The sequence below is a fragment of the Heptranchias perlo genome, chromosome 10 (assembly GCF_035084215.1).
Source record: "Heptranchias perlo isolate sHepPer1 chromosome 10, sHepPer1.hap1, whole genome shotgun sequence".
In the NCBI taxonomy this organism is placed as follows: Eukaryota; Metazoa; Chordata; class Chondrichthyes; order Hexanchiformes; family Hexanchidae; genus Heptranchias; species Heptranchias perlo.
The window spans coordinates 65,369,125-65,441,213 of NC_090334.1; the positions used below are offsets into that span (position 1 = coordinate 65,369,125).

Below are 72,089 nucleotides of genomic sequence, written 5' to 3' on the forward strand. Positions count from 1 at the left end.
CAACGTTGGCCGAGTCACAGGAGTATGAACCATGCACCTGGTGGGTGGTGTCCTCTCGTGTGATGGTGGTATCTGTGTCGATGATCTGGCATGTCTTGCAGAGGTTACCGTGGCAGGGTTGTGTGGCGTCGTGGACGCTGTTCTCTTGAAAGCTAGGTAATTTGCTGCGAACGATGGTCTGTTTGAGGTTGGGTGGCTGTTTAAAGGCGAGTAGTGGAGGTGTGGGGATGGCCATAGCGAGGTGTTTGTCCTCATTGATGACATGTTGAAGGCTGTGGAGAACATGGCGTAGTTTCTCCGCTCCGGGGAAGTACTGGACGACAAAGGGTACTCTGTTGGTTGCGTCCCGTGTTAGTCTCCTGAGGAGGTCTATGCGATTTTTTGCTGTGGCCCGTCGGAACTGTCGATCGATGAGTCGAGCGTCATATCCCGTTCTTACTAGGGCGTCTTTCAGCGTCTGTAGGTGTCCATCGCGTTCCTCCTCGTCTGAGCAGACCCTGTGTATTCGCAGGGCCTGTCCATAGGGGATGGCCTCTTTGACGTGGTTAGGGTGGAAGCTGGAAAAGTGGAGCATCGTGAGGTTGTCTGTGGGCTTGCGGTAGAGTGAGGTGCTGAGGTGCCCGTCTTTGATGGAGATTCGTGTGTCCAAGAAAGAAACTGATTCTGAGGAGTAGTCCATGGTGAGCTTGATGGTGGGATGGAACTTGTTGATGTTATCGTGTAGTCTCTTTAGTGATTCCTTGCCGTGGGTCCATAGAAAGAAAATGTCGTCGATGTATCTGGTGTATAGTGTTGGTTGGAGGTCTTGTGCAGTGAAGAAGTCCTGCTCGAACTTGTGCATGAAAATGTTGGCGTATTGGGGTGCGAATTTGGTCCCCATGGCTGTTCCGTGTGTTTGGGTAAAGAACTGGTTATCGAAGGTGAAGACATTGTGATCCAGGATGAAGCGGATGAGTTGTAGGATGGCTTCCGGAGATTGGCTGTTGTTTGCTGGCTCTCTCTGCCTTCCGGATGTTTCTGCCTCTCTCTGTTTTTTTTCTCTGTTTTTTTTTCCCTGTTTGTTTTTTTGTTGAATGTGTATTCGGGGGTTCTGCAGGTGACACCTCTCTGTCTGAACACGGTGATTGCCTTGGCAACGGGCAGTTGCAGGGGCAGTCTGTAAACACCATGTATTGTTCTATATGTATAAATGCGTAGGCTTCAAGGAGCTCCTGAACATTTACCTGAGGAAGGAGGAAGTCTCCGAAAGCTTGTGAATTTAAAATAAAATTGCTGGACTATAACTTGGTGTTGTAAAATTGCATAAAATGGCTGGCACGTTTACCTAGAGAACAATACTAACTGCACCTCAAAAGTACTTCATTGGCCGTGATGTGTTTTGGCACTTCCTGCAGGTGTGAAAGGTGCCTAATATTCTCTCTTTATGGTCTAATTTGGTTTTAGCCACTGATTTGATTGTTTTTTTTAAATAGCTCTTTTTCAGCATTTTTACTGGCTAACATTAATTTAAAATTAAGAGGCAATTCAAAAAAGTTTGATTGCAGGAATAAAAGATCTTTACTTACATAATTCTACATGGACCAGTTGACTCTCTTTCTGCCTTCAAGTCTGTATGGTGTCTACTTGCAGACAGAGTTCAAATCTATTCATCGCATTAACCATGTCTGGTAAAATTTTAATAATGTATATATACTTATTGAAATATAATGTATCACCTTTACTGCAATTAATTAAACTTGCTAAAATAAATTGTAAATCTAAAGTCTGAAAAAGGTGGGACATGAAGACATGATTTTAGGTCTCAAGCATTTTTCGTGTGTGTTTGCTCTGCCAACATAATATTGAACGCCATGAATAGATATTTAAATACTTACAGCAGGCAAAGGATTAGGATCTCTTTGAACAGTGGGTTTATTTAGAGCGAGTACTGTATACATTTTAGTGATGTCTAATGGCTTTAGTATTGAAGGAGAAAGATAAACCACAGGACCATAACATAAAATACTTCTAATACCTCGCTTTACATTTAAGGAAACTCATTATAGAACTATTGGTAGAATAGTTAAAGACACATGGGCTTTAATGTGAAGAAATTAATTTCTTCATATATGCCCATCTGGCATTATTTGAACCAAAATGAATTCAATTTTTTAAATTAATAATACAGTATCACAATCACTAATGATTTTGTTAACAACTTATCGATTTTGTTCTATTGTTCTAATGTACGTCATGTAGGGGGGGTGAAAGTTGTATTTTCACTCTCTCCTTTCCATCTCCATGACTCATTGCGCTAAAATAGTACAAAAATCAATAAATTGATAATGTAATCATGAGTCAAGGCAATGTTGATTATATTTTCTGCAAATCAACATGTTGCCATAGATAGCTGTTCTTTGAAGCAGAATAGGAGAGAAAGAACTTGCATTTATATAGCGCCATTCACGACCACAGGACGTCCCAAAGAGCTTCACAGCCAATAAAGTACTTTTGAATTGTAGTCACTGTTGTATTAAGATAAGGGTCATCCCTACTGGACAATTGAAAACATTCCTTCACTTTTTTTGCACGCATGTTTGCACCAAACATCTTAACGTCAGGAATAATGTGTCAGGTGCAGGGTAAAGCTTTATCTATCACTCTCTAATGTGCTTTCATTCGAACTTCCAAACTGCACCCTCTATTGTTCAAATATGACATTTTAATTTCCTGACTAATTATCCTTGGGTCTCCTTTGACTGTGACTGCCAATTTTAGGTAGTTGGCATTGCAGCGTTGCCGACCCTTGCAATCAACAGGACATGCCGACACAGCATTTAAGAAGAAGTCTCAAGCTGGTACCAAAGTAGTAATCCCCAATTTCTTCGGTCGCACTTCAGTGTTATCTCGAGACTTCTGCTTGGATGCTGCATCAGGAATCCTTTATAGAGCCAAGAGCAATGCCAATAGTGGTGTTTAATAACAGGATTTTTTTTTGTGTTATGTACTTATACATACTAGGAAATGGGAGGAGACTAACCAAACTCAATTTCACTTGACTCAGTTTAGGCCTAACTGGAATCTTTGTCTCGTAGTGGCAGAAAGCGGCCAAACAGTAATCACTGCACCATTTGGCCCCCCATTCATGATGTCTTTAGTTAATTTAAAATGCCAACCTCGGCTATGTATGCAATAGGATTTTTTCTATGTGCAACGTTCAATAAATGGATTTCAGCCAACTCTATAGCCATTAACGAAGTCATGGTAACTGGTGACGACGATATTGTAACCTGTTGATTTTCCATTCCCCCACTGGATATATTAAGGAAAATGACAAAAACATTTTAGCAGATCAGAAAGAGCTAAATTTTACAAAGCTGAACTTCTATCAGGAATATTTTAAAACTAAATATTATTGATGCGTCCTATTTAAAATTCATTTTTTTAAAAAACACTGGTTAGAGCGATGCATTCAAATTAACCCTACAGATGTGCATAGTTACTTACAATGCCTGTAATCTTTGTACTTGAGGGCTAATTGTCAAAATCTTAAAAAGTACAATTCAAACCCCTCTCCAATACTGAAACCGATGAGATGTCGTTCTCTGCGGGAGTCAAATTGAAGCACTATGGTGTTAAATAATTTCTTTGATCTCAGCTCAACATTAATATTTATAACAATACATTTGTAACAATACAATACATTTGTATTTCCAGTTTTTACATTGATTCTTCTACTGGACAAGCAAAATTGAAAATGTGATTTTTTTTTAATGTAAAGCACGTGGTGAGAATAATAAATGGTGCCATACCAGCAATCATCTGGAGTTTGACATTATTGGCCAACTGAAAAATTTGAATAAAACGTGGTTTCAACCTTTTATCTTTGTTCTTTTCTCGCTAATAATTCAAATGAGGCTTTTAAAACAGTTGGCTGTGCCACTAGCCCTTTGGTCTCCAGTGACCCATAGAGACATCTGGCAGTTCTTAAAATTAGCCTGTTTTGTGTTAAACAATGATATTACCCACAAGACTGTTAGCTCCTGGGCAGCTAACCGGATGCGGAAAAGTAGACAGGAATACAGAGCTGTTGACGGAACCTCAGGAGAGCATAATTACCCATCAAGTCAAACATAACTTTGAGAATGTAATACCACAAAGGCGTAATGGGACAATCCTGATAGATCACCTAGTGATTGGTGACATAAATTTTTCAGCTATCACATCTGCCATTTTATATCCCTAACTGTACCATTAACGTGCCATGACTAAGACAAATGATTGACAGAAGGTTCACTTTTGTTTGTAATATTCTGGATAATTCTTCAGCAGCAGTTTCTACAAATGGGAAACCTTTGAGAATACATACAGCACCTCTAACAACTTCGATACTGACATAGGACAACCTTGTAAAGTATTCAGATGATCAGCAGATAGTAAGGATGCAATATCTAGAGGTTGGTGAGAAACAAAACATAACTCATGGATTATATTGTAAACCCACAAGCTCAAAAGGTGACTTTATAGCATTACAAAGGGGGATTATTGTTCATATCCCACTGTTGTTACATTCATACTACACCTTGTGGTTAGTGACAAAAATGATAGTAGGATAGATAATCTAATGTCAAATGATGGCATTAGGATTAATTAGAATCAGAGAAAATTTACTGCACAGAAGGAGGCCATTTGGCCCATTGTGTCCACTCCGGCCAAAAATGAGCTGCCCAGCCTAATCCCACTTTCCAGCACTTGATCCATAGCCTTGTAGGTTACGGCATTCAGGTGCACATCCAGGTACTTTTTAAATGAGTTGAGGGTTTCTGCCTCTACCACCCTTTCAGACACTGAGCTCCAGACCCCACCACCCTCTGTGTGAAAAAAAGTTTCCTCAGCTCCCCTCTTACCCTTCTACCAATCACTTTAAATCTATGCCCCCTGGTTATTGACCTCTCTGCTAAGGAAAATAGGTCCTTCCTGTCCACTCTATCTAGGCCCTTCAATTATTCACCTCAATTAAATCACTCCTCAGCCTCCTCTGTTCCAAAGAAAACAACCCCAGCCTATTCAATCTTTCCTCATAGCTAAAATTCTCCAGTCCTGGCAACATCCTCGTAAATCTCCCCTGTACCATCTCTAGTGCAATTACGTCCTTCCTGTAATGTGGTGATCAGAACTGTAAACAGTACTCAAGCTGTGGTCTAACCAGTGTCTTATACAGTTCCAGCATAACCTCCCTGCTCTTATATTCTATGTCTTGGCTAATAAAGGAAAGTATTCCATATGCCTTCTTAACCACCTTATCCACCTGTCCTGCTACCTTCAGGGATCTGTGGGCATGCACTCCAATGTCCCTCACTTCCTCTACACCTCTCAGTAACCTCCCATTTATTGTGTACTCCCTTGCCTTGTTTGCCCTCCCCAAATGCATTACCTCATACTTCTCTGGATTAAATTCCATTTGCCACTTTTCTGCCCATCTGATCAGTACATTGATAACTTCCTGCAGTCTACAGCTTTCCTCCTCACTATCAACCATGTGGCCAATTTTTGTATCATCTGCAAACTTCTTAATCATGCCCCCTACAATTAAGTCCAAATCATTAATATATATCTATATCTCAAAAAGCAAAGGACCTAGCACTGAGCCCTGCGGAACCCCACTGGAAACAGCCTTCCAGTCACAAAAACACCCGTCGACCATTACCCTTTGCTTCCTGCCACTGAGCCAATTTTGGATCCAACTTGCCACTCTCCCTTGGATCTCATGAGCTTGGACTTTTTTGACCAGTCTGCCATGTGGGGCCTTGTCAAAAGCCTTGCTAAAATCCATGTAGACTACATCAAATGTATTACCCTCATCGACCCTCCTTGTTACCTCCTCAAAAAATTTAATCAAGTTAGTCAGACACAACCTTCCCTTAACAAATCCATGCTGGGTGTCCTTGATTACTCCGTGCCTTTCCAAGTGACGGTTTATCCTGTCCCTCAGAATTGATTCCAATAATTTGCCCACCACCAAGGTTAGACTGACTGGCCTGTAATTACTCGGTCTATCCCTCACTCCCTTTTTAAACAATGGTACAACGTTAGCAGTCCTCCAATCCTCCGGCATCATGCCTGTATCCAGGACATTTTGGGCCAAATATAACTCACTAACTCTCACTCCATATGTGCGGTATAACATAGAAACATAGAAAATAGGAGCAGGAGTAGGCCATTCGGCCCTTCGAGCCTGCTCCGCCATTCAATATGATCATGGCTGATCCTCTATCTCAATATCATATTCCCACTCTCTCTCCATACCCCTTGATGCCTTTTGTGTCTAGAAATCTATCCAGCTCCATCTTAAATATATTCAGTGACTTGGCCTCCACAGCCTTCTGTGGTAGAGAAATCCACAGGTTCACCACCCTCTGAGTGAAAAAATTTCTCCTCATCTCAGTCTTAAATGTCCGACCCCATATCCTGAGACTGTGACCCCTCGTTCTGGACCCCCCAGCCAGGGGAAACATCCTCCCTGCATCTAGTCTGACTATCCCTGTCAGAATTTTATATGTTTCAATGAGATCCCCTCTCATTCTTCTAAACTCGAGTGAATACAGGCCAAGTCGACCCAATCTCTCCTCAAGGGACAGTCCTGCCATCCCAGGAATCAGTCTGCCATCCCAGGAATAACCAACTGCTGACAATGACTCAAATGTCTTGTTAAGTGACAGCAAAAATAAGCACAGCTCCCTTGATGTGTTAATAGGTTGTTCTACTGTAAAATGCAGATCAGGAAGGTCCCATGCTTGGTGTTGTGTCTGTGCTGTGTTAACCAGGTGGTGGTGGGGACACCACAGTTGGCCTCAGCTCTCCCGGGCTGAGTGCTATCCTCTGACCCTGGCAAGTATGTATACAGGTGGATGTCAGGTGAAGGCAGGATCAGGGTTGGCTGTGATGCTTCCCAACATAATGGGCTGCTGGCAGTCATTCTCTGGGCTCACAAACGATGAATGACCATTTGGGTGAGGTACTGGATCTCAGTATAGGGGAGAAATTTGGAGAAACAAGATACGCAATGTACCAGGTTTTCAAACAAGATGTGACCTTTGTCGTGAAGTAATGGCCAAAATTTCTACAGCGGCCCTTTTGAACAGAGCATGACTTTTTTTTATTTGTTCAGATTGAAAGAAAGATAAAGAAACACTGACATTTATATATCACCTTACATGACCACAGGACGTAGTCACTGTTGTAATGTAGGAAATGCGGCAGCCAATTTGCGCATGGCAAGTTCCCACAAACAGCAATTAACTAAATTACTGTTTTAGGTGTAGGTTGAGAGATAAATGTTGGCCAGGACACCGGGAAGAACTCCATGATGTAATGCTCAGCTACTAAGGCAAAATTGTAAAGTCCTATTTACACTACAGCTCTAAATATTGGCTTGTTTTGATTTTACAGCTGTTCCATTAGAAATTCACCATCTAAATAGCACCAATTATTTTTTTCTGACAATCCTTTTAGAAAGGAGACCTGTTGATCCCAGGTTCTGACTGCCTGTGAAGTAAATGGTTTCCAATCTGACTGAGAGTAAGCAGGTAAATATGTAATCGGATTTAAACCCCTTCTTCATTTTCTCCTTCTGTGCTATAGCAACATGCATTGGACTGTAATCTGATACTGTCCAACCAGTCCCCTCAGCTGAGGGCAGAGGTGAATGTAAATGCAGGGGCCGATCAAACTACAGTCGATCTCCCAGAGTGTAAACAGGCCCTCAGATAAACAAAGCTGTTGTACCACTGGGAGCAATCAGTCGCAGATGGTGAGTTTTTAAAGCCCTGTGAGAAGAGTTTCCTGCATCTGATTTCTTCCAAATAAATTGATGTCAAATGCAGGCTAATTTTATGTGGCAGTACAAGCGCTACAATTGGTCTCTGTGGCCCTGGGCTACAGTTGGTGATAGTGTTGAATCAGACAGAGTTCTTGCTCTTAATTGCTAACCAGTGACCCCCCCGGCTAGAAAGTGCATGTGTGTGGATGTCAGACGATGACAGGAAGGAGCTTGAAAGTGATTCCCTAACAATGAATAATCTGCTTCAACTCACTGTCTAGGTTGACAAGTGATGAATGATCAATTGGATGAGGTATTAGGGTTGCCAATTCTGGTTGGGCGTGTTCCTGGAGGTTTTATCATATGACCACCCACCTTGAAAAGTCCCAACCCCACAATCCCGCTATTGGTCCATCCTCTGGGCACACTGCCTTCCCACAGCCAATTGGAAAGCGAACAGACCCTTTGTTATCCAATTGGATTAATCTTGACTGTTAGGCAAACAGCCTTTTCTCCCCCTCTCCAATATTTTTACAGCTAATAAATGAAAATGTTCGGAGAAAATGAAAAAAAACACAATTATTTTTTAATGCCCCTATGATTTTTCTCTCGGGTTTGCTCGCAGCAGTGTCCTGGAGAATAATCTTCAATTCCTGGAGACTCCAGGACAATCCTAGAAGGTTGGCAACCCTGAGAGGTACCAGAGGCTGGTGTCCATGGGCTTGAGTCAGTGCTTCAGGGAAGTAGTCAGCTTGATTTTCCTGCCCTCTCCCCTCCCATCCCCAGGAACAGGAGTAGGCCACTCAGCCCCTTGAGCCTGTTGTACCATTTAATTTGATCATGGCTGATCTGGTGGTGGATGCTGTGACAGAAGAACTTTAAGGTTCATTTTGGATGGATGAACCAAATGGCTTCCTCATCCATAGCCATCTTGTGATCTAAACTTCATACAAGTTTGCTGCCTTGCAATCTCTCCCAGTTATTCAGTTTTTTCTGTGCCTTGAGATATTAGCTCTGTACATCGTAATGTGCAAGGCATTATAAAGTCTATTAAAGGATGAATGTATAATGGTGGAACTACTCTAAAATTGTTGGATTACTTCCATGTATTATCACCAACCACCATCAATCACCAGCCACAGAGATGTGTGAAGCTAAATGAGCTAGCACAATATGATAAAAGCTAATCGTATCTCCTAAATTAAATTATCATTTATGTAATCAGCTTGTACCTCAAGGGTGCTAAAGTTTGCAGCGGTATAAATTACCTTCTTTGCCCACTTACTGATGTTAACTGAAGCATAACATAATGGACTTGTAATCATTGCTTCTCAGCTGTGAAAAAAAATACAAAAATTAAGGACAGAATGTAAGATTAACTTCAGGCGAATGCAGTTGTGATGTTGTATGTCAAAGATATTTCATTGCTTCCTACATATTTAAACAAGTTGTTCATTACTCCTTAATGCACTGAAAAAGGAGATTAGGACAGAAGCAATGCGCATGATTAGGAGGGGGCCCTGCATCGGTACAGCTATAATGTGCACTATACCTTGTTTCACTCATTCTAGAGAGAATCTTTACAGAGCTTCACACCACTTTCAAATAATAAGCAAGCGTGTGCTTGATTTCTATTCTGATTACAGGGACATTGTTGCAAACAAAATATTATGTTACAATCATGTTTTTAAAATATAAATTCTTGGGATATGGGCATCGCTAGCAAGGCCAGCTTTTATTGCCCATTCCTTGAGAAGGTGGTGATGAACCGCCTTCTTGAACCGCTGCAGTCCGTGTGGTGAAGGCACTCTCACAGTACTGTTAGGTAGGGAGTTCCAGGATTTTGACCCAGCGACAATGAAAGAACGGCGATATATTTCCAAGTCAGGATGGTCTGTAACTTGGAGGGGAACTTGGAAGTAATGGTGTTCCCATGCGCCTGCTGCCCTTTGTAAGATTTATGTAGTTCAACTTGACACCAATTGATTATAGAGATGATCTTTTATTTCAACAAAAGCAAGGATTAATACATGCAAGTATTTAAGTAGTAATTATCAGAAAACAAGGAATCATATTACCCCATTGTCCTCTGGGTGGAGATCGTAACTTTTGGCTCCTGTTCGTTTAACTTCTTTATAACTCCTTCTACCACCTCTAACTTTGTCTTCCTTTCTTCTTCACCTCTCTCCTCTATAACTTCTCTTCACTACAACTTCTTTTCTACCATCACTTCTTCTCTACCACCTGACTCTCGAAAGGGGTCGCTCTCTTATACCACTTTTGGGGGCAGGCACAGGGGCTGCCACAGGTGTTTACCCTATCGGGGTCTTTCTAAAGGGCCAGTTGGCCAGTGAGGCGTTGTGTATCTCTTTAAACAAAAAGGAAGAAGAGTCGGCCTACTTCTTATCTCTACATTTTGTGGGCAAGGGATGATTGAGTGGCCGTCAAAATGTAATCCCTTCTGGTTGACCAATCATCAGCTTCCAACACTAGAGGGGGCCTGTCTCTCCAACTTGTCTTGTTATCGCTTTACTTCAAGGCCGAAGCCAGCGGCTTGAACCTGTTATCTTTTCACTTCCTGCCTGTTCCCAAGCTGCTAAATCTGAGGCCTCCTGTTATGTTAAGGCTGTTGACCATCTAGCAGCTTGGACAGCTGTTTCATTCTGTGGCTGCAACTATTTATGTTAGCAATCTCCACCATCATATTACCTTAGAAGCAAAAGGCCTTATAAAAACTTACAAATCCATAAGTGCGAGTTAGTTACCATATATTCCATATACTGTTTGATTAATACAGAAAGGTGATCATATAAAGACAGTAAAAGTTACATATCCAAAATATATGTGGACTCATAGATAGTTCCCTTATCAGTATTAGGGGCCCACCTATCATTCTTCCTTGATTCTGGAATGTGGTTGCCTAGCGACATGTTCGGACATACAGGCCCATTTCACTGTTTTTGCCTCAAATATCATGGTTGTGTGTTTTTAACTACTATTGCTGAATTTGCACTATATTTCCTTACACCTTGTCCTTCTAGGTGGTAGAGGTCACAGGTTTGGAAGTCATTCCCATTGGCACCAAGAATGCAGACAAAGCTCAAAGCTAGACTGTTTAAAGCCACAAATTGGCAACCCTCGGTAGAGATGAAACATTTTGTGCAATCAAACCAAAAGGTTACTCAACTACAACTGACCATGCTAGTTGTGTTGCATTTATTGTATTATAGATGTACATTAGGCATGAAATTTAAAGAATCACAAAATCAGAATTTATAGAATAGATATAAGGGAGAAATTCAACTCACAGCTGTCCTTCTTGCACCCGAAAAACGGACGGCCAGGAGTTGAAAATCTGGTGGAGGCACCTTAGTGTCTCATTGACAGCCCAGGTCCATGGGCCTGAAACAGGGCTTTTCTGTGCAAATCGGGGTCCTACAATTGGGTACAAATGGACGGAGCTTGTGTGGTCCAAGCTCTGCCTAGTTGTACCAGGCCTTGAGCAGCCGAATCAGCAGGGACCATTGGAGGCTGCTCAAGAAACACCACAACATTTTTTCGAAGTTCTATTTCTGTGGTCCTCCTGGCCTTATTTGGGCAGGTTTAAGGTGGAATTGGAGGGCAGTGTGGCGGTGGGATTATCCATGCCCCCTTGATCTCATTTAAATGTGGTGGAATGGGCTGCTGGTGGGCGTTAAAGAGAACCAGCATTTTTTTGGGAGGAGAATCCAGGTGCAGTTTTTGTTGAGGCATGCATGATTTGAGGTGGAAGCCTTTAACAACGCATTTTCCTCTGTTTAACACTCCAATGTGCCCCAAAACAGGTGATAGTTCAGAGAATCCAGGCCACTAAGTTGCCAATCTCACTGTACAGTCGTAGGGAGGTACTAAGTGGTGGATAGGTGTGTGTTAGAGAGAGAGAGAGAGAGAGAGAGAGAAAGTGCAAGTGAGTGACCAAGACTGAGAGACTGAATTGGGACAAAGACACTATAGGAAAGAGAGTGCCGGTGGAGAACTCTACAAGCAGGGGAGTGAGTGCAGCAGAGTCTTATCCCTGAGTGTGGTGGAGGTGTAGAGAAGCTGCAATAAGAAGTGTGAGCCGTGAGTGTGTGGAAGAGCAGCCCGGAGAAGGGGAAAGCCCATGGAAGTGGAAAGCCAAAAAGTAGAGAGACCTGTAGTGAAAACGAAACAAGTTTATACAGTCCTGCCACAAAACTAGTTTAAGGAGGGTACTAAGAACTAGGGGCAGTTGGACTGGCCAGGAGCAATAGTTTGTATACTTGAGACCTACAGGAGGATTATCTAAGCCTGGAACTAAGGTACTGGAGGGTACTGAAGTGTGAATAGCTTTGTAAAGTACTATGATGCATGATATGCTGTGGAAGTAATTTGGGTTGTAATTTGCTCAAAGCACTGCCTGTAATGTTCAATAAGATGATCCACCCACTTGCTTTTACTGATGTCATTGTTTATTAATCTTACCATTGTGACTGGAAGGCTGTTTCCAGTGGGGTTCCACAGGACTCAGTACTAGGTCCCTTCTTTTTGTGATTATATATATTAATGATTCGGACTTGAATGTAGGGGGGCATGATTAAGAAGTTTGCAGATGATATAAAAATTGGCCGTGTGGTTGATAGTGAGGAGGAAAGCTGTAGACTGCAGGCAGATATCAATGGACTGGTCAGGTGGGCAGAAAAGTGGCAAATGTAATTCAGTCCAGAGAAGTGTGAGGTAACGCATTTGGGGAGGGCAAAGAAGGCAAGGGAATACACAATAAAGGGAGGATACTGAGAGGTGTAGAGGAAGAGAGGGACCTTGGAGTGCATGTTCACAGATTCCTGAAGGTAGCAGGACAGGTAGACAAGGTGGTTAAGAAGGCATATGGGATACTTTCCTTTATTAGCCGAGGTATAGAATATAAGAGCATGGAGGTTATGCTGGAATTATAAAACATTGGTTAGGCCACAGCTTGAGTACTGTTTACAGTTCTGGTCATCACATCACAGGAAAGATGTGATTGCACTAGAGATGGTACAGAGGAGATTTACGAGGATGTTGCCAGGACTGGAGAATTTTAGCTATGAGGAAAGATTGAATAGGCTGGGGTTGTTTTCTTTGGAACAGAGGAGGCTGAATAGTGATTTAATTTTGGTATATAAAATTATGAGGGGCCTAGATAGAGTGGACAGGAAGGACCTACTTCCCTTAGCAGAGATCAATAACCAGGGGGCATAGATTTAAAGTAATTGGTTGAAGAATTAGAGGGGAACGGAAGAAGTTTTTTTTCACCCAGAAGGTGGTAGGGGTCTGGAACTCACCACCTGAAAGGGTGGTAAAGGCAGAAACCCTCATCACATTTAAAAAGTACTTGGATATGTACTTGAAGTGCCTTAACCTACAAGGCTACAGACCAAGTGCTGAAAAGTGGGATAAGGCTGGTTAGCTCTGTTTCAACCGGCACAGACACGATGGGCCGAATGACCTCCATCTGTGCCGTAAATTTGCTATGTTTCATTTAGAGGTCCTTAATCAGCAAGTATTTAGGAACATTAATGGTCACAGGGCAGCTACATGATCTTGAAGGCAACTCTAAAGCATCTCCTTGTGTCTTTTTTCAGAGCATTGGACCAGGATCTGGGAACGGATTGCCCACCTGCACTCTTCGTAGTTAACGATGCTCTGCATATGGAGATAAATTACAAAGCAAAATCATCAGTATCTGAATTATGCCGCAACTGAAGTAATTAAGTCATAACTAAATACTGTAAAAAGAAAAAAAATTCCAATATAATTGATTTGCATAATTACACTATAGACAGTTTAGATTACAATTTATACATTGCAAAGAGTATATTTATTGTGCTATTTATGCAGTGAAATTTTATATACGATTCTTTTAAAATACATTAGCCTGGTAACTGGTGTTAGCAATGTTATAGAATCATAGAAGTTTACAACATGGAAACAGGCCCTTCGGCCCAACATGTCCATGTCGCCCAGTTTATACCACTAAGCTAGTCCCAGTTGCCTGCACTTGGCCCATATGCCTCTGTACCCATCTTACCCATGTAACTGTCCAAATGCTTTTTAAAAGACAAAATTGTACCCGCCTCTACTACTGCCTCTGGCAGCTCGTTCCAGACACTCACCACCCTTTGAGTGAAAAAATTGCCCCTCTGGACCCTTTTGTATCTCTCCCCTCTCACCTTAAATCTATGCCTCCTTGTTATAGATTCTCCTACCTTTGGGAAAAGATTTTGACTACCTACCTTATCTATGCCCCTCATTATTTTATAGACTTCTATAAGATCACCCCTAAACCTCCTACTCTCCAGGGAAAAAAGTCTCAGTCTATCCAACCTCTCCCTATAAGTCAAACCATCAAGTCCCGGTAGCATCCTGGTAAATCTTTTCTGCACTCTTCCTGGTTTAATAATATCCTTTCTATAATAGGGTGACCAGAACTGTACACAGTATTCCAAGTGTGGCCTTACTAATGTCTTGTACAACTTCAACAAGACATCCCAACTCCTCTATTCAATGTTCTGACCAATGAAACCAAGCATGCCGAATGCCTTCTTCACCACCCTATCCACCTGTGACTCCACTTTCAAGGAGCTATGAACCTGTACTCCTAGATCTCTTTGTTCTATAACTCTCCCCAACGCCCTACCATTAACGGAGTAGGTCCTGGCCCGATTTGATCTACCAAAATGCATCACCTCACATTTATCCAAATTAAACTCCATCTGCCATTCATCGGCCCACTGGCCCATTTTATCAAGATCCCGTTGCAATCCTAGATAACCTTCTTCACTGTCCACAATGCCACCAATCTTGGTGTCATCTGCAAACTTACTAACCATGCCTCCTAAATTCTCATCCAAATCATTAATATAAATAACAAATAACAGCGGACCCAGCACCGATCCCTGAGGCACACCGCTGGTCACAGGCCTCCAATTTGAAAAACAACCCTCTACAACCACCCTCTGTCTTCTGTCATCAATCCAATTTTGTATCCAATTGGCTACCCCACCATTTAAAATAAAGGAGTTAACATATCCATTAGAATAGGAAGAGAGGAGTTTGATACGAGCGTATAAAAGGCTGATCTACACTTCCAGTGTGGAGCATTGCCTGCTGGGAGGCATAACAGGAAATCACAGACTTGGCTCCCACAATTTTCTAGTGCGCACCCCCAATTTCCCAACACTTGCTTCTGTAACCCTCTGCACCTTTCGAAAAATCGACCTTTAAGTGGTCATATGACAGCATCGCAGACAATCATTTCCAGGCTATTATTCCTCTAACTTTCTTCAATTATTAGACGGATTAAGTTGTTTTAATTAAATTATACCAACGAAGATAATGCCCAGACTAAAAATATCAGGGTTGGAAATACTTTGGTCACTATAGGCAAGAAAGAAATTGCACTTAAATAGAGCCTTTCATGTCCTCAGGACGTCCTGAAGCACTTCACAGCCAATAAATTATTTTTGTGGTGTAGTCGCTGTTATGTAGCCAAATGGAGCAACCAATTTGTGCGGGCTGTTGGGAAATTCTGAGAGGAGGCTTGGCCTTTGATTTGCCCCCAGATGATGCTTAAGACCAATTTTATCCAGCAGGCTTGTATTGCTGATATGTACAGGCACCGCTAACAAAATAAAAATTATGTTCATTAGGATGGGACTTCGCTACTCTCCATTTTCAGTGCTCTGCTCAGAAATGTGACATTTTTGCTGACGGCTCATTTTAAACAAGCATTTTTATATTGTTTGAATTTTTTTCACATCCTGATATTGAAGGATGTGAAACTCTCAATTTAAAACCCTATGCTGGTAGAATGGCCTCTCTTCTGGGAATTCCTATTACATTCAGCCAGCTAGAGGACAAGGAAGAGTTTCACCGGAAAGCACAGATACAGTTCAGCACTCTTACTCAAGGAGGCAGGTCTGTTTACCAGCCAAAGCTACTTAGACTTGTCCAAGGAGAACAGTCTTCACTAGCATCCATTTTTTCACACTTGTCTGAAGCAGCTTGGCACAATTTTCTACATGAAGGGCACTATACGAATGCACTGGGATGTTCCAGGCTGACGCTTCAGTGCAGTACTGAGAGAGTACTGTGCTGTTGGAGATGCCGTCTTTTGGATGAGACATTAAACCCCGTCTGCCCTCTCAGACGGACATAAAAAATCCCATGGCACTATTTTGAAGAAGAGTAGGGGAGTTCTCCCTGGTGTCCTAGCTAATATTTATCCCTCAAACAACATCACTAAAAAAAAAACTAGATTATCTGGTCATTATCACATTGCTGTTTGTGGGACCTTGTTGTACGCAAATTGGCTGCCCCGATACCTACATTACACCAGTAACGACACTTCAAAAGTACTTGATTGGCCGTAAAGCACATTGGGACTTCCTGAGGTCGTGAAAAGTGCTATGTAAATGCAAGTTCCTTCTTTCTTTCATCACTGGGATGGAAATTTCTGTTCTGCATTTTAGAACACTAGTCTTTTCAATTGTATCTGCAAAAGACTGGAAGAGAATAATTGAAAAAAAGAAATGTCATCTGACCAACTTTTTAAAAATGAGAGAAGCAGTATATCATGAATTCAATGTATTATTATGCCCCTACCCTGGAGCTATGTGTAGCCTTCTTTGTTTATATACTCATATAGCTTCAGAACTCCTTGTTTCCTGTGGTTTTATCTTCGTCCTGCAATCTACAAGCTTTTAAACCCAAGCTTGCCATCACCTAACTTAATTCATTTGGTATTCCCTTCCACTCTTTTCTTTTTCATTCGTTCATGGGATGTGGGCATCGCTGGCGAGGCCGGCATTTATCGCCCAACCCTAATTGCCCTTGAGAAGGTGGTGGTGAGCTGCCTTCTTGAACCGCTGCAGTCCGTGTGGTGAAGGTTCTCCCACAGTGCTGTGAGGAAGGGAGTTCCAGGATTTTGACCCAGTGGCGATGAAGGAACGGCGATATATTTCCAAGTCGGGATGGTGTGTGACTTGGAGGGGAACGTGCAGGTGGTGTTGTTCCCATTTACCTGCTGCTCTTGTCCTTCTAGGTGGTAGAGGTCGCGGGTTTGGGAGATGCTGTCGAAGAAACCTTGGCGGGTGGCTGCAGTGCATTCTGTGGATGGCACACACTGCAGCCACTGTGCACCAGTGGTGAAGGGAGTGAATGTTTAGGGTGGTGGATGGTGTGCCAATCAAGCAGGCTGCTTTGTCCTGGATGGTGTCGAGCTTCTTGAGTGTTGTTGGAGCTGCACTCATCCAGGCAAGTGAAGAGTATTCCATCACACTCCTGACTTGTGCCTTGTAGATGGTGGAAAGGCTTTGGGGAGTCAGGAGGTGAGTCACTTGCCGCAGAATACCCAGCCTCTGACCTGCTCTTGTAGCCACAGTATTTATGTGGCTGGTCCAGTTAAGTTTCTGGTCAATGGTAACCCCCAGGATGCTGATGGTGGGGGATTCGGCGATGGTAATGCCGTTGAATGTCAAGGGGAGATGGTTAGACTCTCTCTTGTTGGAGATGGTCATTGCCTGGCACTTATCTGGCGCGAATGTTACTTGCCACTTATCAGCCCAAGCCTGGATGTTGTCCAGGTCTTGCTGCATGCGGGCTCGGACTGCTTCATTATCTGAGGGGTTGTGAATGGAACTGAACACTGTGCAATCATCAGCAAACATCCCCATTTCTGACCTTATAATGAAGGGAAGGTCATTGATGAAGCAGCTGAAGATGGTTGGGCCGAGGACACTGCCCTGAGGAACTCCTGCAGCGATGTCCTGGGGCTGAGGTGATTGACCTCCAACAACCGCTAACATCTTCCTTTGTGCTCGGTATGACTCCAGCCACTGGAGAGTTTTACCCTTGATTCCCATTGACTTCAATTTTACTAGGGCTCCTTGATGCCACACTCGATCAAATGTTGCCTTGATGTCAAGGGCAGTCACTCTCACCTCACCTCTGGAATTCAGCTCTTTTGTCCATGTTTGGACCAAGGCTGTAATGAGGTCTGGAGCCAAGTGGTCCTGGTGGAATCCAAAGTGAGCATCGGTGAGCAGGTTATTGGTGAGTAAGTGCCGCTTGATAGCACTGTCAACGACACCTTCCATCACTTTGCTGATGATTGAGAATAGACTGATGGGGCAGTAATTGGCCAGATTGGATTTGTCCTTTTTGGGGACAGGATGTACCTGGGCAATTTTCCACTTTTTCAGTTGATGCCAGTGTTGTAGCTGTATTGAACAGCTTGGCTAGAGGTGTGGCTAGTTCTAGAGCACAAGTCTCCAGCACTACAGCTGGGATATTGTTGGAGCCCATAGCCTTTTCTGTATCCAGTGCACTCAGCTGTTTCTTGATATCACGTGGAGTGAATCGAATTGGCTGAAGACTGACTTCTGTGATGGTAGAGATCTCGGGAGGAGCTCGAGATGGATCATCCACTCGCACTTCTGGCTGAAGATCGTTGCAAATGCTTCAGCCTTGTCTTTTGCACTCACTTGCTGGGTTCTGCCATTGTTAAGGACGGGGATATTCACGGAACCTCCTCCTCCCATTAGTCATTTAATAGTCCACCACCATTCACGACTGGATGTGGCAGGACTGCAGAGCTTTGATCTGATCCGTTGGTTATAGGATCGCCTAGCTCTGTCTATATCATGATGCTTCTGCTGTTTAGCATGCATGTAGTCCTGTAGCTTCACCAGCCTGGCACCTCATTTTTAGGTACGCCCGGTGCTGTTCCTGGCATGCTCTTCCAAACTCCTCATTGAACCAGGGTTGATCCCCTGGCTTGTTGGTAATGGTAGAGTGAGGGATATGCCGGGCCATGAGGTTACAGATTGTGCTGGAATACAATTCTGCTGCTGCTGATGGCCCACAGCACCTGATGGATGCTCAGTTTTGAGCTGCTGGATCTGTTCTGTATCTATCCCATTTAGCACGGTGGTAGTGCCATACCAAACTATAGGCTGATAAGATAAAAATGACATGTTGTGACATTTTGCGACATTAAGGACTGCGTATGACTTGCCTTTCTTAGTGCTCTTTTGCTCCGTATATGTATAGCATCTGATTCTGTCATTTAGAAACAGTAGTCTTTTCAGCTGTGCGGGTCTTCGATAGTTGTGACTGAACTGTGAAAACCCCTGTGCTGCTTCTCTCATGTTTGATTAGCCAGGCACCAATAATACTTTGAAAGCTTTGAAGCACCATCTTGACACTATTAAATCAATAATGAGCAGTGAGAGTGACGAGCTTTCCAATAACACAAAGACAGCATAATTATTCTGCTAATGCGACATGGTTTAGAGTTGCTTTGGGTCATCCTGTGAAGCCCTGGACTGCTATATAATAATTATTCTCTTGTATAAAGTTCTTTTTTTATTGTTAAACTCCAATTACCTGCAGCTAATAAATCTTCATAGAGTGTGCACTCCTTGTACTTATGGGCTGACATGTTTCTTTTGTTTTCATTGTTTAACTCAATGAGAACTTAATTTTTGTTGAAATGACCCTCTGCATAATTTAGTTATTGCTGTATTTTTCCACTACAGTAAACCTTAATTTGCATCAAATTACCATGCATGCCACCTGGAACTGAGGATGTCAAACTTAAGCACTGAATTGGACTAACAGTGTGACAAGACAATCTAAAGTACACAATATTAGAGAAAATGTTGACCCTTTTACAAAGCTTAGGTTTGTTCCTGCTCTTTTCCCCCTGAAAGAGCACCAAAGCCTAAGGGATTAACTTGCACTTATTTAACAGTGTTGGGACATGACTAGCCAAAGGTCTCTTGATTTGTCAATGAGAGTGAGGCCAAGTGTATCACATCCCATTCAAGATAATAAATAATTAGACTCAATTAATTTGTGAGATGTTGCAAGAATACAATCCAGGATCACAGTGCACTGGGATGAAATGTGATCTAGTATCATACATTTTATGAAGTTACAAAAATCCAAGTGTTCCCTTTGGTCGTGCCATGTTAATGTAGCAAACAGTTTACTGCATTTGTCGGAAATTGCTCTGCCAACGTAAATGTTACTAATATCCCACAGTGTGATTCCAACCCCACAGTTCTAGGGTTACCACCTTTTTACAAGGCAAAAGCCAGACTGGGATTATGGTTTGAGGTCTGAGATTTCTTTTGCTGAAAATTCATCAGATACCTTACCAATTTCAATAATTAAAACATCCATAGATAAATAGAAAAATGCACTTCTACTTTAATAGCCACTTTAGTCTTCATTTTACATTGGTTGACTGGTAAACAACACAAAGCAGCTCCATTTGGTGTTATTTTTAACTGTCTTCCTCGTTAACCGAGGTATTTCAGAATAATATGCAAAAGACGTATGCATACACACTCAAGGAACTGACTCACCCAGTCCTCAAAATGCTGCAGGAAAGAATGCATTTTAAAATATTAGACGATGGTAGTCTAAATAATCAGTATGAAAATTTTTATTAAATTTACAGAAGCAAACTGGGTATAACTTCACAACAAAGTTAGAATACATTGAAGAACGCACCAGCTGTGGACTATCCAGTATATTATAAGTTTCCCACTTGGTCCTGTAATGGGCTTACCTGGCCTCTGACAAACAAAAGCCATTCAGGATACTGTGATTCAATGCTTGGTGAGTGGGCCAGAGATCACAATAAAAATGTGCTCATAACTGAACGAGTTGCCTCTAAATTGACCATCTGAGGGCAAAAAGGGGACATGAGATTGCTTTGGCAGATAAGGCAAAGGAGAATCCAAAGAGCTTCTACAAATACATAAAGGGCAAAAGAGTAACCAGGGAGAGAGTAGGGCCTCTTAAGGATCAACAAGGTAATCTATGTGCGGAACCATAAGAGATGGGTGAGATCCTGAATGAATATTTCACATCGGTATTTACGGTTGAGAAAGGCATGGATGTTAGGGAACTTGGGGAAATAAATAGTGATGTCTTAAGGAGTGTACATATTACTGAGAGGGAGGTGCTAGCAGTCTTAACGCGCATCAAGGTAGATAAATCTCCGGGACCTGATGAAATGTATCCCAGGACGTTATGGGAGGTTAGGGAGGAAATTGCGGGTCCCCTAGCAGAGATTTTTGAATCATCGACAGCTACAGGTGAGGTGCCTGAAGATTGGAGGGTAGCAAATGTTGTGCCTTTGTTTAAGAAGGGCAGCAGGGAAAAGCCTGGGAACTACAGACCGGTGAGCCTGACATCTGTAGTGGGTAAGTTGTTAGAGGGTATTCTGAGAGACAGGATCTACAGGCATTTGGAGAGGCAGGGACTAATTAGGAACAGTCAGCATGGTTTTGTGAGAGGAAAATCATGTCTCACGAATTTGATTGAGTTTTTTGAAGATAGATGAGGGCTGTGCAGTAGACGTGGTCTACATGGACTTTAGCAAAGCCTTTGACAAGGTACCGCATGGTAGGTTGTTACATAAGGTTAAATCTCACGGGATCCAAGGTGAGGTAGCCAATTGGATACAAAATTGGATTGACGACAGAAGACAGAGGGTGGTTGTAGAGGGTTGTTTTTCAAACTGGAGGCCTGTGACCAGCGGTGTGCCTCAGGGATCGGTGCTGGGTCCACTGTTATTTGTTATTTATATTAATGATTTGGATGAGAATTTAGGACGCATGGTTAGTAAGTTTGCAGATGACACCAAGATTGGTGGCATTGTGGACAGTGAAGAAGGTTATCTAGGATTGCAATGGGATCTTGATAAATTGGGCCAGTGGGCCGATGAATGGCAGATGGAGTTTAATTTAGATAAATGTGAGGTGATGCATTTTGGTAGATCAAATCGGGCCAGGACCTACTCCGTTAATGGTAGGGCGTTGGGGAGAGTTATAGAACAAAGAGATCTAGGAGTACAGGTTCATAGCTCCTTGAAAATGGAGTCACAGGTGGATAGGGTGGTGAAGAAGGCATTCGGCATGCTTGGTTTCATTGGTCAGAACATTGAATGCAGGAGTTGGGATGTTTTGTTGAAGTTGTACAAGACATTAGTAAGGCCACACTTGGAATACTGTGTACAGTTCTGGTCACCCTATTATAGAAAGGATATTATTAAACTAGAAAGAGTGCAGAAAAGATTTACTAGGATGCTACCGGGACTTGATGGTTTGACTTATAGGGAGAGGTTGGATAGACTGGGACTTTTATCCCTGGAGAGTAGGAGGTTAATGGGTGATCTTATAGAAGTCCATAAAATAATGAGGGGCATAGATAAGGTAGATAGTCAAAATCTTTTCCCAAAGGTAGGGGAGTCTATAACGAGGGGGCATAGATTTAAGGTGAGGGGGGAGAGATACAAAAGGGTCCAGAGGGGCAATATTTTCACTCAAACGGTGGTGAGTGTCTGGAACGAGCTGCCAGAGGCAGTAGTAGAGGCGGGTACAATTTTGTCTTTTAAAAAGCATTTGGACAGTTACATGGGTAAGATGGGTATAGAGGGATATGGGCCAAGTGCAGGCAATTGGGACTAGCTTAGTGGTATAAACTGGGCGACATGGACATGTTGGGCCGAAGGGCCTGTTTCCATGTTGTAAACTTCTATGACTGTATGACTCGAAGTCCACAACAAGGACTGATGTGAAAAATGGAAATGATGTAGTAGTGGCATTGTTCTAAATTTGAGGTCAGGGCCTTGTTGGGCAAATGAGGGTGAGTTATATTGTACATATGACAAGTGATATGACTGACTTGGGATTGATCAATGCTGATACTGTTGTTAAAAAAAAGAGAATAGTTTGATTCCCTGGTTCTAACATTTTTCACCCTGATAATCAGAAAATTAAATGTGCACCCCCACCCCTAGAAAGAAAAATGTCCTTTTCCACCGTTGTGTTTGCATGGCAACGGGGCAGAGGATTTTAGTAAATATATTTTGTATTTTTAAAACTTCGATATTGGATCCAATATCCTTTTCCCCTTTGATCAATGACAGTGTGTAACATGCTTCTGGTATTAAGCAGTGGTCTTAGGAATATCAGAGAAGAACAGCTGCAATGATTAGTCCAAACATTCACTAAAAGGAAAAACCTACAACAGGTGAATGAAACTATTCAGCTACGTCAGCTTGACTGGAGAGATCAGACAAGTTCACCAAATCTCCCTAGATTACACCCATGCAATATCAATCAATTTCATTTCTTGTGTCTCAAATACTTCTTCATTTTGTTTTTTTTGCAGACACTGAGAGGGACATTAGTTAGTGTATTCTGCTGGTTAAAGTGCAACAATTACAAATGCCCTATGCTGTCCTTGAAAAGGGACACATGGCATAATTGAAAGCTAAATAAAGATAATATTAGCATTTAGGAATTGAAAAGGATGCAATGTGTAGAATACCTAGAATGGCAAACAGAAACATTGATGACAAATACTGGGATGAAGAAGTTCTTTCATAACGGAAGAAGCTTATTGTTAAATATCTGCACGCCTACACTCAAATCTTTCACTGCCAATCACCCAATTAAAGTCGTTGATGTAAGAACAGTTTCCATTTTGACTGCAGGTAAGCTATGTGCAGCTATGAGAAGTTGAGTCTATGGCAGCTATCACATTTTTGTTGGGCCCACATGACAATAAATTGATTTTTACAAATATAATTTTGAGCTGAGTTTTGACATTTTTTTCACAGCTCAAATTGAATAACGTGACATGAGTGTTTTCATTAAACAAAAATGTTATAACCTCTCCCCTCTTCTCTAGGGCATTCCTCTCTCATCTGCAAACCTGATCAACCTTATAATACACATCGTTCTGCAGCAAATTATTCCACCCTGCCCGCAGCTAAAAATACAGTTGAAATGACTTTGAATCACAGCAAGACTAAAGCATTTTCAGCACTGCAACAACACGATTTCCATTTATATAGTGTCTTTAACGTAGAAAAGCATCCCAAGGCGCTTAACAGAGACATAATCAGAGAAAAAAGTATCCATGTAATCTTATGTCTTATACAACTATTGTCCCTGGAGATAACTAAGTAAACATCCACATCTACCATCCAAAACATGCACTTTAAAAATCTCAGAATTATGTTTGACAATGAACTTACTAAATAATGCAGCTGTAAAATAATACAACAGAACCAGAATATTAGCGAATAATGGCAGAATCCCTTATTCTAAAGACTTAATGCAGTCTAACATAAAACTAAGGTGGATATTTAAGACAAGAGAATGATTTGCGATGTAGGAAGTTTGGAAATCGCCCAAAAGCAAAAATAAAAGCTAAAGAGAAATTGATGACTTGAGTTGAAAAAAATAGAAAGATAAACTGAAATAGGCATTTGGTGCAATAAATGTTTTACTAATTACATTCATACAGAGAATTAAAGAACAATTGGGACCTTAAGGATGAGGTTGCAGCATTTTTTAGTGTAGGTATTTACCTTTAAATACATTTGTGGTGTCCTTTAATGAATAAGCAGCAAATGCAAGTTTTGGGAGGACATAGTGATTCTTGCTGCCTTATTGCTGTGAGCTTTCCAAAGTTAGACCCGTACCTTCCATGAACCGTGCATTGAGTGAATAGGTGTAGCCTAACTCAGTATTAACAGATACTTTTACCAAGTTTAATTCACACTGGAATTCAAATGGGATGCCCACTGTACAATAACTGTTCAGTAGCAGGGAAAGCACTATAGAGTCAGATGATATCATTCATGCTAAACTAAGTCTAACCTATTACATGAAGAAAATTCATATATCAGAATTATACATGTAAAATGTTAGACTTGCACACAACTTATTTCTTTATTTGAAAGTAACAAAACTCTGTAGAATCTCAAAAATTATTTTCATAATTCTTAAACTGAATCATTCGATGATTATTAATGTAAAGGAACATCTCAGGGTTCATGGAGTTTAATCTTATCGCGGTGGTGGGGGTAATATGATTGATTGAACTGAGTGAACCTAACAGCCTAGGACTGTCCTCCTGCTCTATCCCTGCCCCCATTTCTGGACTTTACACAAAGGGTAACTGATGCATGGGATTTCCAGGTAAGGTAGTGAGGGAAAAAACTCTGGAATCATTCAAGATGCAGTTGGATGCTGTGATAGGGAGAACTGTAGTTTTCGTGGAAAGGACCTCGAATTGGACCAAATGCCTCCCTCTTCTGTATCATTTATCTTTGTGAAGGCTGCTGTTTTGATGATCACCCTCAACCAAAGCAATCCCTTCACACTAGGCCTGTAAGCATGTTATTGGTCCATTTTATCTATCAGGCAGATAGTGCATGAGTTGCCAACTTCCAGCATCTGGATGGTTTATGAATCTTCTAACACTTGACTAGTATATCAAAATCTTCATCCTCAGGCACTCACAAAGTGAATTGCTATGCTTCTGCAAGCTATCACTTGCACCCACTGTTTCACAGACAGGAGATTTTCTGCTGCAATTAACATGTAATGACTTCAGACAGTATTTTGTGTATCTTGTTCCATCTTCGGGCCCCAAGGCTAAGAAGATCCTTACAGAGTGCAGCATAATATTTAGACATCATAATATATTGGCCTAACTAAAAAGTCTTATAAAAATATAATATAGCTTTTAGAATATAAAACAAAAGGAAGTTATGGGTCTATCACAGTAAGCAGCAACCAAATTGTTATCAAAGGGACAATGCCATTGTATTGCGGGGCTTTTGAGCATATTTTGTTGCTGGAACACCCTGCTCTGATCACTTTGCTTCAACATCACCTCAATAGCCACTGTTGTAAGTTCAGGCTATAGCAGATGCTGTACCTGCTGAAACATAACATCTTACCATATGATTAAACATGTTTATCTTCACTATATCAAAACTAAATCAAAAAAATAACTAAATTATAGAATTAGAAATAATGGGGTGATACAATTATATCACGTTGCACGATTGTGCTTTCCACCTATAAATACAGAAATATATTTTGCAAGCCACTTTAACATACAACACTATCCCTTCAAAAACACAAGGGATTGACATTTTATAAAGTGCTAGAGCTAGATTAAATGAATTCAAGTGAACTGAAAGAAATTTAGATAGAAGTTGGAGGCACTGTGGTCGATACTTTGCAAAACCTTTTGGACACAGAAGAGTAGAAATGTGATTCCAGGCTCATTTTTGGAAAAAAAACTAGTGATTAACATTGGCATCTGTGGTGAAAGAAATGAGTTAAACAATTCAAGTAATCAGAGTCAAGACAAATAAAAATCAAATCCAGAATGGCAGGTCATGACAGACAAATTTGTTGAAATTGTCTGAGAATGTAACCCAAATATTGGATGAGGTTAATGTGGTTGATATTACAAGTCCATACTGCCAGTGGAGAGCCAAGCCTACCGGCAGAGCAAGCTCATAGACTTACCTCTTGTATATCTGCTCTTTCATAAAGTGCTCTTCACAAGGCTCCCTTCTACTTTAAAGTTCTACAAATTTATGGCTAAAGTAAAAGCTCATTGAATTGAGCTGAAAATTATTAAGTCGACAGCAAATTGGGCTCAATAAGTGACTGTATCAGCTCCAATCAAATTGATGAAACTTCAGGGAACAGAACTAAGGCCTCAAGTGAACATGATAGAGCCGATTATACCATTGGAAAATCCCAGTGATTGCAGGAATGCTGGTTGGGAAATCGCAGGGCTGTCCATTTAAATTAGTGGTTGGAAAATCAACAACCCTTGTGAGCATCACACTGTGTCAAGGGTGCCCAATTGATTGATATTTATTAATAGCCTTAATAGAGGTATTGAAGTCCTATATCTACAATGATACCAAATTATATTGGAACACATTCTAGTTCATGGAGAAAGATATGTTCTTTGAAAAGAGTTACAGAAGCTATTGACTGGGCAGGTAAGTAGCAGATGGCACGCAATATTGAAAAATTCACAGTAATGCGTGCAGGCAATAAAAATTTCAGTGTGCATTACTGCTGCATACTCAGCTAGTCAAAGACTTCAGGGGTGGGAGGTAGGTGGTGGATGGCGTGTGATCAGCTCTCAGGCCAGTCTGAAGCACAGGTGCCCAGTGTAGTCAATGGACTTCCTTTGAGATGCATGGGGACCATTCACCTATGTCACTGGAATGGTTCCATAGTGGATTAGAGACCCAAATGACAGGCATCGTGGAGAACTGCATTCAGGTCTGGGCATCACACCTGAGGAAGGATATATTGACCTTGGAGTGAATGTAACGTAGATTCACCAGAATGATACTGGGGCTAAAAGGGTTAACTTATGTGGACAGGTTGCATAGACTAGACTTGTATTCACTTGAGTATAGAAGATTAAGGGGTGATCTAATTGAGGTGTTTAAGATGATTAAAAGATTTGATAGGGTAGATAGAAAGAAACTATTTCCTCTGGTGGGGGAGACTAGAATAAGGCAGCATAACCTTAAAATTAGAGCTAGACCATTCAGGGGTGATGCCAGAAAGCACACCTGAAAAGGAAAATCATCCTCATGGACCATGATAATAACATTGAAAAGGAGAAATCAGGATGTACATTTTCACATAAAGGGTAATGGAAATCTGGAACTCTCTTCCCCCAAAAAGCTGTTGAGGTTAGGTCAATTGAAGATTTCAAAACTGAGATTGATAGATTTTTGTTAGGTAAGGGTATTAAGCGAAATGGAACCGAGGCTGGTAAATGGAATTGAGATACAGATCAGCCATGATCTAATTGAATGGCAGAACAGGCTCGAGGGGCTAAATGGCCTATTCCTGTTCCTATGTTTCATCCAAGAAGCTTAGTACAAAGTGTTAGATTTTTTTTAAAAGAGAGACACAGTGGGAGCAATTTGCTCCAAAGGTACCTCCTCCAAGTCTACCATCTTCTCTTCTATTTCAAAGTACAATTATGAAGAGTGAGTTGATGAGGTAACATAGAGTTATTTTTGAAGAACTAGGAAAAGAGATCCAGGAGATGTGATTGCATGCCAAGAAAAGCACAAGCTAAATGTAACTTAAGGAGTAATTTCTTTATACTTGTGAACTGGTAGATTAAATGGCTAAAACATTGAAAACGGAAACGGATAGATTCTTCATGGGCCATTTGCTTAACAAAACCATATATGTTATTTCATTACAAAATATAATTGCATGATCTGGGTGATTCAATGAATTAGTAACATTCCTTTTTGCCTCTATGGCTGGTACAGAAATGATAAGTAGAAAATTGGAGCAGCAGTCAGTGTTTTTCAGATGTTATTGTTAAGGAGGTGGCTTAATTTCACATCTGGTTGTTCTAACCTGGGTTAAGAGTGCTTGATACTGACACTGTTCCATTCCTCAGCATTGACATCCTTGATGAATCCAATATACATCTGAAAAATATAAAAGAAAGTAATAACAGTGTAAAACCATCTACATTTGGAAAGTCTCCCATAATAATTAGGTTTACACAGAAATTATGCACTAGAACAATCTTTCTGACATCACAGTGCTTATCAGCTTGCTGTAACTATGGTGATATGAGTTCATTTCTTATCTTAGAAAGGAGCTATAAAAACAGTTTAGGACAAAAGGCGTTTAAAAGGAATGCAAGTCTTAAAAAGACGTACAATCCAAAAGTTAGCTCACGAGTGTGGTGAAGTAACTGCTTGAAGTTCTCGTGAGGTGGTGCTGATCTTCACATTAATTGTTAGACTTCGAGCAGTCCAAAAAAAAGTTGGCCCGGAATTTCCTCAAAGCCGCTCCTGCTCTGCTACCGAAATTTTGCTGGAAGTACTGCGGAAACCCGTTTTACATTGGCCCATTGTTTCCCTGTGCCAGTCATTTTGTAAGTTTTAAGTTCTCACAATCTAACACTATAGTATTTAGATTTGTTTCAGTAATAAAGTGACTTAGATGTCAGAAATAGATTTATTACTGTAATATTAACTCTACAAAAATAAACAATTTTTAAAAAGTGCACACTTTACCACATGCTATCACGATTGTCTCTCCCCCCATTCCCTTCTATTCTTCACCAAACATCCTCGCTAACGCTCTCAATTTTTTTTTAATGCTAAAGACCTCTCCAGTGGAAGATTGAAAAAAAAACAATTTCCCTTGATTCTGTTTAGAAACTTCACCACAACTCTCTCTCAGAATGCTGGCAATGGCATACTATCACAACTTTAATTTTGCTGCTTCACTATGTAATCTAACTTATTCTAATGCTTTTTTTCTTTAAGTGTTTGCATACTAATATTCACACAAACATCATTTCAAGGCCTTGACTTTTAAACACTTCATGTTAATTATTTTATTCCCCCCAACTTCCACTATCACTTTGACATGAGAACAACTTGCTGGTGACCACGGAAAGGTCTTCAAGATTGTGATTGATTCTGATAAGGTAAATAGTGGCAGGTTGTTTCCACTGACTGGTGAGAGGATAACAAGAGGGCACCAATACATTGACGAAAAGGAAAAATACATTTTATACACTGAGTGGTTAGATTGTAGAATTCTCTGCTACTAACTGTTGTTGAAGCAGAGCCCATAAATTGTCTTATAAATATTTCTTGAAAAGTAGAACTATTAAAGTGTATGGGTAGTGATCAGGAGAGTGGGATCAGACTAGGTGGCCCATGTGGAGAAAAACGTGGCCTATTTCTGTGCTATAATACAGAATTATACTAACTATCCAATAGGGGTAAATTCTGGTCTTGTGCCTGTAATGTCCTTGTCCTAAATAGTACTGATGTATAAATGTGGAAGGAGGATTAGCTCCTCCTAAAGTATGCTTCAACTTCTGGTCCGCATTACATATTCACAGCCTTGGTGGTACCCCATACAATGGTAGGATATGGGCTTTCCCACTGCCATGTTCTATATAGGCATTGGGCCAAGGTGAAGTGCTTCTGCCAGAGTGATCATCAGACAAGTTAGTATCCAGCCATTCATAAACTTAGAGACTGATTAAAGAAGACGATTAGGAGGCCAAGTGGCAGGTCATTGCTTCACATTTCAGCTCCTTATTACAGGATCTAAAGTTTAGATTTTTCAAACAAAAATAGATATTAATTTGAATATATTACTGTATGGGAGGCATGTGATGCAATAACTATATTGTGGTGCTGCCTCAGATTTTGTCACCATAAGCTATGAGGCCAGTCCACTCATGGGAATATGTATCATGCTACATTCTGTTTCTGACTGTGTAGCCAAGGGCTATGCAATTAGTCATTGGGAGGATGACAATCACATGTGTTCTCACCATTACTGCAGTCACTGTTCTTTCATGTTAAACATATTTTAGCTTTTATTTAGTTATGTTTTTTTCTCTCCAGAGCAGCAGACACATTTGTTCTACCAAACTAAAAAAAAAAGGATTTTTAAAATTATTATTTTTAAGAAAGCAAGGTGAAGGGCCAAGATAGATAGTGCATGGCATCAGGTCAAACATGAGCAAGGAAACCTCCTGCTGATTACCACCTACTGCCCTCCCTCAGCTGATGAATCAGTCCTCCTGCATGTGGAACACCACTTGGAGGAAGTACTGAGGGTAGCAAGGGCACAGATCGTACTCTGGGTGGGGGACTTCAATGTCCATTACCAAGAGTGGCTCCTTAGCACCACTACTGACCGAGCTGGCCGAGTCCTGAAGGACATAGCTGCTAGACTGGGTCTGCGGCAGGTGGTGAGCAAACCAACACGAGGGAAAAACTTACTTGACCTCGTCCTCACCAATCTACCTGTCGCAAATGCATCTGTCCATGACAGTATTAGTAGGAGTGACCACTGCACAGTCCTCATGGAGACTAAGTCCCATCTTCGCACCGAGGACACCATCCAACGTGTTGTGTGGCATTACGACCGTGCTAAATGGGATAGATTCAGAACAGATCTGGCAGCTCAAAACTGGGCATCCATGAAGCGCGGTGGGCCATCAGCAGCAGCAGAATTGTATTCCAGCACAATCTGTAACCTCATGGCCCGGCATATTCCTCACTCTACCATTACCAACAAGCCAGGGGATCAACCCTGGTTCAATGAGGAGTGTAGAAGAGCTTGCCAGGAGCAGCACCAGGCGTACCTAAAAATGAGGTGCCAACCTGGTGAAGCTACAACTCAAGATTACATGCATGCTAAACAGCAGAAGCAACATGCTATAGACAGAGCTAAGTGATTCCACAACCAATGGATCAGATCAAAGCTCTGCAGTCCTGCCACATCTATTCATGAATGGTGGTGGACAATTAAACAACTAACGGGAGGAGGAGGCTCTGTAAACATCCCCATCCTCAACGATTGCGGAGTCCAGCACATGAGTGCAAAAGATAAGGCTGAAGCGTTTGCAACCAACTTCAGCCAGAAGTGCCGAGTGGATGATCCATCTTGGCCGTCTCCCGATATCCCCACCATCACAGAAGCCAGTCTTCAGCCAATTCGATTCACTCCACGTGATATCAAGAAACGGCTGAGTGCACTGGATACAGCAAAGGCTATGGGCCCTGACAACATCCCGGCTGTAGTGCTGAAGACTTGTGCTCTAGAACTAGCTGTGACTCTAGCCAAGCTGTTCCAGTACAGCTACAACACTGGCATCTACCCGACAATGTGGAAAATTGCCCAGGTATGTCCTGTCCACAAAAAGCAGGACAAATCCAATCCGGCCAAATACCGCCCCATCAGTCTACTCTCAATCATCAGCAAAGTGATGGAAGGTGTCATCGGCAGTGCTATCAAGCGGAACTTACTCACCAATAACCTGCTCACCGATGCTCAGTTTGGGTTCAGACCTCATTACAGCCTTGGTCCAAACATGGACAAAAGAGCTGAATTCCAGAGGTGAGGTGAGAGTGACTGCCCTTGACATCAAGGCAGCATTTGACCGAGTGTGGCACCAAGGAGCCCTAGTAAAATTGAAGTCAATGGGAATCAGGGGGAAAACTCTCCAGTGGCTGGAGTCATACCTAGCACAAAGGAAGATGAGTGGTTGTTGGAGGCCAATCATCTCATTCCCAGGACATTGCTGCAGGAGTGCCTCAGGGCAGTATCCTGGGCCCAACCATCTTCAGCTGCTTCATCAATGACCTTCCCTCCATCATAAGGTCAGAAATGGGGATGTTCGCTGATGATTGCACAGTGTTCAGTTCCATTCGCAATCCCTCAGATAATGAAGCAGTCCGAGCCCGCATGCAGCAAGACCTGGACAACATCCAGGCTTGGGCTGATAAGTGGCAAGTAACATTCGCGCCAGACAAGTGCCAGGCAATGACCATCTCCAACAAGAGAGAGTCTAACCATCTCCCCTTGACATTCAACGGCATTACCATCGCCGAATCCCCCACCATCAGCATCCTGGGGGTCACCATTGACCAGAAACTTAACTGGACCAGCCACATAAATAATGTGGCTACAAGAGCAGGTCAGAGGCTGGGTATTCTGCGGCAAGTGACCTCACCTCCTTACTCCCCAAAGCCTTTCCACCATCTACAAGGCACAAGTCAGGAGTGTGATGGAATACTCTTCACTTGCCTGGATGAGTGCAGCTCCAACAACACTCAAGAAGCTCGACACCATCCAGGACAAAGCAACCCGCTTGATTGGCACCCCACCCACCACCCTAAACATTCACTCCCTTCACCACCGGTGCACAGTGGCTGCAGTGTGTGCCATCCACAGGATGCACTGCAGCAACCCGCCAAGGTTTCTTCGACAGCATCTCCCAAACCCGCGACCTCTACCACCTAGAAGGACAAGAGCAGCAGGTACATGGGAACAACACCACCTGCATGTTCCCCTCCAAGTCACACACCATCCCGACTTGGAAATATATCGCCGTTCCTTCATCGCCACTGGGTCAAAATCCTGGAACTCCCTTCCAAACAGCACTGTGGGAGAACCTTCACCACACGGACTGCAGCGGTTCAAGAAGGCGGCTCACCACCACCTTCTCAAGGGCAATTAGGGTTGGGCGATAAATGCCGGCCTCGCCAGCGATGCCCACATCCCATCAACGAATAAAAAAGAAAAGAGTGGAAGGGAATACCAAATGAATTAAGTTAGGTGATGGCAAGTTTGGGTTTAAAAGCTTGTAGATTGCAGGACGAAGATAAAACCACAGGAAACATGGAGTTCTGAAGCTATATGTGTATATAAACAAAGAAGGCTACACATAGCTCCAGGGTAGGGGCATAATAATACATTGAATTCATGATATACTGCTTCTCTCATTAGAGAACAGCAATTAATCTGACTTAACATTGAACAACACAGTGGGAAATTTTTTAGTATATATACATGTGTGTGTACAATGTTAAATCAGATGAATTGCTGTTTTGTAATGAGAGAAGCAGTCGATATAATGTTCATTGAAATTTTCTGCTCCTAAGGTGGAGCTGTGGGTAGCCTACTTTGTTCTCTACAGCCACAAAGACTAATTGCCTTAAATAGGCACATCCTAAGGCCAATCAGAGGCTAATCTCTAATGGTGAAAGAAGTTTGAAATTGGGAGCTGCTGGTGAATTCTTGGCTTCAGGTCACAAGCGGCCAATAGGAAGCAACTGTCTTTCCTTGTCTTTTATAAATACCCTTTTCTTTTAAAAGAGTGACGCAGAATGTGTCACAAAATGTCATACCTGAAGTGCCATGGACAGTTCCATAAATGTTTACAGATATTGAAATGTGTATTTTTTTGTTTTGTTTTGTCTATTCAACAAAATTTTCAGCACAATCCTAATGTCAGGGTTTAATACTCTATGGGGTGTGAAATTCTTCAATGCCAGTGGTGCAAAACGGAATAATAGCAAATTGGCAGCCCGTTTAACGCCCCGCCTGATTTTCTTTTCCAATTATACATTCCAAATATTTTCCAAAATCATATACAGTTCAGTTTTATTTTTATAAATCTCCCCAGAAGATACTGAATAGATGTAAAGAGCGGTGCTAAAGAAAAGTGGAGTACAAGGTTACTTAGTTTAAATATGGGACACTTTCAGTAGAAAATGTACAGAAAGGGTTAATTGACTTGGGGCACTCTGCAAGAAAGAGTGTAATTCCATGTGACTTGTAGTTATCAACTGAGCTGGAATGTTCCAGAGAGGGATGACATGCTCTGATATATGCATATTCAATTGATTTCTCATTTTGTTCGACTCCTGTATGAGTCACAGCACTGACATATGAAAAAGTGATAACCACAGAAAACAGTTAAGAACCTAAACAAAGTAGAATTATCCTTATGCTGAGTTTAAAAATAAACAATGCCACAGAAGCTAAACAGGAACAAAACCAACAACTTGCACTTAAATAATACTGTTAGCTCAGCAAGACAGTTCACACATGGGCTGAATGGAGCAGGAATTGAGATAATGGTTAAGGATGTGGTCAAAAGAGTTTTGCGGAGACTTTTATGTAAGGCAGAGGGCTTTATGGAGAAATGCAGGGCATGATGGTTGAGGCTCCGTGGAGGTGGGGAGCAGCACAGTACTCCAGAATCAGAGAGAGGAGGCTACAAGTTGAAATGTAGGGTCGGAAGAGGTTACAGAAGTAGGGTGGAGAGAGTCCATGAAGAAACTTGTATATAAGGATTTTTTAATCAATATACTGAGAGACAGAGAGTCAATTGAGAGTGATGAAGACTGAGTTGATGGGTAAATGATACTTCCTTTTGAAAAGGATACAGGCAGTGAAGGTCTGAGTTGAATTCAGGGGACTGCCCAGGAAGGTGTTGGAAAAGTTGAGCCAGCAGGTGAGAAAGGCACAATTGGGGGCTTCTGCACAGTGAATATGAAATAGGGGCAGAGGCAGGTAATGAACCAGTGGTGGAAGTCAATCATTTTGATGATGGGTTAGAGGTGAGTTTGAAGTGCAGATCGGTGTTGGGTAGGGCTCCAAGATTGCACACTGTTGGATTCAGCCAGATTGAGCAGCCTGGGAGGGGCACAGATTCAGAACCAAGGGTACAGGGTTTCTGGCAAGAACCAAAAAGCATGACAAAGCAATAGTGGTGGATGTTGGGGGCGAGGTAAATCTGGGTGTCATCAGCATGCATATGGAAGCTGATGTCATGTACTTAGGATTGGCATGTATGTGTGGAATAGACAGGAAACAAAGGATGAAGCCTGGGGCATGCCAGGAATGACCATTTGACTATAGGAAGAGAAGCAAATGCAAAAGATGTACTGGCTATGTTGTGACAGGAAAGAGTGGGACCATGAAAGAATGGTACAGGAGATGTGGACTTCAGAGGAAAGGCGTTATAGAAGAAAATATTCTGAAAGCAGTTGTTTGATGCAACAAGACAATTCTAATTACTGTTCTGTTTTATTTACATTCCTCTAAACCCCAGTACCACACTAGTGCACTAGAGGAGGATGTGGAACAATTGTTAGAGATAACTGTAAAAAAAGAAATTGGTTTCGAAAAAGTTAGTAGCACTCAAGATGGATGAGTCCACAGGCCAGGGATGTCCAACCTTTTGGAACTGAGGGCAGATACTCATGTGAATGGGCTATATGATTCTGCAGAAATGAGAGCTGAAATACACAAAAATTCAAACACACCCATATAAAAAATTGTGAGACCCCATAGGCAAAAAAGAGGTAAGATTGCCCATAAATTTTTTAAAAACCACACACATACAAAACACCAGATCTGTAGGGGGTGGTGGTGTGTGTCAGCTTCACCTGACTACTGAGCGGTCCGAATCGCTCCCACTCCCTGGGTTCTAGACCTTGGACTTATTTGGGGGTTGTGACAAAGTGCAGCAGACAACTGGTTTTGGTGCAAGAACTTTGACCTTTATTCAAGAGAGGAAATACAACGCAACAATCTTAACACTAATAAAATGGGGAACACTTTAGTACACGCGAGGGAAATTATAGTGGAAAGATACCTCACCCCTCCCAATCCCACTGTACTAGCTAGGTTGGACTCTAAAGGGCCAGGGATAATGCTCACCAAACGAAACCTTGACAGTAATTCACCCAGAAGTAAGTCAGAAATAGATTGTAGAGTGGAAACTTTGTGGATCTTCGGTTTTCTCCCGAGTTGGTTTTCTTTGGTCGTGGTGGCTCAATATTACCCGGTTGGTTGGTGGTAATATTCGGTTGGTTGTTTCGTAAGGCCCTTGTTGCCGCGAGGTGTCTGATGGTCACTGGGGCTGTTGCTCTGGTTTCTTCTTGTGTGTCGGCCTGCTTCTAGAGCTGCTGACCTTCCCTGTCAAACTGCCTTCCCCTCGCCTTGTTGTTTGCTGGAAACTGCTCTTCTTTCCAGACACAGGCAGAACCAAGACAAGCAGCCCACCAGAGCCAGCAAGCCAGAGAGAGAGAGAGAGAGAGAGAGCTTTCGCCTTGTGGATGTCTCTCTTACAATGGTCTGTTTAAACAGTTCTTACAAAGCCCTTAAGAATCTTTGATGGCTTTTTGATGGTCCCCCATCATATTGCAAATTGCTTCTCCCAATGTGTCATTGTTAATTCTGATTTTCTAGAGCTTGTCACACAAGACTTCCTTTTGTATCCAACATCCTAGGTGTTGATGGTTTTGCTTTAAAACAAAGGCATGGCCCCACCATGTCTGGAACAGTTACCTCTTTCAATGGGAGTGATTGTCGACCTCCTGCTGTCCGTTTTGCATTAAAACAGAGACATGTCTGAAGCTCCACTGTGTGTGTGTGTTGTTGATTTCGTCTGGTGACCTCTCAACTATCCTTCCATTTTAGGTTTATAGTCAATGGCCAAAGTTTTCCCATACTCAGGGTTTTTTAGAGTTTTTCCCCGAGTTTTGGTGGATCTGTGAATTTTGAGAATCTTACAGATCCTGACACACAAAAAAAAGTTCCAAACACCCAAGATGCAATTTAATGAGAAGAACTGGGAGATAATGCATTTTAGGAGAAAGACTATCAAATTATAGTAAATATTGAATAGCAAGACATGGAATCATATGGATGGAGACCTGAGGGTTCAAATTCATAATTCCATGAAAATACAAATGTAAAGAAAAAAGACTTGCATTTATATAACGCCTTTCACAACCTCAGGACGTTCCAAAGCACTTTATACCCAATTAATTACTTTTGATGTTGGAAATGCGGCAGCCAATTTGTGCAGAGCAAGGTCCCACCAACAGCAATGAGATAAATGACCAGATAAGCAGTTTTTGTGAAGTTGGTTGAGGAATAAATGCTGGTTAGGACAGGAAGAAAACTCCCCTGCGTATATTCATATAGTGCCATGGGATTTTTTACATCCACGTGAGAGGGACAACAGGGCTTTGGTTTAACATCTCATCCGAAAGACAGCACCTCTAAAAGTGCAGCGTTCCCTCAGTACTGCACTGAAGGGTCAGCTTAGATTATGCGCTTGAGTCCTGGAGTGGGGCTTGATCTCAAACCTTTTGACTCAAAGTGAGAGTGCTACCATGGAACCAAGGCTGACACATAGATTTAAAAGAGGTTTTTAAAATAATGAAGCGTTTGGTTAGGTTGAATGGGGAAAAAAAGCAATTTTCTTTGGTTGGAGAGTCATTGAAGAGGAGTGTGAGGAGAGAGACTAGGAGAAATTTCTTCACACCGGAGATTATTGGAGCACAGAATGAAATGCAATAGGGCGGAGTTGAGGCAGAGACTGCTGCATCTCTTAAGGAAAAAGTGGATAAATATTTGAAGCAGAGGAAGATACAGGGCAACCCAGACAGCAACGCAGATTTGTTTTTGATTGCTGTAGAATAAATCCGCACAGACTCAATGGGCCAACTGGCCTCCTTCTTCTACGTTAATGAGAGAACTTACATTTATATAACACCTTTCAGGACCTGAGGCTGTCCCAAAGTACTTCACAGACAATGAATTACTTTTGAAATGCAGTCATTGTTAATATAGGGAAGCGCAGCAGCCAATTTGCATACAGCATGCTCCCACAAACAACAATGAGTTAGATGACCACTTAATTTTTTTTAGTGGTCTTGATTGAGGGATAAATGTTGGCCAGGACACTGGGAGAACCCCCCTGCTCTTCTTCAAATAGTGCCATGGGATCTATTATGTGTACCTGAGAGGGCAGACAGGGTCTCAGTTTAATGTCTTACTGAAAGACAGCACCTCTGACAGTGCAGGACTCCCTCAGTACTGCACTGAAGTGTCAACGGAGATTATGTTCTCAAATGGGACTGGAACCCATGACCGTCTGACTCAGAAACAAGGGTGCTGCCACTAAGCCAAGGCTGACATGTTGTTAACTTTTATGGCTTATTCAAATAAGACAATCCAGCTCGTTCAACATTAATGGCCTTTCATGATTGGCCAATAGGGTAGAACAGTACTTCTAGCTTCCCTTCACCACCCTCCACCCCCCTAAAAAACATTACTGCATCTAGTTGCTGGCCAAGAAAAATAGCTGACAAGAATATGATTCAGGTCTTGGCAAACTAGAAGTTTTAGACCCCTTATTCTCTAATTCTAAATATTGGTAACATGCCCACGTAGAAAGAGATTTTCTATACCTTCTGTAGCTAATAACCTTGAAACTCTCAGCACTGTAGTTGAGAATGAACTAAAAATATGCCCAAGATTTAAACTGCTGACAGTAAATTATAGCCTAGATAAGGTTGGCAAGATTTAATTCCATAAGTCTAAGCGGTTTTAAAAAATTGGTCGACAATCTTCTTATCAGCGATAGAAAAAAAGCTATAAATGGAAATTTCAGAAGTCAGTCAATGGTTCTAATAAAAGCTTAATCTGAAGGTTATTTTATTGGTTCTTTCCATTATAGTGCACCTCTGAGTGATTGGTCATGGGCTCTCATACCAATGTATTAACTGGGTTGTTTTGACACTGAATGGATACAACAGTCCAGTGTTAACTTCAATCATAATGCAGCGTCTAAATAATGACTCTTCTTTTGTCAATGCAGGGATAAATAGTTATACTGTCCTTGATCTGTCTTTGCTTTATATTTCTGTGGTGGTCCAATGCAGTATTTTACAGCCTCTGGAGAAACCAATAGATTATAAACATAAAACATGATGTATAAGGGTTACAAAATGATTAATGAACTGGATAGGTATCATCTTCACGCCAAATTAATTAATGTCCCTCAGTACCATCCCTTGTGGAAATTTCTGAATTTCATGTCTTCACAAGCAAGTAATAATTGTTTTTTTTTGTGCTGGTACCTTTTCCATTTTGTTGTATTACCCTCTGATTTATAATATTTGCCTTATTGACCTTGTTTTGAAATGAAAAATTATGATCTCCAAAACGAAAGATCATTCTATAACCATTTTCACCTCTTTCATTAACTTGAGTGTCCTCCAGGAATGAAGGCGATCCTCCATAAAGTTTCTAACCCTGCTCGGCTTCCTAATGAGGTATAATTGAGTTTGCTAGTGTTTTAATATGACTGTTAGCCTGAATGTTCATTGATTTTTGAAAGGATTGAATTTTCACTCTATTTTCCGTATCTGCTCATGTGATGATTCCAAACATCATTACTGTTTCTCCATTTCTGCATTGGGATGGTTCTGGGATTTCTTTGCATCAACTGGCCTTTGCTAACCACTAATATTTTCCATTCCTAATCAAGAGAAAGGATTGAATGGTGATCCTATCAGTATGTCGTTCCATCTGTATCAATGGCAAAATGACAGAAATAAAAGATCTCACAAATGGTTGTACAGAAGCTCATTATTTTTACAGACATGCTCTCTAGTTCTAGCATAAGTCTTTTGCTTTTTGAAGTTGGGTTTGATCTGATTTTTTTTAAAAGGAGCAGCTCTCTGTTATCATATCACTGATTCATTGATTGAACAGATTTCAACCTGATAAAACTCAGGAATGTCTTGAATCAACAGGTGCGATTATTGTTTTATTAAACAAGCTGGAAATAATGGCCTAGATTTTGCTGGAGCCAGGCATCTCACGGCGTGCCCCGTTAGTTAGGGCCCTCTCTCCTCCTTTATGATGCTGCTTAAAACCTATCTCTTTGAACAAGCTTTTGGTCACCTGTTCTAATGTCTCCTTATATGGCTCGGTGCCAAATTTATTTGATAATGCTCCTATGAAGCGTCTTAGGACATTTTACAATGTTAAATGTGCTATATAAATGCAAGTTTTTGTTATTTATCTCTCTCATCCTCCAGAAGATTACTGGAACTGCGAGCTGATAAGGGCGTGGCACAGGCAATGGGCAATCTAGGACTTTGGGGAACGATGGAACCAACAGTTTATCTCCTTACCCAATAAGATTTGAGGATTGAGAAAGAAACAGAGGAACGACAGAAAAGGAAATAGGGTGAATTAGAGTCAAATCTGGATTAAAAAAAAGTGAAATAAAGAGAGAGAAAGAAAAATTTCTTGAAACTCATGGGGAGGTTGATGATGAGCTCCAATTTTTGCGAGGCTAACAGTGGAGTGGCACAAATCATCCAGCAATTTGTGGCAATTTGCAATTCACGGGGTATCTCTTCCTTGTCACAAATTGCTGGACGATTTACACACTAATAGCAGCGTGCGCATTAAACTTGCCATTATTTTGCCAGCAAATTCCAGCCCAAAATGTGAGTGTGGCCCTTTCTAATAGTGGTGGGGGGGGGGGGGGGTATGGGGGTGGGGGGGGAAAGAGAGAAACTCCTGGGAGTGAAAGTTATTCCCTTGGGTGCAATTTCCTTTTTGCCACTATTTGTAGTGAATGATTCCTGCAGATTGGAGGGTGGCAAATGTAACCCCACTATTTAAGAAAGGAGGGCGAGAGAAAACAGGGAACTACAGACCTGTTAGCCTGACATCAGTAGTAGGAAAAATGCTAGAATCTATTATAAAAGATATGATAACAGGTCACTTAGAAAATAATAATAGGATTTTGCAGAATCAACATGGATTTATGAAAGGGAAATCATGTTTGACAAACCTATTGGAGTTCTTTGAGGATGTAACTAGTAGAATAGATAAGGGGGAACCAGTGGATGTGGTGTATTTGGTTTTTCAGAAGGCTTTCGATAAGGCCCCACACAGGAGGTTGGTGAACAAAGTTAGAGCACATGGAATTGGGAGTAATATACTGCCATGGGTTGAGTATTGGTTAACAGATAGAAAACAGAGAGTAGCAATAAATGGGTCTTTTTCAGGTTGCAGACTGTGACTAGCGGGGTACCGCAGGGATCGGTGCTGGGGCCCCAGCTATTCACAATCTATATCAATGATTTGGATGAGGGGACCAAATGTAATATTTCTAAGTTTCTAAGTTTGCAGATGACACAAAACTAGGCGGGAATGTGAGTTGTGAGGAGGATGCAAAGAGGCTTCAAGGGGATATAGACAGACCAAGTGAGTGGGCAAGAACATGGCGGATGGAATATAATGTAGAAAATGTGAAGTTATCCACTTTGGTAGGAAAAACAGAAATGTGGAGTATTTTTTAAATGGTGAGAGATTGGGAAATGTTGATGTTCAAATGGACCTGGGTGTCCTTGTACATGAGTCACCGAAAGCGAACATGCAGTTGCAGCAAACAATTAGGAAGGCAAATGGTATGTTTCGTACAAGAGGATTTGAGTACCGGAGTAAAGATGTCTTACCGCAATTATATAGGGCCTAGGTGAGACTGCACCTGGAGTATTGTGTACAATTTTGGTCTCCTTACCTAAGAAAGTATATACTTGCCAAAGAGGGAGTACCACAAAGGTTCACCAGACTGATTCCTGGTGTTGGGATTGTCGTATGAGGAGAGATTGAGTAGACTAGGCCTGTATTCTCTAAAGTTTAGAAGATTGAGAGGTGATCTCATTGAAACATACAAAATTCTAACAGGGCTTGACAGGGTAGATGCAAGGAGGATGTTTCCCCTGGCTGGGGAGTCTAGAACCAGGGGTCACTGTCTCAGAATAAGGGGTAGGCCATTTAGGACTGAGATGAGGAGAAATTTCTTCACTCAGAGGGTGGTGAATCGTTGGAATTCTCTACCTCAGAGGGCTGTGGAGGATCAGTAATTGAGTACATTCAAAACAGAGATCGATAGATTTCGAGATATTAAAGGCATAAAGGGATATGGGGATAGTGCAGGAAAATGGCATTGAGGTAGAAGATCAGCCGTGATCTTGTTAAATGGCGGAGCAGGCTCGAGGGGCCAGATGGCCCACTCCTGCTCCTATTTCTTATGTTCTTATGATATTGTAAGCAAATGCAGGAAGATTTCTTTTTATTAACATTTCTGGCATTATGAATATATTCCATTTATAAACTCACTACTAATATTGACTAGAGGAAATCGTCCCACATTTTAGTTATAATGTTCCTACACATAGCGACTAAAGGAAATCATCCCACCTGTCTCTTTCTCAGTGGGCGAATTTAGGTGTAAGAACATGCGGAATGCTGAATTACCAATGACCTCATGCATCAGTCCACAAGTTAAGACCGGCGGATCTTGTGGAGCTTAACAGTCTATCTCTCACAGTATCTATGGACAATGCCATCGTTGTTCTCGGTAAGTACATAGTAATGCCATGAGATACAAAATAGTAATGCCATGAATTATGCTGTTTTACCTTCAAATATTATCATAAGCAGTATCTCCTGGAAGATCTAGTCTAACTTTTTCAATGTTAACTGCACTAAACTAACTATTGTGACCTTGAATGTCTAAAGGTTCTCATTATGGAGATTAAAAGGAAATCTAAAGTGAAAATGATAAGTGTTAGAAATACGCAGCAGCTTTTGAAGGAAAAAAATACATTTATATTTTGACTTAACCAAAATATGAACCATTCTGACGAAGGGTCAAACCCAAAATTTTAAAATGCCTTTTTGTTTCAATTGCTGGCTGATCTGTTGAGCATTTTCTAGTTTAATTAAAAGCTTTCATTGTCTGTTGAAGCAGATTGGTATAGCTAATCATACTGTAACCACCATATTATTTTCCATTGATTTTTCATAATTATAGAATTGCAAAATGATTTTATTAGTTTATATTTTCAGCAGAAACCATCTAAAGTTGGGTGTGATATTAAAATGAAAGGAGAAATAACATTCCAATCTGGTTACTGCGTATAATAATATTACCTGCTCAGAGGGAAATTTATTAGGTCTAATTTTTCATAAGAAGCAGTAGTTTGTGCTTTATAAATCAAAGTAAATTGTTTCTTTCATTTTCACATTTGTCTGCTTGTAAATTGACTGCCTTAGTCATACTTTAAAAAGCATTCATTACAGTTGAGCTGCAGGAAACAATGTCAGATTTGAAATCTTTCTTAACATTTGGAAAATGGATTAGTCTCAGGTTTGGAACTATTAGCAAATGTGCATACGTCCAGTGTCTCGTCAGTTTCAAGTTCAAAATAGCTGTTCCTTCAATTTTCGTTGAGCTATCTCATAATTCCTGATATAGTAAAGTTTTATTAAGTTCGTTAAGTCCAGCAGGACCTCCGCGTCCCTGGCCTTGCTGGGTTCTTTGGCCGTTTTCGGCCTCCCCCGCACCCTCCCCGTAAATATCAGGGTCAGTGTTTTTGATTTTGTTACTTTTCATTTCCAGCTTTGCTTTTCATTTTACTGAATTAATAATATTCCATCCTACCTAATACGATGTTTGGGTGTCAAACAGGTTGTCATAAAAAGAGGACGCCTCAGTGGCAGCCACAGAAGAAATTTCAGTGTTCCGGGTGGGATGTGAACAGGAAGCGACGGGAAATCACATGGCCCAGAGGCCATCGGCCAACAGCAGGTAAGTGGTGGGTTCGGATGTCAGGCCGTCCCGCGGGAGGTCCCACGATCGAGGTGGGGGTGAAATCGTGACAAGGGGAGGCCAAAGGTTCCCTCCTGGCCCCACAAGGAAAGTAACAAAATATTTAAAACTTACCGTGTTGGGCCTCTCCTGGCCTCGATTCATTTCCTCGCTAGAATTTTCTATTTTTATTTCAGTTTTAACCTTCACCTTTTTTTTCTCCTTCCTTTTATTCTTCGCACGCCATCTTATCAGAGGGAGAGAATTTGACATATTTCGTGCGCCGTTGAATCGAAAGAAATCCAGTGCGTTTTTTTTCTGTGACAGCTGTAGAACAGCCACAGTGCTTAAGTTTCCAGATCTCTACCAGATTGTATCGGGTGATTTAACATTATTACATGAATCTCAGAGGTTTTGACAGTTGAATTAGGATCTGGTCCCAGGACCGTGGGTCGCTTTGCATCTCTACTGTATTTATGCCTCTGGCTGCATGACCAGTTACCTGAAACAAAATACCACTGATGCTGTCACATTGTATAATATCTGCTCAGATCCAAAAACTATTCATCAAGATCCAAGGCATCAAGTTTCATTAATGCTAATTATCGCGTTACCACTGTAGCTGGATTTTCTGAGCTATTCATCTCGAGGGTGCATTATTTAATCAGTATTTATGCAGGCATGCTCACTTGATACCGATGTTGCTAATAAAATGGAGTTATACCTCACTTGGGGGACTGAGAGATCATCACAGCTCAAAGAACAAAAGTAATAGAGGTCTTTAAACCTCATGCCCCTAGTCCCACCTTGCTACAAAAAATGAGTTATTCATTCATAGCAAACCTAATTTGGCAGAGGGATGGGCACCAGGATGAAACATTAGAAAGGAGAAACAAGGTGCACCAAGGACTGGGATGGAAAATAGCACTAGAGTGAAGAATAGTTCAGATATAGGAGAGATCAGACAGGGGGCAAATGCAAGGGAATCTAAGATGAGATTGGAGTGCATGTGTGTAAATGCACATAGCGTGGTAAATAAGGTTGGTGAGCTGTAGGCTCAAGCCGCCACATGGGACTATGATATAGTGGCAATAACAAAGACCTGGCTCAAAGAAGGAGAAGATTGGGTACTTAATATTCCTGGCTATAAGGTATTCAGGAAAGATAGGGAAGGAAAGAAAGGAAGGGGGCGGGGAGGGTGTGGTAGTGATCAAAGAAACTATTGCAGCACTGGAAAGGGATGATGTAATTGAGGGGTCAAAGACAGAAACTATTTGGTTAGAATTAAGGAACAATAGAGGAGCTATTACGCTACTGGGTGTACACTATAGACCACCAAATAGTGGGAAGGAGACAGAGGTGTAAATTAGCAGGCAAATTACAGAAAGATGCAAGAACTATAGAGTCGTGATAATGAATACAGAAAATGCAGAGGAGATCTAAGAAAGGGAATAAGAGGGGCAAAGAGAGAGAATGAGAATGGATTAGAGGCTAACAAAAAAGGGAACCCAAAAGTCTTTTCTAAACATATAAATAGTAAAAGGGTAGGGTGAGACCGATTAGGGACAAAAAAGGAGATCTTGTGGAGGCAGAAGGTATGGCTGAGGTACTAAATGAATACTTTGCATCGGTCTTCACTAGAGAAGAGGATGCTGCCATTGTAACAGTAAAGGAGGTGGTAATAGTGATATTGGATAGGATAAAAATAGATAAAGAAGAGGTACTTAAAAGATTGGCAGTACTCAAAGCAGAAAAGTCACCTGGGCCAGATGGGAGGCATTCTAGGTTACTGAGGGAAGTAAAGGTAGATATTATGGTGGCTCTGGCCACAATCTTCCAAACCTCTTTAGTTATGGGGACGGAGCCGGAGGACTGGAGGATTGCAAATGATACATCTTGTTCAAAAAAGGGGAGAATGATAAACGGTAATTACAGGCCAGTCAGCCTAACATCGGTAGACAATAATCCAGAACAAAATAAATTGGCACTTGGGAAAGTATGGGCTAGTAAATGAAAGTCAGCAGAGATTTGTTAAAGGAAAATCATGTTTGACGAACTTGATTGAAGTCTTTGATGAAATAACGGAGAGGGTTGATAAGAGTAGTGCGGTTATGTTATATGGACTTTCAAAAGGCATCTAATAAAGTACCACATAATAGACTTTTGAGTAAAATTAAATCCCATGGGATTAAAGGGACAGTGGCAGTGTGGATACAAAATTGGCTAAGGGACAGAAAGCAGAGAGTAGTGGTGAATGGTTGTTTTACAGACTGGAGGGAACTATACAGTGGTGTTAACCAATGGTCAGTATTAGGAGCACTGCTCTTTTTGATATATATCAATGACCTGGAATTGGGTATACTGCATATAATTTCAAAGTTTGCAGATGACACAAAACTCAGAAATGTAGTAAACAATGTGGAGGATAGTAACAGACTTCAGGAGGACATAGACAGACTGGTGAAATGGGTAGGCACCTGGCAGATGAAATTTAACGTTGTGAAGTGATACATTTTAGTGGGAAGTATGAGGAGAGGCAATATAAACTAAATGGTACAATTTTAAAGGGAGTGCAGGAACAGAGAGTCCTGTGGGTGTATGTACACAATTCTTTGAAGGTGGCAGGACAAGTTGAGAAGGCTGCTAAAAAAGCATATGGGACCCTGGGCTTTATTAACAGAGGAATAGAACACAAAAGCAAGGAAGTTAGCCTAAGCCTTAATAAAACACTGGTTAGGCCTCAGTTGGAGTATTGTGTTTAAGTCTGGGCACCACAATTTAGGAAAATGTCAAGGCCTTAGAGAGAGTGCAGAAGAGATTTACTAGACTGGTACCAGGGATGAGCGGCCTTAGTTATGTGGAGAGACTGGAAAAGCTGAGATTGCTCTCCCTAGAACAGAGGAGGCTTATTGTAGAATCCCAATGCTGTCAATAGTGACTGCATTTCAAAAATACTTCATTGGCTGTAAAGCCCTTTGAGACATCCTGAGGTCGTGAAGTATGCTATAGAAATACAAATTACCTTTCAGTCAGTTAACTCAACATGGAACAGGGATCAAACATGGGACCTTCCAGGTATGTGGTACAATTTCCAAATAGGTGATGCAATTACCAACTGACCCTTCATGAGAGCTAAGAATGGCTCAGAAATGCTTTGGTTTCTTGCAAGATCTACTTAAAGTCCTGGGGCACTGGGGACCAATGTAACCCCCCCAGGGAAATGGCATAAATGGTCATTTTCAACTGTTTACACTATTTCCCTGTGGGGTTCTGCTAGTCTCCCATCCAAGTTATGCCAGGTGACCAGTAGAACCCATGTGGAATTATAGGGCTTGGGTGTTCATGTCAGAAGAAAATGGTGTAAGGCAATTAATATGTTTTAATTTAGACTCCACTAAAAGTATTTGACACAGGTGTGGTGTAAACTAATATAGAAAATTAACTAAAACAAAAGGGCTTGATACCAAAGAATTGCACAATACGGTATGTGTCTTTGAGTTACATTCAAAAATAATATACTAATAGCCTTATGTTGTATTAAACTGCCCAATCAGCACATTGTCACAAGAAGATTAACATTTAGTTCAACTATTTACTGTTAATATAAGTAATATAAGAGGGCAGCTGATGAACATAGAAGCCATTTATAAGGGGACCAATAAAAATGTCAAACCTTTGCAGGTCCAGGCCAAGTCCCAAGCTGGGACCCCAGGTGAGTTATATTTCTGCCAATCGGCAGACTGGCCTCTTTTCATCAAGTGTGCCAGCCTGCCAGTGGATTCCCCTCCTCTGCCACTGTTGGACTATAACCTGGTGTTGTAAGATTCCTTATATTTGTACACCCCAGACAATCACCGGCATCTCCACATCACACCCCCTCTGACATAGGTGTCAATGTTTGGCTTGGCGAGTGGCTCTGACCCAAACAAGGCCCTATAGAAATGAGGAGAAATTAGGCAATGACCCTGCATTTCCCCGTTCTAGCCTATTTCTTGGGCCTTCCACTGCACTCCCGCTTGACTTAAGTTAGGATCGTGGAAGGAGGCCTGTGGAAAATCAGGGGCATTATTTTTTCTCTCAAACAGTTTTCTCTCTTTCCCTCCTGTCCTGAGGATGTCAGGAGCACTGTTTCCTCTGTGAGGGCCCCCTGAAAAGGTTTGGTTTGGGGCCCCTACATTTCACTAGGTAATGATACTAAATACTTCTCACTGGATCTGCATAGGCCCCCGACTGGCTCGGGGCCCCATGACATTGCACGAGTTGCTCGGCCTGAATGTCTACCCAGGGAGATGTTGCCTTCTTGCTACAGTACTGTTCCATCTGCACCACTCTAGTGCCTCGACTGGAATGTAATACTTAATATGTGAGCCTCGACAGTGAACGCCAGTAGACTATTTCACTCTGTTCATGCATCACAGCCAAACCAAAGCTTGTCCTCAGCGGCTGTTCACTCATGCGCACCTCCAGCAGTGTTCGCTGGATAGCCACCTGCAGTGAGAGCTCGACTATTTTCCCCACCCTAACCTGACAGCACCGAGGCCAATGTTAGCACCCAGCTGAGATAAGCTGCCTCCGTGGCGTATAGTGATTATAATTGAATCTTGGGATTGTATTGATGTTATGATCAGAGATCTTCACTTAAGTGACAAATTAAAACTCCTGATTCAGCATCATTGCTTTATACACATCTATATCATTTCTTTGTAAGACACATTGGAAAATATGTTGTCTATCTTTCCTGTCACGGCAGAAAATGTGTCTATATATTCCTGACTAGGACTTTATATTTTATTGTATTTTGATTGTGAATAAGTGGTGCATATTTCAACAGCATTTTTATTTTATTTAATAAAAACTTCCATTGTGGTCTTACCAGTAAGATCTATGATACCAAAGACCATTCTATGGCCGAGATGGCAGGCTGCTGACCTGCTTACAGACTTCTGCCAACACCATTCTATAAACTTGGTATTAGACTTTGAGCATGGGGGAGGGGATAGGTGAATTAAGACCCTATTATAATTGATCAGATAATTAGCCAAATGACATTGGTTGACTTTTTCAGTCTAATCTTTCTTATTATCTGGTGACCTAGTGACCTGCTGGGTGCATTGGAGCTATGTTGCTGTGGTAACATATACATTCAGTTCATCCAAAGATCAATATAATATTTGTAGAGAATCATGATATATAGTTAATTTAAAAAATATGAAAGCTTCTGCACTTTTTCCATTCTGCTCGAAATACCTTGGCTGCCATTTATAATGACCATTACTCAAATCTAAGGTCATGTGATTTTAAAGATGGATAAATCTTGTATTTTTCTCTTCAAAACTACTGTTCTGTTTTGAGCTTCCCATTCCCAACAATTTTTATTTGCACTCACCACAACAGACAACAACAGCAAAATTTATATAGCACTGTTAAATTGGAAAAGCCTCCCAAGGCACTTCACAGAGACTTAAGGAAAGCAGATGTCAAGCCAAAGAAAGAAAGAATTGGAGGGGTGAACAAATGCTTGGTGAAAGAGGTAGCTTTTAAAGAGGATCTGAAAGGAGGCAAGGGAGGAGGAGACAGAGTTGTTTAGGGACAGAATTCCAGAGAGCGGAGGCACAGCTGCCAAAATGAGGGGGGATGCACAAGAGGTTGGATTTCGAGGAATGGGGATTATAGGAAGTGGAGTTATCAGGCTGGAGGGAGGGACAAGGCCATGGAGTTATAGAGCTGGAGGAGGTTACAGAGATAGGGAGGGACAAGGCCATGGAGGGGTTTACAAACAAGTAACAAATTTTAAATATGAGGTGTTGGGGGACTCATGGTTAAGGATGATGTTGCCAAGGGGCAGCATGTGGATGAGGCAGAGGCAGCCAATGGTGGATCTATAGAGGTGACGGTGCGGGTCTGGGAAGAGAAGCTATGGTAGAGATGCTCTGGCAATAATTGAATAGGTAAAAGAAAAAATAACATTACATTACTTAGTCAAAATCATTTAGAAAGCAAGCTAGCAGTTGATAAATGTTATGAAGCGATTGGTCTCTAAGTGACCATTACATGGCTCCTCTCACAGTGGTATCCTTGCATAAATTAACATTTCATGAGGTGTCAGGGCACCACTCTGAATCCGATGAGGCACTCTTACAGACAAAAGCCTCTTTTGCACTGTGCCTATTGGGATACTAGGGTCACCATTTCCCATCAAACGTGTCTCGCACAGCCTGCGGCAACCCAGAGTGCACCTGCTGGATTCACTATGGTCAGCTGCCAGGAAGATCCAATAAGAAAACCACACATTCCAAACAGATGTGCAGCAAAGGTAATGAGCTACTGCCCTATATTAATTGCAAATATTCATTTATTTATGTAAATGTGACATGTGAGAGAACAAATTTATTTATTTGTCTACTTTCAGTGGGTAAGGGTAATACAATGGCCCTGAAGTTCTGCAGTAGTTCTGTCAGTCTCCTGTCATAATTCCAGTGGGAGACTGGAGGAACCCCTATAGAATTTTGGGGCCTACTTTCTAGGAACCAATCAAGAACACCGTCTCTGGGGTGATCTTTTACAAACTTCTTTCTAAATTCTTTCCATGGAGATAGGCACTCCTTCCTCATTTTCACCTCCACGTACCATTGCCCCTATATCAAGCAGCAGCATAACCACGGTAAGCTATGCCACAGCAGATCTGCTAGTTTCACAAAGCTCTTCGTAGTGTACAATATATGTGCTGGAATGGAGAACTGCAGGTTCAGTACATATTTCTGGTAATGTAACACCAACGATAGAGGATCTGCTTCACATTCAGTGAATTTGAATCCAAGGCTGCTTACTACTCAAGACCTTTAGTTTTGTCAGTTATTAATAAAAGTTTGACATTTCTTCCACTCAAGTGGTCTCAGGTTGGGTTCCTGATCTATTATCTATGATGAGTTAGAGTTACAGCCGCACCAGCAATGGAAGAAATGCAATTGGTCTCAATGACCTTGGGCTAGAGGAGAAAAACAAGGGAGGGGTTCTCACTCCTGTTTTCTATCCAGGGACCCATCCTTGAACGTACCTGTCTGTGGGCTTGGGTGAAAACAGGTTTATGGCTCGGTTGTGATGCTCTCCATGTTAAAATAACCTGCAATGCTCACTGTCAAAGGTCACACATGAAGAAGAGACGTTTGAGTGAGGCACTGGAAGATTTGTGGAACTGTACACTGGCAAGAGTTACTTCCTTTCGGAAAGAAGGTGGGAAACAGAGGAGGAGGAGGAGCAAATTAGCCAGCCGCTGTCCTCGGTATTATCTTAGCTTCTCTACACAGACTGCTCTGGTGAATAAATATACAAATGACAGTCTCTCCAAGTTCCTATAAATCTGCCCACTGACATTATTCACATTATGGTGGAAATCTCCACTACTGTATGAAAACATCCATCAAACCAAAACCACGTCTAGTGTCTTCTTAATAACATCAGGGGCACATTTATCTATCTCTGTCTTATTCAACATAGTGATTAAAATATGCCAATTGTAGAAATTAATTTGCCAAAATCAATAATGCTCTTAATTAATCAGACATCTATTCCAATCGACAATAAATGATACTGGTGACTGCAGGTGGATTTCTAGCAAGACTCATTTTCTAACTTTTAGAACCAATTAGGTTTACACCAGAGTAAAACACATCATTCTTATTGATCAGTGAAATTAAGCATTTGGGAAGATTTACTTACCCAGCGGTGTGAGGCTGTAGTGAGCTCTGTGAACAGTGAGCTTTGGAATTCACAGGAGGGTTTTGGAAACCATGGTGCATCTGAATAACTGACCATAACCACTGCTGAGGGATTCTTCTGAAATCCGTCCTGACCATAAATCAGTAAAACCGCTGCCAACAGAAGTTTTCAGATCCCACACACATCTTGTCAAGATAGCAGTAAACTGCACTAAGTACTGAGATATAAAAGCCAGCATGATTGTACAGTACTAAGGTCAGAGCTTATATGCTGTGAGTGATGCTGCATTTATTGTAACTTTAGCAGCAGTTACCTCCTAAATAGATCTGACATGTTTAAATGACATGTTTTATTTGCTAGATGATTCAACTGGACCCTCATTTACCAGCAGCATTATCCAGAATAACACAAACATCCCTGAATTGGTGTTTGGCACAGATCTCATTCCAATTACTCCTGGAATTCATGCCTTACACTGCTTATAGTGCAGTCATAATTTATACACATGTACAATCCATTATTAGATCATTTTAGCCCATATAATAATGTTATGGTGATGCATATGAAACATTCAACAAGGTAGACTACAAAGTTTTCTTTTTAAGTTTAGAAATAGCCATTAGAGAGCAGTAAGAGTGATAATGGTACAGTATTTACTAGAGTGAACATTATTATTGGTCCAGCAATTTTATTTTAAATTCACAAGCTTTCGGAGGCTTCCTCCTTCGTCAGGTGAACGATTTTTCACATCGTTCACCTGACGAAGGAGGAAGCCTCCGAAAGCTTGTGAATTTAAAATAAAATTGCTGGACTATAACTTGGTGTTGTAAAATTGTTTACAATTGTCAACCCCAGTCCATCACCGGCATCTCCACATCATTATTATTGGTGTCATCATAGTAAATCTGTATGGGGGGAAAAAAATTGGATTTGGCCTATTATTGGGCGTGGATAGCATGATCCGCTATTACCTCGTGCCCAATAACCCCTGTGCAGGGAGGACGAGACTTTCACTGAGGCCTGAGGACTTACCTTCAAGCAGCGTTCCAAATCAGCGTTAATATGAGGAATCAATGCAATTTGCACTTTCCACCAGCAGGGGGAGCTCCAATCTCTTAAAGGCAGGTTGTCTCTTAAAATTCTCTTAAAGCTAGATGGTACCTGTTATTTGCTGAAAATAACAGTCTGCTGTCTGCACGGAGTCTGAATGGAGATCAGACATCACACAGATGCAGCTCCCGTCCCTATGTTTACAAACTGATGAGTTATGTTAAAACATTGAGTAAAGGTTGCGCAGCACTAAATCCCACATCCTCCAATCTGCACGCCTCACCTCACCAATCTGCCGATCTGAGTTTGTACCAGGCCTGCGAGAGTGTGTGCACCAAGGTTCTCTGCTGATGCACTAGAGGCCTTGGTGCAAGAGATGAACAAAAGGAGGGACATCCTATATCCTTGGGTTGGGGGTGGGGGGGGTGGGGGGGTGCGACAAGAGGCCCTCCAGACATATACCCAAAAGGCAGTGCGAGCCAGTGGGGGACGAAGTCAATGCCAGGCGCACAGCACCATGAACATGGATTCAGTGCAGGAAGAAGTTCAATGCTTTGACATGAGTGGTCAAGGTGAGTGAGGTCAACTGTCAAGTGGAGTTTCCTACCAGCTGCACCACTAGCCACATCCACTGCTCCGTGCACTACACCCTCCATCACCCACCTACCAACAAGCTCTTTCCATCAGTACTCAGCTCTTCCAATCAGATGCTTCCTCTCAACCTTACACATTGCCACTGTTGCAAGCCGCCCACCCACAACTCACAGGCCACACACACAGGCAGCTATTCAACCATGACAGGCACATCACCCAGACACACGTCCCGCTTTCTTGCAGGAGAAGGTGGCGCATATCAGGAGGCAGCAAGTGGCAGTGGCATTTAGCCCCTTGAGCCTGTTCCGCCATTCAATGAAATCATGGTGGACCTGTGACCTAACTCCATATATCTGCCTTAGCCCCATATCACTTAATACCCTTGGTTCACAGAAATCTTTCACTCTCAGCTTTAGAATTCACTAACTAGCATCAACTGCCGTTTGCAGAAGAGCGTTCCAAACTTCTCTCACCCTTTGCATGTAGAAGCATTTCCTAACTTCACCCCTGCACATCCTGGCTCTAAATGTTAGGCTATGTCCCCTAGTCTTGGTATTCAAGTCTGGGAGGCCTCCAAAAACTGTTAGAAATGTCTTGGCAGCCAGAAGCAATAATCCAGCCACTAACCTGTAAATCCTGCATAGTCCCTTTAAATAGCATTGGTGGCGGTCCTCCAGGCACTCTAAGACATGTTCAGACGGTCGTGGTTAAGTGTGTGCATTGAGTTGAGCAGTAAGTCTAAAAATGGTGTCTATCACTTTAAATCAGCGTTGCATACTGATTGTTTCCATTTTCTCCCAACTTTATATGTTTCCGGCGTTCGGTATTTGCGCATGCGCTAACTCCTATACCAAGATGGCGTCCAGCTCACGTCACGCTGGAAACATGCATGCGCAGCCAAGACGCCATCTTGGATGTTGGAGAAGCCGTGTAGCGCCGAAACAACGGGCGCTACACGGCCCAATTTAGCGCCCATGCAGTCTGCGAAACCTAGTGTTATTTTCTTTAAAGTATTTCACAGTGAGAACATTATTTAAAAATAACAAGCTGGGTCACCATCAATGTGCAGTGTGACCTTTCTCTTTGAACCTCATTTCTTGACTATGTCAACCATTTTTAATCCGGCCTCTCTCCTTTCCTACTTCCTCTCTCTTTTCGTTTCCACTTTCAAGTTCCATTTCCTGCTCTCATCCTTTAACATTTCCTAGGTGAACTTTATCGTTTTTCATTTTATTGGCTCTGTCCTTTTTCATCTCCCAATTCTGTCTCTTAGCTCTGTCCTTTTTTCCAGTTCCCGATTCGATTCCTTCCATCTGCTGGCTTGGTCCTCTTCTGTATCCTACACCAGCTGTCTCTTTTGTCCATCTCTTGGTTCTGTCCCTGTAATCTCTGGGTCTTTGGTTAAGTCACAAGCACATAAAGCAGCTGCCAATGCTCCCACTGTTAATAAAAGACTAGTTTGCACAGATTTAGAAATATCATTCATGATGAGGTGGCATTTATGAGCATTAGAGGCAGCACAGAGGCTCAGTACATTGGAGAGCCACCATGTTGCGTGATACGGTCCTGAATGTATGCCCGTAATTCCCCACACAATGAGTTCCTGACCTTAACTATAACCTTATGAAGAGGCACTAAACTGAAGCCATGGATGTTGCAATGGTGGAGATGAAATTAGAAAGCTGCTCATCCCAAGCCATGTTCACACACCTCCTACCATCTGGCTATAGAGCGGCATTGGCTCCAGCTTGTTTTGCATCAAAACAAAGATGCTAGGAGGGATTAGGGAAGAAAATAACACCATAACTTAAAGAACTGAAGAATGCTGGGTCCTGAGATAGAAAGTGCATTTAAATAAGAGTTGCAACACTTTACAAATCACATCTTATAATTTAAGGACTTAAAAACACAGAGAAAAGGAATTTGTGGCTGGGATCGTGTTCAGCAAATGAAATTCAAAACCTAAAGCTTTGTAAAAACAGGTCTATGCTTAGTAACTCAATATTGTGTTCATACCAACTGATTCAAGTTTAGAATTACTGTAGCTATAAGGTATGTATCTGTGGGTTGGAGGGCATGGAAGTTCCCAATTGTGTATTGTTTCATAGGTGCAGCTTTCTGTGTTGAATACTTCACTTAACATAGCGCAGACTGAATTAATTATAACTGACGGTTGGGTTAGTGCCTGGAGCCAACTCCCTCCACAAGGCATGCCAACTTGGCAAAAAGTACAAAAAAATTGTCAGATAGGAGTATCAACATGAACCATGTCACTTGGTGAATGTGGAATGTACAAAGCTCAACACTTTCGATGGAATGAAACAACAAGATCAACCATAATTTGCATTTATATAGCACCTTTAACCTAGTAAAACGTCCTAAGGTGCTTCACAGAAGCATAATCAAACAAAGTTTGACACTGAGCCATATAAGAGATATTAGGACAGGTGATAAAAAGCTTGGTCAAAGAGGTAGGTTTTAAGGAGCGTCTTAGAGGAGGAGAGAGAAGTAAGGAGGCGGAGAGGTTTAGGGAGGGGATTCCAGAGCTTAAGGCCTAGGCAGCTAAAGGCATGGCTGCCAATAGTAGGACGAAGGAAATCAGGGATGCAAAAGAGGCCAGAATTAGAGGAACACAGAGTTCTTGGAGGGTTGTAGGGCTGGAGGAAGTTACAGAGATAGAATTAAAGCACCAGTTTTGCAAAGTTATGCTGGCAGCACGGAACCTTACCTAGGGCAAGAGTGGGTCATGAAGTCGGGTGTGCAGGCCCACACATGTTGCATTTCACAGCAAAGAAAACTGTCAGGCAAATGAAAGCTGCACTTACGGCCCGCTCAAAGCTGCAATCGAATATCTAAATGATGTAAAACGGATTCAATGATCTTCTTGTGAGCTCCGCCCTCACCACTCATCTTGGTCACGTAAAATGGGCATAGGAATAAGTCATTGGCCTGGGCCTGGAGGAATGGGATTCTTAAAAGCTGGAATTGACTTTGAAAAGTTGCTTCAAGACTTGTTACTCAATCCAATTGTTACATGGGCTAACCTTGTCTTTACAGATTACTGAATGTACCTCAAACCATTCGCAGCATCAATCACCATTTGTATCACTTAGGAGGTGGCCACTGGCAGTTTACGCTTTCTTCAGCAGTTATAGTTTGCCCTCAAGAACGTCCTGTTTGTTTTCATATTTTCTGCTTCATTATTAATTATGATGCATTCATTCTGTTTTAAAATTGACAGGTATTATAGTTATCCAGTGGTTGGAAGGACGAGTGCTGACTCCACAGGAATAAATATTGAGGAGCATTACTCCGCTATAAACCAATGTATTGTTTCCTGGTAAAACCCTCCATTTCCTTGGTCTACTGTTTCCCTATCATGTGATGCAGAAAAGCCTAGCAGCCCATAATCCTGATGAATAGTGGCAATAACTGAAGATATGAAGGGCGATTTTCTGACTTAGCGTTCCCGGTGGGAAGTTTCATCTACTGAGAATCTGAATTGAGAATTGTGGTGCATGATGTTACAGTGCGGCCCCACCTTTTAATTCCATTGTGCCAGGCTAAAGCAGTTTCCTTTATAACTGTACATGTAACTGTAACTGACCTTGGGTCAGATTTTCCTGCTTCCCCCATCCCAATGAACAGGGTCTCTGCCCCTTTTTCCTGACATCTGCATCTGGGGAACTGTGTTTCAAATAAGCGAGCGTGCACAAATTCATAGAAACGGGTAGTGAACTATTCCACAGTCACCACTGCATCTCGCAGCAAGCATGGCACACTCTAATGATGGCAAAAAAAAGTCAGTGCTCAGGTTTCAGCCTTCATTTATATGCAGGCCCCAGGAGGTCTGAATCCTAGGGCTCTGCAGCTGAGGAAGGACACAGGCCAACCGGTTCCTGCTCCTTCTGTGCTACCAGCACCTGTTCCTGCTCACTCATGCTCTACGATTCACCCGGTGCACCCTCCTCAAACTGACTGAGTCCCGCAGGGTGGATCAATCTGTGCTCCATGGAGGGCACTGTGAGGTGCTGGGTTGCTGGCTACTTGGGGAAGATGAGGCTGGCTCTTGAAAATGAGCTACAGAAACAGGAACTGGCTGAAAAATACCTCTTCAAACACTGCTTAGGCAGCGAGAGTGTGTTTAATGATAGTGTTTTGGTTTGTACCCATGTGAGTGTGTCAGTGAGTGAGTGAGGAGAGAAAAAATACCTGGAAAAGGATGACACTAGCCTTCAGGTTTGGAGAGGCCTGTAACTTCATCATAGTCCACTCCCTCAGTGTTCTCCATCTCCAGCATGTGGAGCATAGAATTACAACACCAACAGCAATGACTTGCATTTATATAGCGCTCTTAATGCCTCACAGGAGTGTTATCAAACAAAATTTGACACAGAGCCACATAAGGAGATATTAGGACAGGGTAGGTTTGTCAGAGGAGGGTTTTAAGGAGCGTCTCAAAGGAGGAGAGAGCGGTAGAGACGCGGAGAGTTTTAGGGAAGGAATTCCAGAGCTTAGGGTCTAGGCAGCTGAAAGCATAGTTGCCAGTGGTGGATCGATGAAAATCGGGAATGTGCAAAAAGCCAGAATTGGAGGAGCGCAGAAATCTCAGAGAGTTGTAGGGCTGGAGGAGGTTACAGAATTAGTTAGGAACAAGGCCATGGAGGGATTTGAAATTGAGAATTTTAAAATTGAGGCGTTGCCAGACCAGGAGCCAATGTAGGTCAGCAAACACAGGGGTGATGGGTGAACGGGACTTGGTGTGAGTTAGGATACGGGCAGCAGAGTTTTGGATGAGCTCAAGTTTATGGAGGATGCAAGGTGGGAGGTCGGCCAGGAGAGCATTGGAATAGTCGAGTCTTGAGGTAACAAAGGCATTGATGAAGGTTTCATCAGCAGATGAGCTGGGGCAGGGGTGGAGATGGCCAATGTTATGGAGATGGAAGTAGGCGGTCTTGGTGATGGAGTGGATGTGTGGTCGGAAGCTCAGCTCAGGGTCAAATAGGATGCCAAGGTTGCGAACTGTCTGGTTCAGCTCAGGGAGAGGGATGGAGATGGTGGCTAGGGAATGGTGTTTGTGGCGGAGACCGAAGACAATGGCTTCGGTCCTCCCAATATTTAATTGGAGGAAATTTCTGCTCATCCAATACTAGATGTTGAACAATCAGCGTGACAAATCAAAGGCAGTGGAGAGGTCAAGAGAGGTGATAGTGAGGTAGAGCTGGGTGTCGTCCGCCTATATGTGGAACTAGATGCTCTATTTTTGGATGGTGTTGCCGAGGGGCAGCATGTAGATGACAAATAGGTGGAGCTGAGGATAGATCCTTGGGGGACTCCAGAGGTAACTGTATGGGAGCGGGAAGAGAAGTCATTGCACGTGGAATTATACAGACCAGAACTGTGCACAGTACTCTAAGTGTGGTCTAACCAAGGTACTATATAAATTTAAGATAACTTCTCTGCTTTTGAATTCTATTCCTCTAGAAATGAACCCCAGAAGCAGGTTGTGTTTGTATAAGCTTAAGGTTTTAAAATTACAGAGCCCTCTCTTTTCGGTTTGATCCAGTCTCTATGCATTACCTTGACTTGCAAATGGAGGAACATTGTTGAGATATTAAATGTTAGAAGATCACATAGAGTGAGATACAAATGTGCACTCTATCTCAAACTTCTGCAGCTAAATAATGTGGACTCACCTTTCTTAATGCAACACTTGTTGCAGTTTTAAGTGGATAATAAAGGGTGCCTTGCTGCAGTATGGGCATGCATTTGATGCTTGGAAAGAGTTGCAATATTTTGTGAAGACTCAACTTGCAGCCTTAATCATGGTTTAACAGGTTGACAGGAAACTCTGATATGCCTACTTTCCCTATTCACTCGGTACAGTCATGTACTGCTTAGCCTTACCTTGGTAGATTTCCTGGGGCTATGAAACCTTTGTCTCATCTGCTCCCTTTGCATGTTGGGCTTAGCACTAACTGATTGGCTACCTGCTCCCAAGCTGACCTCACATTACTCCTGTGGACAGAGTCTGCCCTGTAGACCCAAAGTGGGCAATGCTCCCTTTCCACACTGCTGCAAAACATCTGGAAAGGGAAGTGTCCAAATTACTTTGTCTTTTAATGTTGTGCAGCAAAACAAAAATATCACTCCTTTAAATAACAGATGCAGTTCTTAAAGAACCACAACCTGCATACAATTCTCCACTAATCACAACAGTGAGACCACACCAGCAGCCCTAATTTTAACTGGAAATTCACTATGCATATGTAATTTGGCGGACCTCAGGAATTGTAGTAATTTTAGCAAGTGTAAGGCTTAGAGTGCTTGAGAACAGTCCAATGTCTGGACTGGAAAGTGTACCTTATTATTTCCATCTGTATTATAGGCTTGGTTTTCTGTACATTTCCAGTATAAACACCCACATGTGAGAAGAGACTGCAAAAAAAGTGTGGAAACAATTGAACTGCTAAGATATTTTAACCTGAGGTGTTTCTATAGAAAAAAAAAAGTCGAATAGAGGAAAATCACGCAAGAAAAAATCTTTCATCTAATTATTTTTGCCTCAACTTCCATGTTATCTGTCTCTCCCTCTATCTGCCTTTGCTCAATGCTGAATCTTTTGCCTTAATTGCTGCCTTTTGATTTGTTCACACAACACTTGTAGGGGTATATACTAAGGCATTGAATTGCAATGCCATTTTGAACCTTTTTCATTTTCTAGAATTCCTGATAGGGGTTACATTGAGGGGTACAATACAAGCATTTAGAAGGAGTTATTAACATCTATATGTGTGTTTTCCAACTGTTCTTGTCCAGGTATGTGTCGCATTATATCGGTCTTGTGCTTGGTATGGCAAGGTGAATTGCTGGGCTGACACTGGCTCTAGGTACAGTCATCTAAAGCACAGACTAAACAATTACATGTACATATATATAGCACCAACTATTGTGTAGACATGGGAGTAATAAGTGTGCTAGCAATGCTGTTATTATAAATAAAATGATTGTTTAAAACACAGTTTCTAACTTCTCTATCACCATTCTGTGGTTTGGGGGATTTGGGATCTGGACTAGTAGCCGAGATACATCTAAGGACCTAGCTAGTTGTTACTTGTAAAATAAAGTAGGTCATCACATTGATAAAACACAACAATAACTTGCATTTGTATAGCTATATAAATTGTCCCAAGTCACTTCACAGAAGCGTAACAAGACAAAAATTAACACTGAGTCAAAGAAGGAGATATTAGGAGATTAAAGGCTTGGTCAAAGAGGTAAGTTTTAAGGAGGGTCTTAAAGGAGGAAAGGTGGTGAGACAGAGACGTTTAGTGAGAAACTCCAAAGCTTAGGAACTACATAGCTGAAGACATGGCTTCCATTGGTGGGGCAAAGAGAGTGGGAGGTGCATAAGGGTCCAGAGTTGGAAGAACGCAGAGTTCTTGGAGAGTTGTAGGGCTGGAGGAGATTACAGAGATTGGGAGCGGTGAGTCCATGGAGCGATTTGAACACAAGGATGTGAATTTTAAAATTGAGGCCTTGGTGGACCGAGAGCCAATGTCTTACCTCCGCAGCCGGACAAGTCTCCTGGCTACCCGCTTGGTGAATTCACTGTAGATGGTTATGGAGGAATTTGAGTGCTGCCAGGTTAATTGGCATGTTTGTAATGATGGAATCATATCTAATCTGTTTATTTAAATAACCAAATCTCAGCAGGTTCACAAATAGAAAAATTGAGCACTTTTCTCTGCTATCAGCATCAATAATTCAAGGGGAAAATAACACTGTAAATCCTCCATTAGCTCTTCACACAGGTCACAAAGCATTTGCTTATTAAATCCAAAGCTCTGAAAATCAGTTTGTAGCTGACCAACCCATAAAACTAATGCTAATCTTGAGGAATTGCTGTCTTTGTACAGTATACAAGTGTCCCATTATCAATCAGCTCCCATTCTCAGACTGGAAAAGAAACAATGCTAGTTATTCCCAGCACTATTGTATATATACATTAGCATAGATTTTCCGATCAGTGACCTCAGATGAATAGGTACAAAATGGGAGTAACTGATTGAAAAAAGGGCCTGAGATTCATCACACTGATTCTCTGCTCATTTAGTACCACATGCAATTCAGGTTTTGCATTATTACTCATGTGCCCTTGAGTTTATTGTTTCTAATATTTAAGTGAGCCCAGAATAATGTAATTGAATCCTTCAGGCAATTTCTTGGTGTTCCTGCAGGGTTATCAGTAACTCATCTACCTGATCATTTAAAATGGGCATCCAGGGTTGCTAGGGATTAAGTGGTTTACCAAAATGGATTTAAACAGGCCCATAAGAAGATCTGTGGGTGCATTTTGAGGCCATTTCTGAATCTTCATTTTTTATCCAACGTGTTCTAATCTAGTGCTTCATCTAGGTCCTACCTCAGGGCGGCCATAAATGAGCTGGCTGAATGCTGTGTGTCCATAAGAGCTTCCTGAGATTCATGTGATCTTCACCCCTGGGAGCTGGGGCCCGAGATTGCCTGATGATAGGCTCCACTGCTTTTACGATGCAAGGACGGCTTGGCCCTGTGTATATAATACCACACTTGCAGGCATCAGAAGGGGTTGTCAGAAGAGGCCTGATGTGTGACCAATGAGAGAGAAAGCATCATCATCTATGCCCTTTGCCTTTCAATGCTACGCTCACCAATTTGTGCCATTAGGTTTCACATCATATTAATGCTCCACCTCATGGTTCTCTGTGGGTGTCCTCACAGGTGTCAAAGCTGGAAAAAATAATTAATTTACTCTGGAACTCCATGTGTCTTTGGTAACAATCTGTGCATCCACGGGAGAAACACCAATTGCTTTTAGAACCTTTGGTATTGGGAACACAGCTCTGTTGCAGAACCAAACTTTCAGAGTCCACACTAGCAACAAGGTACTCTGTCCACCACTAGAATACATCCAACAAACACAGGTGCACTGTGGACTCTGAAAATGTAACCCCAAACATCCCTGGAGTTTCCTCAAGTGGACTGCAGTGTTGCATAAACCATCTCACAAGGCTGTGGACATGACTAGAGGTCCCTTCATCCAAGTTGCCTTTTGCAGCATGCAGCTTGGTGTGGTCCCTGTTGACTGAACTAAGACTTGATACCCAAAAGCATCCTTTTTGTTTTACAAAAATATGAAAAGTACAGGATTCCATGACATCTTGATCCATGGGCTCATCAGCCCAGTCAGGTTGCAAGCCGGTCCACTAATCAACAGGCTCCTGATCACTCATGCTCTCTGTCTCTTCTTCTACGTACCCCACGGTTGCTGTTTTTGAGGCATTCAGTGGATGACTTCTTAGAGTCTTTGAGATCCTTTGGGGCCGTGTGGTCCTTTTTAAGTCTTCTTCGGGTCCCTTCTCGTGCTGTAGCAACGGCTCCACTGCAGAACTACATATAACTTCTTGAGGTCCACCAATGGGCTGCTGCTTGCTGGCAAGAATCCTAACATGCAAGAATCCTGTGCAGTGATGTGGCTCATTTGGCAAAAAGAATTGACAAAAATGTGGCATACAGCACGTCAAAGAATTATACAGCAACATGTACTGAAATATAATGCCCAATCCAGGAAACTGGGGCAGAATCATGGTGACAGGCAGAACTCTTGCCCCGAATTTGTGGTCGAGGTATCAGAAAAATTCAGCCTGAGATATCTCCTTCTGCAACCAGAGTTCCTAAAATGGCTGTCAGGATATGTACATATATCTTGCAGCTACATTAGATGAGAATATTATTTTGGGTTGAATATATGTAAGTATGTGAGTGAAGGAACACTTGCAGGTGAATGTTAAGGGCATCCTGTTACGTAAGGGGAAACTAAGGCAAGACAGAAAGCATTTTAATACGGTGTAAGGGAGGGGTAATTGTAACTGGTACACACTTAGTACATGTATTGACATATTTGTCTACTTTGATTCCATAAGGTCATTACTCCTGACTACTCCTGTGTGCAAAGAATGGTGGAGGTGGCATTAACGCTAATCGCTATCTCCTCCCATTCTTCCTGGCACCTTGAGACATTGAATGCCAAAGAGGACCTTCTTTCACTGCTTGAATTCCTACAAGACAGCTTCTATGGCCTTGAGGAAATGTATCATTCTTTGACTTCCTGCACTCTGTACAGACATTTTTGACCAAATTACGATGCCTGTTTTTCAAAGTGCCAAGTCACTATGCCTGCCCATTTAAGCTGCTGTAGGCCTTTAAATCCTGAAGCAACACCAGAATTCCTGCTCATCAATGGACAAGTTCTGAATCACAGACTGCCCACATGGGTCAGGTGGGTGGCCTTCCCACGCAATCCAACTTCCAGTTGGTCATACGCTTGAACGGACAAACCTAGACTGTTCTTTCTGAGCAGAAATAGTGTAATATATGGACACTCTGAAACAATTTATTTTTGAAATAGAGCAGCCCTGTGCAGTGATGTGGCTCATTTGGCAAAAAGAATTGACAAAAATGTGGCATACAGCAAGTCAAAGAATTATACAGCAACATGTACTGAAATATAATGCCCAACACATGGTGGAGTTGGATGTTGAGTTCAATGAGTTGCCTTTTATTATTTTTTTTTTGCAGACCCAGACATAGAAAGTAACCATGACTGACATGAGTTCAGAGAATGTCCAAAGGAGCTATCCTTAGCGCACAGGGTTAAGGTAACAAAGGAACTTAAGTAAAGGGAGAGGAAGGGGAAGGGATATATGAGTAGATAGATAGGAAGGTAGAATTGGCAGGAGAAAAAGGGAAGTTCGTCACCAATTGAAGTCTGACTAACAAGACGTTACATCTCAGGAGACTGGGTGTCAATGTTAGGTTAAATGAGGAAATCACAAATGACTGCAAGGCTTATTCTAAAATAATAGTTAATGAATTGTTAAGGGTGCTGCTAAATATACCATTGAATATGCTGAAAATGTATTGTCACATCTGGATATTGTACATAACTAAGAAAGTAAACTGTTCCAGACTGAAGGGGTGAATGCCAGTAGACGAAGATGAAATGTGTTACTGGGCAGTTGTTGAGCTGGTAGACATTAGCTTGAAGAAAGGATTCTTTTCAAAGTTTTCATTCCAGCTGAGAGGAATAGAATATCATTTATTTTAGTAGGGAGCTGTGCAAAGCACAGTTGTTATAGTAAAACAATGGAAGGAGCAACTCTTCTGAGGGCAAGTATGATATAATGATACAAGGCAAAGAAAAAATACTACCAAAGGGCTAAAATTGATATAGGAAGTTGCTCAAAGCACACAGCAAGCCATCTAATCAAAAGAAAGTCACAGGAACAATTTTTTTTTAAAAGTTAAGAGAAGTAAAAACACTTTTCTGTACCCTCTCCTAAGGGAAATGCATTCAACATCTGTACAAGGTAATAGGGTCCTGAATCTAAATAAAGGAAATTATGAAAGTATGAGGTGCGAGTTGGCTATGATAGATTGGGAAACTTTACTAAAAGGGATGACGGTGGATAGTCAATGGTTAATATTTAAAGAACGTGTGCAGGAATTACAACAATTATTCATTCCTGTCTGGCGCAAAAATAAAACAGGAAAGGTGGCTCAACCGTGGTTTACAAAAGAAATTAGCGATAGTATTAGATCCAAAGAGGAGGTATATAAAATTGCCAGAAAAAGCGGCAAGCCTGAGGATTGAGAGCAGTTCAGAATTCAGCAAAGGAGGACAAAGAGATTGATTAAGAGGCGAAAAATAGAGTATGAGAATAAACTAGCAGGGAACATAAAAACTGACTGTAAAAGCTTCTATAAATATGTCAAGAGAAAAAGATTAGTGAAGACAAATGTAGGTCCCTTACAGTCAGAAATGGGGGAAATTATAATGGGGAACAAAGAAATGGCAGAACAATTAAACACATACTTTGGCTCTGTCTTCACAAAGGAGGACACAAATAACCAGCCAGAAATGTTAGGGAACCAAGGGTCTAGTGAGAGGGAGGAACTAAAGGAAACCAGTATTAGTAAAAAAATAGTGCTAGGGAAATTAATGGGGCTAAAGGCTGACAAATCCCCAGGGCCTGATAATCTACATCCCAGAGTACTAAAGGAACTGGCCCTGGAAATAGTGGATGCATTGGTGATCATCTTCCAAAATTCTATAGACTCTGGAACAGTTCCTACAGATTGGAAGATGGCAAATGTAACCCCACTATTTAAAAAAGGAGGGAGAGGAAAAACAGGGAATTACAGACCAGTTGAACATCAGTAGTGGGGAAAATGCTAGAGTCTATTATAAAAGATGTGATAACAGAACACTTGGAAGGCATTAACGGGATTGGACAAAGACAGCATGGGTTTATGAAAGGGAAATCATGCTTAACAAATCTACTGGAGTTTTTTGAGGATGTAACTAATAGAATAGATAGGGGACAACCAGTGGATGTGGTGTACTTGGATTTTCAGAAGGCTTTTGATAAGGTTCCACACAAGAGGTTAGTGTGCAAAATTAAAGCACATGGGATTGGGTGGAATATACTGGCACGCATTGAGAATTGGTTGACAGACAGGAAACAGAGAGTAGGAATAAACAGGTCTTTGTCTGGGTGGCAGGCAGTGACTAGTGGGGTACCGCAGGGATCAGTGCTTGGGCCCCAGCTATTCATCTGACAAAAGGTCTTCTACCTGAAACGTTAACTCTGTTTCTTTCTCCACAGATGCTTCCTCACTTGCTGAGCTTCTCCAGCATTTTCTCTTTTTATTTCAGATTTCTAGCATCCGCAGTATTTTGCTTTTGATTTTTGTCTGATTATACCTGTGTGAAGCGCTTTGGCACATTTTTCTATGTTAAAGATGCTATAATAATGCAAGTTGTTGCTATTGAAACAATAATGGTCTACACATGATTTCACACAAAAAGAATTAACCGTGTTCGGATTATAGGGTTATTTCTGCTTCAAAATGAAAAACATGAGATTCATTTTGCAGGTTGTTTATATATACACCTGTTAGTGTCCGGGGATCACCAGTTTAACATTCCTGCAGAGCCTTTAAGAGCAGAACTCCCTTTAAGCAGCTACTGCAATCTTCATTCCCCATCCACCTGGCCGACATTTAACCCTCAATCAACATCATCTAAAACAGATTAACTGGTCATTATCTCATTGCTGATTGTGGGACTTTGCTGTTTACAACTTGGCTGCTGTATTTACCTAAGAAACAACAGTGACTACACTTCAAAAATAATTCATTGGCTGCTTTGGGATGCCCTGTGGCCGTAAAATGTGCAATATAAATGCAAGTTATTTCTTTCTCTCACCTGCTGCCCAAGTGCATTTTTGCGCATGAGGAAAGTGTGTCAGGGAGCATGTTTAATTTAGGTAACCTTCCTTAATTTGGCGAGGTCGCAACAGTGTAGCAGCATGGCCGCTTTTCCCTGTAATTAGGGAATCAGCCCTTTAGTGTTAAGCTCCATTTTGCTCAGCAGAAAAGCTGAACTGAAGGCAATTCTCATTGAAACAATTGCAGGAGGGCAGTAAGAAGCTGGCCTGATGGCAGCCATTTTATTTCATTGCCTCAAATTCAACTGCCAGCAGCTAAATTGGGAGAAATTCTGAATAAGTGAAGCCCATTAGTTTGATTTATTCAAATGTTTTCAATCGTAAATCGGAGCCAAATCGCCTTTTTTGATTTGCTGCCTGTTTACAATGATCAACAAGGTATAAGAGATACTTAAACTGATGGTCTGATTCATGTATTTAAGCAATTAAGAAAAGCCTCAATGTTCTTTTGAATGTTGATTGCTTTGCTCTGTACTGAATAAATACATAATTACCACATACAGCAAACGGCTAATTTAAATTGTACGTATTTTCCATTAATAGCCCTTGACTATTGAAGTAACATTTTAAACACCTTGTACCAGTAATTTTTTTAATGTTGTATCCTTTTCTTTAGTCAGTTATTCTAGGCTTGAAGTATTTACACTTTGGCTGTGGGGACTGCTTGATCCAACATGTTAACAAATTATTCTGTTACCTCTGCAGCCTGGCTATGAATCGTATAGAGTTTGTTAAACAATGATCCCATCTGACTGTTCTTGTGATTCTGGTGGACATTGAAGATCCTTTGCCACTATTTAAAGACGAATGGGTGGTTCTCTGGGCATCCTGGGTTAAATTCCTATTTCAAACAACATTATAGAGAGAAAAAGAATAATTGGTCATTCATCTCTCTGCTGCTTGTGGGATCTTTCTGTGTGCAAATAACAGTCAAATGCAATTCATTGTATGTAAAGAACTTTGGGAGTAATTTCAACCTAACTCACCGGGCAGGAAACCCATAGGATTGGGTGGAACACCCCGCCCAATATTAGTTTACACTGACTTCAATAGGGAATAAAATCATGCGGGGTATAAAACCAGCATTGCACCTGATCCCGACAGTTTCCCAACTCCCGAGTTAAGTTAAAATTACCCCCTTGGTTTCTGAAAGAGCTGCTGTATGAATGCAAGTTTTTCTTGTCTGGTTAAGAGTGCCACAGTGTTAAAAACATTTCACAGTTCTATTTGATGCACCTTGGATTGAAATATTTCCTAATACAGTTATTTTTCTGTGTTGGCATCACTATTATTGTACAGGGCCACTCGGCTGTACACAGTGCTGGCACTTAAAGTGGGCGCCTGCAGTAAGTGTGGTGTCTTGGAAAGCAAAATAACTTGCTGGAAACAGTGCAAATCCTGATTACAATCCCTAACCAGTGGAATGGCATTCTGACACTATGGTTGCTATTTGGCCTGCTGAACAGAGGCGGGTAATGCACTGTGCCAACACTGCGCTACCAAGAAGGGCACAACAAATATAGAATACAGGTGCAAGCATTTGCCACTCCATATGAAATAAAGAAGCTTTCATAGCCTCGCCTGCCAATCACTAAGTAATGTCAGTGACATTGATCGTAACACTATTTAGCAGTGACATAAGGAGTATTCTATCCACATTCCCTGGCATTACTATTGCTGTTTAGTCAATTCAATTTAAACCAAGTTGCAGGTAACAAAACCTGCTTGCCTTCAACAAAGGATGGCCTTGTGTTTGGTGAGCTGAGAAGTCTTAGCAACTTGAGAGCTGCGTCTGTCATTGGCAACCATCAGTATTGGTTGGTCAGGACAAATCTACTGATTTATAACCAATAAAGACCCTTGGAATTTGAAGTGTTTTAAAAGCTCTTTTTATGATGTCACCGGAGCCCCATCAAATTCTGTGCACACGTAATTACTCCTACTCTATGCATTTTGTTTTCTCAAAGATTCGGAGAGATGATAGAAGTCACTGAAGAACACCAGAAAACAGCACTGATGTCTGGGGGGGTGGGGGGGGGAGAATCGGAACTCAGAACAAGTAAACAGAAGCTTTCATTCGGGAGCCTTCCTGTTTAATGGTTTGGAAATAATTGTTAAAAATAATAAAGTAGATTTCTGACTGTTTTTCCTTCTACTGATCAAATATTAAAATAATTGAAATTATAAAATAAACAAACATTTTCCTTCTCTGGCATGTTTTAACACAACTTATCCCCCTTCCTTTCCTGATTTCTTTTCCAATTTTCATTCCTTTTCTTACCTTTCTTTACAATGTTTCTATCTATTTTTTACATGTTTTAATCTCTTTAGCCTAGATTAACAATCTTTGGGTGGCAAAAAAAGGATGGAGATTCATTACACCAGATCTCTACCCATTTAGCAGATCATGCACATTTCTGATGGGGGGAGGGTGGAGGTTTGATGGGTGCAAGAAGCTTCCATCTGATACAGGCAGGAACTTCACTTCAGTACGCTGATACTGTCCTGTTGACATCATTAGATATCCATACAACTTTTGACATTCATACATGCCTAACTCTAATTCATCCAACTGCCTAGATAAAATGGGTTGCTCGGGATTAAACTGTATATGAAGTTCATTTAAAGGTGGAACTCTACATAAGAATTAAAGCACTACCAAGCTAACGTTATTTGCATCGTAAAAAGGTTTTTTCCACAATTTTCAGTCCATCTCTGAACCATTTAACTTTTTTTTTTGCTGCTGTCACTTAGGTTCAGGAGTTTTTGTGACAATTGTGGCACATCCAGACTTCCCCCCAACTGCAGAAATAGCACCACAGTGGGTTTCCCCATGAGAATGCCCTATATATGTACTTTGTCTTGAGGAAGGAGAGGTCCAGCAGATCACAGTGAATCACTGGTGCCAACAAGGCTCTTGATAGGTAATAGTAGTCATTTTTACTCATCATAGAGGCTCCATTCCACTTCTACTGTATTACATGTGGCTGACACAGAGTAAGGGGATGCAAGCAATGGAGGGGGAAATCAATACAATAACATCTGGGCCTCAGGTTAGTGGAATACTGTAGGATAAGTAAGGGGAAAAAAAATTCAAATGTTCCATGAAGGGGAAGTTTTCTTTTTAAAACACCTGGAAAATTAGAGTTAAAATCAAATATCCAGGTCTCAAGTTTTATTTTGTTTTGACAAAGTTCCAATCTGTCACTGTGAAGACTTGTTGCTTTAAACATGTACCTCATCCAATTTCACGAACACAAAGAGATGCCTAACCTCGGTGTTTGATTCCTCAGTTCTGATTAGCATCACAGATAAATGGAAACTTTGTGAGAACCAGACTCTATTACTGGAATAATGTCCTTGAAGGTATAGCCTAGACATGACTAAGTGGAATATTAGAATGAACGCTACATGTGTTTATATGACCTTACTTCGTCTGCTTTCTTTTAATGGAGGAAATCCATTTGAAATAAAGTAAAATAATGCCATGTGAGTGTGCTTAGTACTCATACACTATTATCACACAATCATTTCAAGTCTTTTATCTTTTGTTCATACAGTATGAGTTTCCAATCTCCACCACATCTTGGGTGATATCCAGACAGATAGGCAGCAAAAAAAAGCATTTTCAGTACTATAAGCAAAATGATGGTGTAGATTTTACGAGCAACTTTGGACTGCTGAGCAAAATCACAGAATTACAAAGAATGTACAGCACAGAAACAGTCCATTCAGCCCAATTGGTGCATGCCAGTGTTTATGCTCCACACAAGCCTCCTCTCACCTCTTTTCATCTAACCTTATCAGCATAACCTTCTATTCTCTTCTTCCTCATGTGTTTATCTAGCTTCCCCTTAAATGCATCTATGTGCAGCATGTAAATCTGCAGCATGAACAATCGCTTTTCATTATGATGTAAATTGTACATGAAACGACAACAAAATGACCTTATTGCATTCATGTCTGCATTACAATCAATGTTTTGTCGCAGCCGACAATTCTTTGTGCTATTTGCCAATGTTTGGTAATCATGAAGCTCTACAGAAGTATTAAAGCAATTTAGGGACCGCCAAGGTAACATTATTTGCATTGCAAAAAAAAATAAGCAGAAAGATCAAAATACAATTGCTCGGCTTATCAAAGCTTCTATTCAGCAACAGTAAATAGGAAAAATAAATGTGATTATCCAGACAGTCTTTATTAGTGAAGTCAAACCTTTTCCCAGTAGTCATCTGCTTGAGCCCACAGGAGCCGCACGTTCTTAACATGTCTCTGCAAAGCTTTTGATAAGAGTTGATTTATCATTCAGAAAAGACCCAAACAGATCGAAGTGCACGATCCTAGTGTTTTTTTCCTTCTCTTGACAGTTGTCGACAGCCCCCATTCTGTCAAGGAGAAGGTCAAGGAAACTTTGCCAGCTAGGGAGCATTGTGTTTTTACAGATAATTTGTGATGTTCATGTAATTATAAGTTGCTTCATTTTTTAGTTGCTGTCAGAGAATACTCTCTCTTATGCAGGAGATTGAGAAATTTAGTGCACTGGTGCAAAAATGTGCAATGTTTAAAATAAGCAATATTTGGCTGGTTTCTGTAGGCATTGCAAAATTATCTATGGAAGGCTGGTGCAAACACAATGGACTGAATGGCCTCCTTCTATCCCATAAGCTTCTGTGGTTTTATTTCCTTCTTAATGACTGGAGCCAGTTATCATGGCTGTTAATATATATATTAAAAATACAAGGCCCTTTCAAAAGGGAATTGGATATGTACTTGAAAAGGAATAATTTGCAGGGCTCTAAGGGGAAAGAGCAGGGGAGTGGAACTAATTGGATAGCTCTTTCAAAGAGCTGGCACAGGCAAGCTGGGCTAAATAGCCTCCTTCTGTGCTGTATGATTTTATGATTCTAACATGCGGCCGATTTTAACTGTTCACATTTTACACCCCGCCCGATTTTGCTTTCCTTTGAATTTCTGTTTGCTCAATACAGTAATCTTTCTTGCTATAGGGACACACCCAACTAAGTGCTGATTAACAGGTTGGCAAGAGCCAAGGCTTAGGTGCCTATTGGTATACTTTTGGTGTTTAGCCAACTAAAACGGTAGAACTTACCAGTGAAGCACAGTGGTAAGCTTTTCACTGCCGATCCAGCCAGGATCACCCAAACCGTTAGGATATTGGCTGGCAGGGTGGAAAGAATCCAAGCTCCCTTTGAGAGATCAACACCCATTTCCCCAATTTCCATTAATGAGCCAGGCTGGCTGGTCAATCATCAAAAGTGCACTAGAGTATTGCCTGGCTCATATATCAGGTTACCGCAGAGAGTTGACTCATTTCTCCTCTTCCATCATTTGATGCATCATATTGGAACCAAAAAACCCATACTGACCCCCACCTCCTCAGGAGAATAATCACTGATTGGATGCTAAGCAATTGGCTAGCATGGGTATTTTTCCTCACTAGGTAGACAGCAGGTACCAATAACTCATGATGCTAAACAGTACAATTCACCACAGGCAGTGTGAATTCAATGCTATCATCCCCTTGAGGTCTCATACCCAGCCTACAGGTAATTTATTCTTGAAGTCTTAAGTCTCAGAGTTTGAGACAGAGATTGGTCTTCAATGCGGTGGAAGGAACTACACTGAACAACTTGCAACGTACCAACCACCTTGATATTCCAGGTGTCCAAGTCAAATGTGCTGCACAACAAGCTTACTTCTCAATTAGGCTGACTTCTCCTCATGACAGGTTGGTATAGGCTACAGCCCTCTTTTGCTGCAACTGTTTCTGCTTTTTAAACACAAATCTACCTTATTATTTGATCCTGGGTCTCGCACATGTGAAGGAAACTTTTTCATTGCATGCCCAAGAGTTCTAATCCAGGAAGGAGAACTATTTCCTATGTTCCTAC

The 72,089-nt window shown here is 41.6% G+C and overlaps 1 long non-coding RNA gene across 1 annotated transcript; it reads right to left on the reverse strand.

Annotated features, from left to right (window-relative positions):
* Positions 1-9,792: 9,792 nt before the first annotated feature.
* LOC137326180 (uncharacterized) lies at positions 9,793-51,272 on the reverse strand. Its single transcript, XR_010964131.1, has 4 exons — positions 51,200-51,272; positions 43,619-43,985; positions 28,084-28,157; positions 9,793-13,480 (listed from the first exon to the last, which is right to left on the reverse strand). It is a non-coding gene; the product is annotated as an uncharacterized lncRNA (long non-coding RNA).
* Positions 51,273-72,089: the final 20,817 nt, after the last annotated feature.